Here is a 72089-nt window from a genome sequence, read left to right as displayed (position 1 = left end):
CAGCCTATACAGCTCCTTACAAACATAGTGTTGCTTGATCGTTATATCTCCTGTATTTTCTGTATTTACCGACCCCTGGAAGAGGATGTTGTTGCACAAACAGCGCAATTATTACAGTGTTACTGTTATAGTTTGTTGAGGAATAGTGAAAAAACAGCCAACACATGCTCTCTGAGACTAAATTACCATGTGCTTGTCTGCTCCATCACTGTGTGTTGTGCTGTCAGTGACCCTTGCTGTCACTCTGTCAATGACACAAATGTTACAATTGATAACAATGACCATATCCTAAAAGTTAACTTGATGGTGATAAACATGGTATACTTTCAGATAACATTGAAGGGAACAATAGTATGTGTCAAAGAGGTGACATAATTGATGCTTGCACATGTACATATGTCAAAAGAGACGTATGTTCTTTACCTTTGCAGCTGTAGTTTTACAGTTGTGTTAACATAGCCATTCTTGACCCTGAGGGCTTTGATTCGCTTCCAAGCTCCAAGCATCTTTTTCATCAGACAGAGGTCTACCTGCCTCTCATTGTTCAGTGCATTGTTGGTCTTTCTGTAAAGAGAGCATTGCAGATTTAAGCATGCAGATTTTTCACTTTTTAGCATGCAGATTTATTTCAGCACTACCTTCACAAACATGCATCTAATACTATTGCTTCAACCAAAATTCCCTCTCACCTTATTTCTTGTCTCAGGTCCCGTAACTTTGAGGCAGCAGCTGGCCTTGTTTCATCACTTCTTGTCAAGTTTATTTCCGACCTCTTTAGCCCCCTTAGCTAACAGTGAGAAATGTAAAACATCGGTTTCAGACTTATAATACTATTGTACTATTGTACTATAATACTATTGTACTATAATGCTATTGTACTATTGTATTGGATCCACATCTTCTCCCACCAATCATGCATACAAACCGATGACTAAACACCTGTGACCTTATACCTTCTGACCTGACCTGAACCCATCACCTGGTGTATAGTCTCCCCCCAGTGGTTGGAAGTGTACCCAACAACTAGAACCGACAAACTCACGCCACATTTGGCTCCAACAACTATTGTAGAGTGTATTTTCTTTCCCAAAGGATTGAAACAATAAAGATATTATGACAGTGCAACTTGTACCTTGTCCTGCAGCGAGGCAGTTGCGCCCATCACCTGGCGGGTGTGGTAATGCTCATAGAGCTCTATCAGCCTCTGAGCCAACACATGCTCTGAAGAGAATAGGGGATGATGGGTAAAAACCAAGCCAACTAAGTTCAGGTCAAGCTGCCACTGACCTGCACTGACCTCTGCATTAGAGACAGAGGCTCCTCCGCTTCCCAGTGTTACAGGCTGTAAGGGGACATGGGTATAACATAGTCTCAATAAATAGGTGGGATTATGTAAGTGCCTATGAAAAAGATATCATCGAATCATTGATAATAGGGACTGTGTGGAGGCAAATGGGCTCATGGTTACAGGTATCTAATGTGGAGCAGTTACACTATTTAATTTAGAAACACATAGTTGGCATGGCTCTTACTCTTACACTGCAAACTTGAAATAGCCTGACACAGGCCAACGCTCATGACATATATGAGCGCATATATATATATACAACATAAAACATATAACATATAAATATATACAACATAAAACATATAACATATAAATATATACAACATAAAACATATAACAAGGCACTGTGACACTCAAGAGACTCACCCAATGGTACTCAGTGGTCAGACAAGGAGACTGACTTGAAAACGGAAAATCTACTTTGCAACGCCAATACTTCTGTATTGGGTCTGGAAGAGCAATCATGTGACCATTCTCTCCAAACCAGCACTGTCCCTGTAAGAAAACAAATCACAACATCTCATCACATTTCTGTGGATCTGATAAAAGGTTATGCACCATTTACAGTATATTGTATAACTTGTTCTTCATCAGATCAGATTGCATGTATTGGCTCAGTAGTCAAATGCACGGTTTGTTCTCATTTTAGATCTTGCATAACATTGTTTTATAATCATAATTCTGGAGGGAACCATGAAGAGGCTGCTCATAACATGATTCAATTATTCCAAACGTGTTATGTAACAGTTCAATATGAGTAAACCTTTACTCCCTAAATACACTGTGATACAAACAGAAAATATTGCCACTATTTAACCTAGAGAAATATGGACATAATATTTAGTTCTCAATTGTCATGAAACAAGGTGATGTATTCAAGACCTTTTCTTGTTCAATCAATCGGTTTTCCATTTTGTTAATCATCTTCCATGGTACATGGGGCCTCTCACACACAAACAGTCCTTCATCCTCCATAAAACGGGGCTTCATATTTCCTGGTATAGTCCTCGTTAGGCAAACTGTCATCAGATTATTTATTAAATTATTCTCATATAGAATTTTATTTTCAATCAGTTAAAAAACTAAACGAATGAAGTAGTACACATAATTTTCTATGAAAGTATGATAACATCAGCTTGAACATTTCATACAGTATACTGTTACATTTCAAATAGGTAAATACGTTAAAAGACTACATCACCTGGCAAATCACTGGGCACAAATATGAGATTTGGATCTACATCAAGGTTCACAATTTCACCGGGAACAAGAGGATTGTGACACTCAACCACATCCTCAATGTTGATGGCTGTATCATTCCCTCTCTATCATGAAATAAAAATTTAAACAGTCTAAATAAATATGCTGTGAACATACTAATATTACGACTACTTCATAAAATCTTTATAGAGCTGGCAAATGGCAAAAATCCAATTCTACAGTAATGTTTTACTTTTCCCAATTCCCATCAAAAGCATTATACACATATTTTTCACTACTGCTAGGCTACCTTCTGTGAGAGGCCAGTCTCTGTAGGAGGTTCATTCCTCTCCAACCCATTGAATTTATGGCAGAAGAATCGATAAGCTTCTTCTGGAGAGCATGACTTTAAACAGGAGTGTAAAAGACAGGCCACATTATGAGAGCAGTACACCTTCTTAAGTCTTTATTAGATGGATATGGAGAAATATTACAACCAAACACATAAAATGCAAGAATAACATGATCTTAAAACACGTTATTTACCCCACTCACTTGTTTGGCAATATTCCTCTGAGGTTTTTTTATTCTCACATTTACAGTATTGACTGGACCTTGACGGGTTTTCAATAACTATATGAGGAGACATGTATGACAAGATCAGCATGTGAGGTATTAATTATACCTAATATGTATTATTGTTGATATGGAATCTCAGAGGAAGTGCTATTGTCTCACCTTGTATTCCTGGAGCTGGAGTTTAACCTTTTCTCGCATGATACCGCTGCGGCTACGATAGGGCTGTGGTAACACTGTCAAATGGTTAAAACAGCAGAATCAGTGAATAGAGCACAGACGCAGCTGTCAGAACACCTATCTGATAAAAAAAAAAAAAAAAAAAAGTAGCCTCAGCAATAAACCAATTACCTCTCTCTTCAATTTGTGCTCCATCTCCAAGCAACGATTTTTCTTTAGAATCATCTTCCACAATCATCTTTCCAGACAAATGGATACAGGGGTGTTGTACAAGATGTTCTTTCACTCCAAAGGCAGAGTTATAGCCCCATGCCAATGTGTCCGCTATAATTAGCAAAAAGTACGCAAAAATAAATGCATAATAAAATCAAGTCATTATGTAAACTCTGGAGGAAAATAGACACATGATAAACAGTATCCCCTTTGTGCTGATGCCATCATGATGAAGCCTACTCTGATGTGGCTGTCGTGGCCACACTCTAAGTAAGAATACTACCACCTCTGCCAAGAGGTCCAAACCTTTATAACATAGAAGAGAGTGTGTGTTTTCCTGTAATCAAAGGGTGGTTGCTTCAAGCCCTCAATTGTTACATTGGTGTTAGCATTGGGATAATTCTGCAAATTATAGTTCATCATCTCAGGCCTTTACTAAAAGTATGTTCCTGTTTGCTTTGGGGTTTGTGCCATATCTGACGAGATAGGTACATTTAACCAAACAGTGTGGTGCTATTGCCTCTGCCATGTGGTCTGGACCTGCATGGAACAGGTGTTTGTTTACTTGTGCTTGGTGCCCTTGGCTGTTCCCAAATAGCCACATGTTTGTATCGCTAATGTATACTTTCAGCATATAGTGTATCTCGCAACTTCCTACTATAGGCAATGAGTGTATACATTGAAAACTTTTAGCTGTATTCATGACTTTATAAATAGCAACTTACAAGCTAGCTAGCTATTTTATTTGCTCTGATTACTTTGAAACAGCCCGGCAGCTACTAGCAAATCAAGACCACTATGATTCACTATAACTATACCTAGCTAACGGTACCTAGCTAGTTAGCCAACTACAACTACAACTGTTTTGGTTATAACCCAATAATTGCAACATGGTGTTGCAAGTGGTTGGTAGCTAGCTCCCTGGTTGGTTAATGTAGATGGCCTAGAAGTTCGGTTTTACGTATCAACAGTGTCAATGTACCCACATAAGTTGAGAAATCTTCAATTGACCATGCTCTGTGCCTGGCTACTACTAGTAACGTCTCCTCCACTTCAAATTCGCACGTGTCAGGCTTTTTCAGCACTACATTTGGTCAGCTCCCCCTAGTGCTAGCTAGCCAACCAAATAATTCCAATCTCTTCCACTTCGCACGGTCACGCTGTTTCAGCACTTTGGCCAGCTCCTCTTCGACGTGGACACAACGCTGTGCGTTGAACGGAATCGGTAGTGTTTTGAACTACCAGTTCAGTTGGGAATAAGCCAGATAGCAAGCATACGTCTTGCCAACGTAATACCATTGTTGCCGCAGGCCCGTTGGCGGGACTTTGGCGTAAGGCGGATTTGAGATGGGGTGGGCACAGGCTGGCATTCATTACGATACCTTGCCAACCGATTCCGTTGGCTAGACGCTGGAGTACATGTCACATGTGATTTGGTAGTGTAATGTCAGTGGGTCTTATGTAGAAGTCAGTCCTAAACAAAGATCTGAGCCCACAGTGTGCTTAGGCTGAGTCACAAATCTGAAAAATAAGTTTTGGAGTTCTGTCATTCAAAAGAAACAATCTGTAGATGGGTTGTGTGTGTCTCAGGTCTGCATGATGGGCCATGGTGCTGAATTCTGCTTCCCCATATACTGGTTCCTTAGTTCCTGGCTTCAGCCTAATCTCCCTCTCGGAAAGACATCCGTTGCCTTGGTCTCCAGTTCCATTGCTATGCCGACGACACTCAGCTAGCTGTGCCTCACCACCAAAACAATCACTCTAGCCACTCACTCCACCATTGCTGATATCAAGTCCTGGATGCAATGCAACTTCCTCAAGCTGAATTTCAGTATTTTATACATTAAATCATTGTGGTTCTAGTGGACTTTGTACTAAGCTACATACCTGTCCAAATGTGGCCCTCCTCTTCAATTTATTGTAACGACCGTTAGTTTGAAACTATCTCTCCGGCGTACACACGCTTCCTAAAAACTCAATGGAGAGTTATGAAAAACAGTTTTTTATGACATAGGCTACTATACTTTAGTGTCATTTCGTAATGACTGCATCATCATTGAGAAACCGTTGATGGATGGGAACCGAAAAACCGGACATGCTACCTAGCAGACGTTAGCTCTGGCTAATCTACGCAAAAGATGGTATTTCAGCGTTTGAAATTATATTAAACTTGTGTCATTATCGCACTGTGATCATAAAATTATCATTTTACCTAAGCAATTTTGTTGATATTGAATGTCTGTCCTACTTGTCAATCAAGGAAGAGTTCGGTTCAGTTATCCAAGACCAAGAAGACCAACGGTACAAACATGCACACACAACCTATATTCAGTTTGACCTCTGGTTATAAAAGTTACATGTTTTGTTCATATGTTTATCATACGTTAATACGAGATAATATCTTATATATCCTACAAAGTGTTAGTTTCATTTCACTGGGTTTTCACTTGATTGATTGACTTGCATGCGTGGTTATTACAATTGGTAGAATTAATTCAATTTTACTTAATCCTTGGCTTAAGACATAGGCCTAGCGAAATGTTACCGTCCTTGAGCTATACAGGTATTGTTATCAGTATGGCTACACTACAAAGGACTCTCAACGCCCGGCCGTTTTGTGGCATACCAGGTGATAGGGGGTACAGCATTGGACTCACACTCCATAGTCAGTTACCCACACGCACATTCACCACCACCCGAGAATTGTCGCTGCTGTCCCTGATACTGGGAGGGACTGAGGAGAGGCAGAGGTTAGAGTGGTGTACTGGGGGAAAGACAGGGGTTTAATACATCAGTGTAGTGAGGTAACTGGGGAGAGGCAGTGGAAGGAGTGGGAGACACAAGGGGTCAAAGAGAGTCCAGCAGTATAAATCGCTCTGGATCGAACTGCAAATCCCTCTGGATGAGAGCGTCTGCTCAATGACTAAAATGGAAATGTATAGTGTGTCCTGTTCTACAAGGCATAATGTGGGTATGGCAAAAAAAAAAAAAATATATATATATATATATATAAAAAACAATACTCTCAACCGTTGTACAACTTCAGTTTGGTTGGTTTTTGACTGTTGCACAAGTGACACAATATAAAATGAACATAAGGTGGTGGTGGTGCTGGAATTTTATGAACAAGTGTCCCTTTAAATATCATAAACCAAATGTGTTTTCTATTCAACCTTGACTCACTAAATCAGACTTTCAAAATTAGATTCTGGGTTCCGAGATTATTTCAACATCTCATTGAGGAGATTGGGTGAAGGGAGCACACCTCTTTTGTATCCACTTTTGGTAGAGCCAGACAGGGATATGCGAATTTAATGTATTGAAGTTATTTGTTTAGAGTTCTCTTAGTCTGGTTTGTGTTTCGCTTTTTGGCAGAATGAATGACAGCTGGGCGGGCTTTGGTCGATCTAAAAGGAAAAATAAGTATTTCCTGCCAGGAGTTTTTTCGCTTCCCTTTCAATGTACTATTTGATTGGCCCTTCAGATAGCTTGCAACCAATCAGCTGGCGCCTGCTATGGAGGAAGGAATAAATGCAAGATGGCTCCTCATATAAAATCAGCCTCCTGGGTTCGTTTTTGTGAACAACGAAATAACTCTTTAAATCTTATTAGACTAAAGTACTTATCTGGTAGTAGTTCTGAAGGCTAAGATAATCTTTACGGTAATATACGTTAAATAAATGGCAATATTATATAGAAGAAGTTATTGAAGAGACAAGAGGGACCTGTTTAAGCCATGAATTGATGGAACTATTTTCGACTGCTTTCGGAGAGAGAGAAAGACGCACCAGGGCCTCACTGTCCAGCTACAGCAGTGGATTAGCTAGTGTAGCTAAAGCAGCTAGCTAGTTTAAATAGAAACTTCATAACTTCAAGAAATTAATGGTCGCCTCCTTTGAATGCGGATCGCGAAAGATCACATATACGCTCTCAAAATATCGCCATGGCCGTATCAAGGTGAGATTCACAGTTTCAAGATTCATGTTATTTGTGGCATGATGATTACGCTAACTAGCTAGTAGCACTAGTAGCTAACAAGTAACAAGTGATAGTAGCTAGCTAGCTAACACAATGCGCAATGGCACATTGCATTGGCCCATGCCAGTTAGTTGCAACATCACTTTCATCAGTGTTGTTCACAGTATCTAGTCGACCTTACTGGTTGACACTTGTCATTAGCTAGCTATGTTGTGCATGGCGAGCAAAATAATCTAAAGTAAATGTGCCTGTCTGTCATTTTGCAAATAGATTATCTTGCAAATGAGATAAGCGGCCTCGTGTGTTATTCTTATGCGATTAGGTAGTCAAGTTCCCTGATATGGTGATAGTTAGCTACTGGTTTCCCTCGTGTCGTGTCATTAACTCACCTTTGCGGGTTATCTACAGTTGCTGGGAAATCATATTATTGAGCCTGTGAGTAATTTGTAATCTCATGTGATATAGCAAAGTACTTGGTATAGAACGCTAATATTTTTTGAACTATTTGACCAGCTAATTCCACTGGATTTCGGGCAGCCCCTGCACAGCCCTAATCCACACCAATTTTCTGGTCGCTAGCCTAACTAAAATGGACGGTTAGTAATGATCACAAAGTTAGCTCCACAGTAGCCGTGTTATGCATGTTAATCCTTAAAACTGAGTGGGTGCAGTAGTTCATCATCATCTCAGTGATTGAGCTCCGTTAGGACCCTCTTACCACTAAACATTGTGACTGGTTTTTGGAATGGTCCCCAGGGCGAGTTGCCTCTCACTAGAAGGCTGTAAACAAACTGGTCATGGTTTGCAGTCATCCTAGTATGCAGTGTTGTGTTCCACATAATATTATAACGATGCTAATGCCTTTATAATGGTGCCTGAGCAAGGATGACCTGTGATCTGAAGTTAAACCGAGTTGATCCCAGTATTAATGTAGCCTAGACTTGCTAGCTGAAGATTAACTCTCAATAATTTAGGTTCATCACTCTTAGTTTGGACCCCTGCCATGTCTTTTGCAATTGTTCATGCTTTGCTTTCATGTTAACTTAGCCAGTTTCTTAAATTCAGATGCTTTGTGCAGATTTTCCTCTCTTATCTGCATAAAGAAGTGAAACTTTGCTTGCAGTAGACTGAAGTATGAGAAGTCATAGACTATTTTAGATATTGACAGACTTGCCTAAGTGTAGTTCTATTTGTTTTGCTCTCAGAGGCAAATCAATTTCTCTGCCATTCCCCTATTTTTGATAGATCAACCCATGTCTCTGTAGATTTTCATGTGATGAAGTTTGGATTTGTTTTCGTCCAAGTTGGCATGTTGCCATGCTGCACAGCATCTCCCATTTTAAATGGCCCTTGGTTTTATTTTTAGCCAGAGGTGTTCAACACTACTGTCTCACATCAATAGAATGTAGTGTAGGGTGTAGGTTACTCTGTTTGAAGTTCTGGTTTTCACTTTCACTCACTTCATGCCCCAGTCTTGAAGGACCCCCTAAGTGCCAGGTAGCTGCAGTGCTTTTGAAGTTATGTAAAATGTTCTTATAATTCTATCCTCTAAATCTCATTTGGTAATGTAAAAGTTAAAAGTTCTCATTTGTGGTTTATTCAACAGTTGCTCTTTGGTTACATATGACGATGCCATCTGAGATCAAATAGCCTACAAATAACATCTCAAAACTCAATTATTTTCCAAACAATACAGTAAACAGAGCACTGGAGTTCAATCTGCATGCACATACCAGGTAACATTTGCCCGCCCTAATTTCAACATCTACTTTCCACTTTTTTGCCCCTTCAGGCTTGATCGTCTATTCATCCTGCTTGACACTGGAACAACCCCGGTGACAAGGAAGGCAGCTGCTCAGCAACTTGGAGATGTGGTCAAACTCCACCCACATGAGCTTAACAATCTGTTGTCTAAGGTGAGTCTGCTGGCCTTACCCTCTTCCTCCCGCAAGAGTGGCCACATCTCCATCAGGTGGTCCTCACTGTTGTCTGCGTCTTACTCCTTTACTAGCATTGTCCCAGGCTACTGCCGAAATGGTAGTAGTGGTAGTAGTGATGCTGCTGCTTTGAAGTTGTGGACTGAAATGTCACACCAATTAGCATACATGTGGAGGGAAAAAAAACTATGATGCTGTTCTGTAAACTTATAATATAAACAAATAAGTAACTTTTTACACAGTTAAACCAATATCCCTACACACCTTTTACCCCCACTGCACAACACATTAACACCTGTGTTTCTGCACTGTACTTAATGCAGGAGTTCTCACCATCAGAGTTTCTGTATCTTTTATGTTTTGTCTCTTACTACATCCTGCAGGTCTTGACCTACCTTCGAAGTCCAAACTGGGACACACGTATTGCAGCAGGTCAGGCAGTTGAGGCCATTGTAAAGAATATTCCTGAGTGGGACCCAACTCCCAAGCCTAAAGAAGGTGAGTCACAGGCCCATTGATTACACACTGATGTTCTGTAATATTCTGGACAGCTGGGAACAAATAAAGCTTTAAAGGGGAACTGACATGCTTTTTACACTATCAAATGACACTAATCATTAAAATAGTTTGATAAACACCATTCATTCATGTGATGCATGTTTTAACATTGTCACAAGCGATCACACATGAAAATGTTTCTACTTTTATTGAATGTTGCCAAGTGAATAAGGCACTTGTGAATGTTCTGTAATAGGTTTGAACTGATAATCAGTCCTGTGTTTAGGGAAATTGAATAGAAAATGCTTTAAATGTAAACATGTCAGTCTATCCCAGAATGGGGAACGATAAATTTACCATCTTAAACAATTTCAATGGTGGATTTGACATATCTCACAGGTATGTTGAGTACAGGGTTTCCGGACAAATGACTAGCTACATTTTAATTTATCTGACATTTGAGAAATCCGTATAATCCAGACAACCATATATATTGGATGCGTAACCCATTAGGGCATCCCACGCTTATCAGAATGACAAATCACATTTGGATCAGTGGAGGCTGGTCCATTGAGGAAAAGGAGGATGGTTTGCTGTTGAATTGAGGAAAAAAAGAGAGGCTACATCTGCTGCACAAAATGCACTCATCTCTTAGCTCTCACACACACAAAAAATGGCTGAAATAAGTAGTTTCACTTTCTGTGGTCTCAATAATGATTCCAAATGGTTTAACATGGTATTGCATGTACCAATAGAGGAAACAGGATTTTGAGTTTCTTCTTATTTAAAGAAAACTACTCTGTTAAGCTCCATTCATTCACATGTTTTTATTTTTTTAACATCTGTTTCAGTGTAAATATGAGGAGCTTCCAAGGATGGTCCTTAGACCAAATATAGCAAACTGAAATCCTGACCATCCAATCAAAAATCATAGGCTAGCTAGTTCACTGACTGACTGTGTGTCTGATTGAATTTACATTAATTGCCTCTTAAAGCATTGGAGCCAGTGCTCAAAATTTACTTTTTCACATTGTAGCACACATGGTCCAAAACCAGAACATGTAGGAGCACCAACAAAAAAACAGTTCAAACAACACTACAGATAGGTGCAGTAGATCTTCATAAGGCTACTACTGCACGATATGGGAGGTGAGGAAAGTAATGGTCGTAGATTAGAGAAGCAACGTGAATAGATACAGAAAATGTATAAAGAGAACTCCCACTCCTACAAAACATTATGTTGCACCTGCAGGGGTTGCTAAAGAGAGTAAGGGAAAATACATGGACTCCAGTGGAGATTTTCCCAAAAATGGCTTTTGAAAATGATTTTAGATCTAAAACGGCAATCTGACTTATTGACAAGAACAGTATATGTGTGTGTGTGTGTGTGTGTGTGTGTGTGTGTGTGTGTGTGTGTGTGTGTGTGTGTGTGTGTGTGTGTGCGCGCATTCGGAAACTGTTCAGACCCCCTTATTCCACATTTTGTTATGTTACAGCTTTATTCTCTTATATTATTTCCCTCATCAATCTACACACAATACCCCATAATGACGAAGCCAAAACAGGTTTTTAGAAATGTTTGCTAATTTATTAAAAATAAAAATCACATTTAAGTATGAGATGAGAGGATCTGCAGAGAAGAATGGGAGACACTCCCCAAATACAGGTGTGCCAAGCTTGTAGTGTCATACACAAGAAGACTTGAGGCTGTAATCGCTGCCAAAGGTGCTTCAACAAAGTACTGAGTAAAGGATGTGAATACTTATGTAAATGTGATATTTAATTTATTTATTTTTAATAAATTAGCAAACATTTCTGAACCTGTTTCGGCTTTGTCATTATAGGGTATTGTGTGTAGATTGATGAGGGGAAAAAATTAATTTAATAAATTTTAGAATAAGGCTGAAATATAACAAAATGTGGAAAAAGTGAAGCCACATGTGTGTGTAATATATATATATATATATATATATATATATATATATATATATATATATATATATATATATATATATATATATATACACACACATACACACACGCACCTGTTCAACTGCTCGGTAACGCAAATATCTGATCAGCCAATCACATGGCAGCAACTCAATGCATTTAGGCATGTAGACATGGTCAAGACGACCTGCTGAAGTTCAAACCGAGCATCAGAATGGGGAAGAAAGGTGATTTTAGTGACTTTGAACGTAGCATGGTTGTTGGTACCAGACAGGCTGGTCTGAGTATTTCAGAAACTGCTGATCTACTGGGATTTTCTGGTTCGAGATGATAGAAAGGCAACAGTAACTCAAATAACCACTTGTTACAACCAAGGTATGCAGAAGACCATCTCTGAAAGCATAACAGCCCAACCCAGTACTAGCAAGGTGTACCTAATAAAGTGGCCGGTGAGTGTATATCAGTGCCTTCGGGAAGTATTCAGACCCCTTCACTTTTTCCACATTTTGTTGTGTTTATAGACTCAATTTAAAATGGATTAAATTAAAAGAATCAATCCACACACAATACCCCAGAATGACAAAGCGAAAACAGGTTTTTAAAAAATCCAGTAAATTTATTAAAATTGAAATACAGAAATACCTCGTGCATAAGTATTGTCAACCTTTTGCTATGACACTAAAATGCAAAAATGTCATCAACAAATCACTCAATAAGTTGAATTGAGTCCATCTTAATGCAAGGATAATAGTTCATGTAATTTTGGAATTAATATCTTTTTTATAGGGTCTCTGATTTGCATAGGAATCAATTACACAGTGTGTGGATCAGGTTGTCATTACAAACTGAGCAAATGGAGAGGAACAAAACTGCTCAGGAATGTGACCCTGACACCTGGGGAGACTAAATCTACAAAGTTAAATGGTGGAGACAAAAGCACAGTCGATGGGACAACATCATCTCAGTCACTCTACAAAATTGCTCTATAACCAAGTGGCCAAAAGGAATCCCTTAATGGAAAAATAATCTCTCTCATATCCATAATTGTGTTTGCAACAATGAATTCAAGTGGTACAGCGAAGAAAGTGGCTGGAAATGTGTTTATTTGGTTTTTACTACAAAGCATACAAGTTTGGTACAAACTTTGATGCACCCAGCACATGCAATGCAGTTTCCGCACCATCTCTTGTGTGAAGAATAGTGGTAGCTGCATCCTGTTATGGGTATGTTTGTCACCGGCAGGGACTGGGGAGTTTGTCAGGATCAAAAGAAAATTCAGAAAATTGCTGAGTTGGTAGTGACATCCTAATCCACACAGTATGTAATTGATTCCTATGCTAACCCTAACCCTAACCCTAACCCTATAAAAACAAAGATATTAATTCTAAAATTACATGAACTATTATCCTTACATTAAGATGGACTCAATTCAACTTATTGAGTGATTTGTTGATGACATTTTTGCATTTTAGAGTGTCATAGCAAAGGGTCTGACATGAGGTACATGAGGTATTTCTGTATTTCAATTTTAATAAATTTACTGAAATTAAAAAAAAAAAAAAAAAACCGCTTTTCATTCTGGGGGTGTGTGGAATGATGGCAAATTCTTTTAATTTAATCCATTTTAAATTGAGTAACACAACAAAATGTGGAAAAAGTGAAGGTGTCTGAATACTTTCTGAAGGCACTGTATATATGTGTGTGTGTGTGTATATATATATATATATATATATATATTAGTAGTGCTTCTTGAAAGTATGTGAACACCTTTTTTTAGTTTTTACCATGAAATCTTTATTTAATCAGAACCAGTTTTTTTTTTACCTGACATAACCAATTCCATATGTTGGTTTAGAAGAAATCATGCGTGTAGTAGAAAAACTAAGTTATGAAGAAATTAGTGCAGGTGCAAAAATAAGTGAAATCATTGATTAAATCAGGTCGGTAAGTAGAATCAGGACAGCTCTTTCGGAAATAGTTTGGGCGAGACTCTGGTAAATAGAGAGAAGACATCTGGTCAGTTTTGTGTTACCCATACAGGTGAATGCAAAAACACCTTGCAGAGAGGAAAGGACATCTCAGAGGACATCAGGAAGAGGGTAGTGAGAGCTAGAGCAGTCTGTGGAAGGCTATAAATCTCAACAAGATTTGAGCGCCATCCGTCCACTGTGAGGCAAATCATTTACAAATGGAGAACATTTAACATGACAGCAACTCGGCCTAGAAGTGGACGCCCTTCCAAAATATCCCCAAGAGCCACAAGGAAAATAATAAATCAGGTAAAAGCCAACCCAAACATAACATCTAGAGATTTTCAGACCTCCCTTGCTGCATCTCAACTGTTCATGCTTCAACAATAAGAACAACACTGAATCGAAATGGCATTCATGAGTGGGTTGCTAGGAAGAAGCCTCTGCTGTCAAAAAAGAACCAAACTGTCCGCCTTAACTTTGCCAGAGATCACCTGGACAAGCCTAAAGGTTTCTGGAAGTTCGTTCTCTGGACTGATGAGTCCAAAATTTACCTTTTTGGTCACAATCAAAACCACTATGTTTGGCAAAAACCCAACAATGCCTACCACCAAAAGAAACTTATCCCAACAGTCAAGCATGGTGGTGGGAATGTCAAGATCTGGGGCTGCTTTTCCTCCTCTGGACCTGGATGACTCCACATCATTAAGGGAACCATGAATTCTGTGGTATACCGAGAGATTCTTGAACAGAATGTCAAGCCATCAGTCTAGCTGGGCTGAAAATGGGTCTTCCAAAGACCGTCAAAGTTCTGACCTAAATCCAATCGAGATGCTGTGGCAGGACCTGAAGCGGGCAGTTCATGCCAGACACCCCTTAAACCTCACTCAATCTGTATTTCAGTGTCAGTGAAAAAATCATTTAGGAAAATTGAACGCATCGTTTTTTAAAACGTTTTGGAATTGTATATATTTATCTGTATCACTGTCCTTACTGCTTCTAACTGAGGTGAGCCCTCTGCTGCCATTGCCATAGGAACTGCACATTTTACTCACTTGAATGGGGAAGATGGGGAGTGGAACAGCAGTCCTTAGAAGGGCTGTGATAGAATCCAATTCTAAGAGTCTTACAATCTAATTTTGTGGTCTTAACCAATAACACAGCCCTTATCACTTCTGTGTCGCATGTAAACCTGCACTAACCTGATTGCCTGCCTGGACGCATCATCTCTAAAACATGTCCTTTTTTGTTCTTGAAACTGCACAGATTATGGCAGATTTAGAGAGTCCTTATGAACTTCAGACGACCAATAGTTTCTGAAATGTTGCCGCTGTCAAGGACTGTGTCTTTGAGAAGTTATGCAAAGCATCATATCAAAATGCAATACTCTAAATCGAAATTAAATAGTTTGGTTCCAATGTTGAAAATAGCCTATCTGTGCTAAGCAGTCATTTTGCTGCTATAAAAGCTTTTGGCGGGGCATGAAAATATTTAAGACCGGGATTTGATTGCAGAAATGTGATAATGCTAGAACAAACAACCTGTCGAGTTTCTGCCGTTCTCCACCGTCTCTCCGTCGATCTAAAGGAGCATTTGTAAACATCCAATCTCCTTTCCTGTCTACATTACTTAACCAATCATAAGCTTCAGTTTGAGACATTTGACAAGGAGCCGATTCATGCCAACATATAAGGTATGTAGTGCCACTACTGCATTTCATTTTATAATGATAGTCACAGTACGTTGCCTGGCGACGATGTCTCCATCCACACTGGTTTATGATTTTTTTTTCTGCCAGACTATGAATAGGTGTGTATGAAATGCACTGGGAAAGGTTTTCTCTTATGCAACTGTGGTGTGGGTCTTGTCTTAACAAGTGGCAGATGGTTATAAAGCGAGTATGTGGCTAGAAGTGGATAGCTAGAATTGAATTAATATCAACCTGAAACACTCACAATTGAATTGCAATGAAACTACTCAAGGACCTTTTACAAGCTGTTTTTACACTGCAATTAGTCCTAGCTAGTAACCATGGGTGTGTCTGTTCATGGGGTCCAAATAGAAAGTTTGATTCAATGCATGTTCTCAGAACCGATAATCTACTTGTCATATGAATCTTCTGATTGTGACAATTAATGTTCTAACAGTGGTGTGGGATTCTTTATTCCAGAGTCATGTGCAGACTTCTCTCCAGAGGACTCGTCGCCTGACCGGTTAAGTTTCTACCGGTTTGACATCTCCCGCCTGCTCAAACATGGTGCCTCTCTGCTGGGGTCTGCTGGCGCTGAGTTTGAGGTCCCAGATGACACATCTGGTATGAATTACCTGCTTTCTCTTTCCCCTATTGGATTACCTGTGCTTTTAGTAGTGTGGAGCACTAATAAGGTTGTCTAATTAAGATTGCATCAGATGGAAGTGCTATTAGAAAATAAGGAGTCCAGGGGTGTATAACATGAGTCCTGATTTTTCCAGTGTACTCTATCTTGATTCTGTGCATGTTGTATTCTTACTTTCACCATGGCGTTGCTTTCGGTCCATATATCTAAAGTGGTTTCAGCAGCTATCCAGAGCATATTCTTTTCGTTTGTGTAAGTGGAGAAGCACACAACAAATGGACCATTATCTGTCTCTCAAATTTGCTTTTCAATGACCTGCGATGAGTTTGAATATAATATGATGCTTTGTCCACTCCATTTTAATGTGATATCACCATTGCTGTATGTTCTCCTGAATTTGTTTTATTTTTCCCAGTATTAACTCTCCAGTGATCTGATCATCTCTTTTCAAGGTCCTTTGTGACAGAGCAACTTTAATGTCTCTGATGTATGCACACAGTGCTTTGACAAAACGTTGAGAAATACTGCCCTAGATAGAAGTCCATGTATTCATCATGAATTGAGGTTTCTACAGAGCTGCAGTGTATACTACAGTATCACTCCATTCTGTGGCCTACCACTGACTCCCTGTCCTTGCCTCTCAGGTGAAGTGGACCCCAAGGAGCGTCTGGCTCGTCAGAGGAAGCTGCTGCAGAGGAAGCTGGGTCTGGACATGGGAGCAGCCATCGGCATGGACACAGAGGAACTTTTTAATGATGAGGATCTTGACTACACCTGCACACCGAGTGGCCCCAAAGCCCAGGGAGGGAAAGGCTCTGCCTGCTCCAGCTCCCGCAACCGTGTGGTCAGTCACACTGCCTCTACCCCCTGCTTATTATCCTGTATATTCATATTCTTTCTCAATTGTTAGAAACTCAATTCCTTGTGTCCTCTCCTCTGTCCTCTATTCGTTTCCTACTCAAAATGCATTGGAGAAGAAGATCCTAAGTTTCTCCCCTTAGATATTCTCCTCCAATGCTTTTTGAGAAGGAAGTGGGTGGAGGACAGAGGAGAGGATGTGAGGAATCACATTTCTAACAATTGACAAAGAGCCCTAGTCTAATACAAGGAAGCATGTCAGGAAGTGGAATCAAGAGTCTTGAGTCTTTTCCCATTATTTTAGCTTTCCAAATATAGGTTCAGTGTCTTTGAGGTTGGGATTAGAAGCCCATTGCTGGAGTTTCTTTTGTTTTTCTTTTCTGACAACAGGCCAGCATGGTAGGCTAGGGACTGACTTTTCCTCTGTAAATTGCTCTGAAAACTGGGTGGTGTTGCAAACTGTTAGAACTATATTTGGGTTCGTCAGAACTATTTTTAGGTCTATCCTAATAGTATGCTAGTATGCCAGATGCAAAGTCAAGATGTGTGAAAGGTGTCAACTCTTCACTCTGCATTGGTCTGTGCTTCAGGGTGCATCACTGCATTCTGTAATCTGTACATGGATCTGAATGAACCTCATCCTTTTACTAGTGCCTGATGAAAACAAACAGTTGAACTGTTGATGTCAAGGGTACTCGTGTGGAATAACAATTTTGCTGTATTTCCAGCACATGCAGGCCGCCGAGTTGATAGACTCCGAATTCCGGCCAGGCATGAGCAACCGACAGAAGAACAAGGCAAAAAGGATGGCCAAGCTTGTGGCGAAACAGAGATCGAGTGACATGGATCCCAATGAGAAAAGGTACATCTTATTTCTATCAAAGGTATTTTTTAATTGGATGACTTGGGTAGGAATTCATTAATCAATGTTTTCCTCCCCACAGTTATGACAGTTTTGAGGGAGAGCCTGATGAGAAGCGCAGGAAAACTACCAATGTTGTCATCGACCAACCAGCAACAGAGCATAAAGTCTTAATCGATAACGTTCCAGATAATTCCAGTCTTTTAGAGGAGGTAAGGGGTTGGATCAAAAAGCTTTCTGCAAGAAATCATATGACCAATACCATTTCCACTCGGAACTGAAGCACTGTATGATACACATGCTTTAAGAACACCCTCCAAGTTTTCATGAGTCATATTAAATTTAAATGTCTTCTGCTTTGCCAATAGACCCAGGAGTGGCCCCTGGAGAGCTTCTGTGATGAGCTGTGTAATGACCTCTTCAACCCCTCATGGGAGGTAATGTCCTTGCCCACCTGATAAAATGTACTTTTTATACTGAATACAGTTCTTAGTTTTGTTCTGGATGTATGTATGATTGTATGTATGTATCCAATGTTTAAATGACCTTTCAAGTAGCAGTAGACTGACACTATACACATTTGGAGCTTGTTTTCGGTTAGCCCTGACTATCTCTGTGCATCCAGATTCGTCATGGTGCAGGCACAGGCCTCCGGGAGATCCTGAAGTGTCAGGGTGCAGGAGGCGGGAAGCTGGTGGGATTTACTATAGAACAGGTGCCATCTTTATGTATAGTGGTGTTTTGCTTTCAACCTCAAGTAGATAAGACTTACATCTTCACATCCCGTGATGGGTCACGTCTGACCTTTTTGATCTTTTCAGATGTCCCAGCAGCACCAGGAGTGGCTGGAGGACCTGGTCATCCGGCTGCTCTGTATCTTTGCTCTGGACCGCTTTGGGGATTTTGTATCTGATGAGGTGACAGTTTCAACCTTGACTGTGAAGTGAATGAATGGGGATGCTAAAGCAAACTGGTGGATATTTAACACCCTCTTCTCTCTGGCCAGGTGGTAGCTCCTGTCAGGGAGACCTGTGCCCAGACACTGGGCGTGGCCCTGCGCCACATGACTGACAGTGGCGTCACCATGACGGTGGACATCCTGCTGAAGCTTCTGACAGAGGACCAGTGGGAAGTCCGGCATGGTGGTCTCCTGGGCATCAAATACGCCCTGGCGGTCCGACAGGTACCATCGGCTCATATTTCAACCTGCTTGCCTGTGCTGCTCTCACCGCACATGATCTGTGTTAAGAGGAGTTAAGAGTTAGTCTTTAGACTGGACCTCTGCTATGTTTCTTTTCTCCCAGGACCTGATCAAAGTGCTGCTGCCCCGTGTGCTCCCAGCCATCACAGAGGGCCTGCAGGACCTGGATGATGATGTGCGAGCAGTGGCAGCATCCTCCCTCATCCCTGTGGTGGCTGGCTTGGTGCAGCTGCTCCCGCACAAGGTCCGAAGCCCCTGCATACAGACTGCGTTCATCCAAACAGCCCCTCTGTCTCTTACCACCACCTACTGTTTGTTTTTTTCATACTTAGGATTGAGAATGGAGAACCTGTGCCTTCATGGCACCCCACACATAAACCCCATTCCACAACAACCCAGCGCCGGTTCAGTCAGAAATGTAGATTTCTTTCCTTAAAAATGTGAAAGATTTAATATTCAAATGATTTTGTGGGAACCCTTACCAGAATCATTAATGAACTGTATCATGTGGATGAATCCCTTTTTTACCTCCATCAATAACATCCTAATAGTACCCAACCCTATTCATACCTATCTAATTTTCCATGTCTGATCACTTTAGTGCATTTTGATTTTACTGATTCAGTTGCCCTCATCATTTTGTCAGTTTCTGGTTATGTTGTATAGGTCCTGGACACAGTGGTTGTTTGTGTTCTGATGAAGGTGTTCTCTGCTGTGTGGTTCAGGTGCCCTTCATAGTGAACACCCTATGGGATGCTCTCCTTGACCTGGATGATCTCACAGCCTCCACCAACAGCATCATGACCCTGCTCTCCTCTCTGCTTACTTACCCCCAGGTCCAACAGTGCAGGTGAGTCGCTCATGGGTTTTACAGATGGAATGAAACCAAAGGGTTTTGAAATAAATGTTGTTTTTCAGAAAATAGCAAGAACTGGCTAAAACTTTGTGGTGTTAGTTATTTTGCCTAGGAGGCAGCTGGTAAATTACAGCTGAATTCAACTTTTTGCCACAGGTGGAGCAACGTTGCAAATTGCTCCTTTACATCTGAATGTTCTGCCAGTGCTCTTATGCAAATTTCACAAGATGTTTGAATGAGGACAATTTGTAAAGGGTTTCCCAGACCCACTAAAGTATTTTTCCCCCTAGTATGCAGCAGTCCCTAACGGTTCTTGTCCCTCGTGTTTGGCCATTCCTGAGGCACACCATCTCATCAGTCCGAAGGGCTGCATTAGAGACCCTCTTCACACTCTTATCCAAAGCTGACCAGGTGTGTGTAAGACAGAGCAAGCGAGTTGGCTTAAAGCTAAGTCAGTCTAAGTCAACATTATTGTTTCTTTTGATGGTGGTATAGGTTGAGTTATCTGATCAAGAGAATTATTTGTTCTAGAGCTGTGCACTTTGGCTCAACCCCATCCTGCAAGACATGCTCCGACACATTTTCCAGTCCTGCATCCTGGAGAGCAATCAGGAGATCCTGGACCTTATCCAAAAGGTTTGTTGTTACAACACACACACACACACACCCCTCTTTACGAGTCACACACATTCTCCAGGTTGAGATTCATGGCTGATGATGCAACCTGTTTGTAATGCATGTGCGGTGTTGTCTTCCAGGTGTGGACGGGGCTGCTGCGTCAGGCCCCTCAGCAGTACGTAGTGGCAGCCAGCTGTCCCTGGATGGGTGCTTGGCTGTGTCTGATGATGCAAGCCTCCCACATGCCCATAGACATCAACATGCTGCTGGAAGTCAAGGCTCGCTCTAAAGTGAGAATACGGCCACTTGGATACGCATTATCATTACATCAGCTACATTGTACGAGTTCACCAGTGTACTTGTGTGTTTGATATGTAGTATGATCGTGCAGGGCTCCAGAGTGCAACCATATGGTCACATTTTGCGACTATTTGACTTGGCTGTGCAAGTTCAAAAAAAAAATTGGTCACACAAGATGCGAGCTGCAAAAACTATCAGAGAGTGCTCAATTGGTCTACATCATGTTTTTATAACACAACTTGTTTGATTTTCATTCAGCCTTCTCATTATTTCGTTCTAATGGCAAACTTATAGCCCATCAGGGATGCTATGCATAACATTATACATTCAACTGTTTACTAATCCTCAGCCAAAACATTGTTGCTCATTTCCCTGACAAGTCACGTTTAGAATCACCACTATTCCAAAACTATTCTCTGGTAGTTTTCGCCTGCTGAAGTGAAAGCCATAGGCCTACATGAAAACAAATAATAGTTGAAGCGTAACGCGTCTGTCCAATCTTTGAAAAATGAACTAAAATGATTAGGCCTAAATTAGAATAAAAATAGAAATTGAAAAACTCTGTGAGGATACGAAATTAAGCGCTGCTATTCACAAGCACCCACCAGAGTGGCAGGTGATCACTGCAAGATTTACCCGCCACAAGGAAAATGTAGGCCTACCCCTATTTAGTTCTCGGCAGGTGTTCATTTCAGACCCTGCAAGTTGTGTGGCAAAGATATTGTATATAGGATGCACATGTATACATAGCGGAGGCTTTCACCAAAGCAGCACAGCGATGTCCAGTAAGAACATATATTTGGCTTTTCTTTTTCTTTTTTTGATCTGCGGTGCCTTATAATTTGTAGGCCTACAGACAACCCTTAACTATGTGTGTGGATAGTTGTTTAAAAGCCTAATTTAACATTCTCTCTCCAATCGATATCCATATGACGTTTTGGCCTAAACTGTCAGTGTTATGCATGCTGCCTGGAAGTGCCTTCTCCCTCATGCAATTGCGTTGTCATGATCAATGTTTTTTTTAATGTTTGGATTGTCAAATAGTAGGCGATGTAGCATGCATTTCTGTATGCGTTTGTAAATAGTAGGACCATTGTAATAAAGAGGACTGTTTAGCACACACACACACAGCACAAGTTGTCTCTGAATGCAATGGCAAGTTAATTTCTAAGATGATGAGCCTCCTCATTTTTTCTTTTGCATGACAACATTTTGGTGCAACCAAATCATCACCAAATGAAAAAGTTGATGGCACCAGTGCTCCTCTGGAGAACCTCAGTCTGGAGCCCTGTAATGTGATTGTTTATCATGAGTGTATGAGGTTTGATGCCTATATTCTGTGATTGCATGTGACAGGAGAAGCCTGGTGTGAAGGCTCGTCAGGGAGTCATTCAAGTAAAGGAGACTGTTCAGGAGTACATCGCAGGGGCGGAGACTGTGACTGAGGACCCGATGACGCGGGACTACGTGGTGACACGGGCTCGCCTCATGGCTGCCAAGTTCGTTTTGTTCTTCCTCTCTTAACAAGGCTTTTCATTTTGACCCCAAGGCATAATAAAAATACAATGCACAAAATGGTGAAATTAGCATGAAGTCAGTTTCAGTTTGCAATATAATAACTTTTATTGATGTTAAGATTCATACTGTATTCTACTTCTTTCTTTAATTCATCATGTCTCTCTCTCTCCCTCTCTGTTAGACTGCTGGGGGCTCTGTGTGGCTGTATCTGTGACCCACAGCTCAACTCGTCCTCCCAGGAGATCCGGCCGGCTGAGTCTTTGGGCCAGTTGCTGCTCTTCCACCTCAACTCCAAGTCTGCCCTGCAGCGCATCGCTGTGGCCCTGGTCCTCTGTGAGTGGGCTGCACTGCAGACGGTAAGGCCTGGCCTGAGACTGGGCTCTACAGCCCATGGTGGCAAAGGGTCCTCCCATCACTCGTCATTGCTCTGATCCACTGTACAAGGGTTTTTTCATTTGTAGTATGTGGTTTGGTAGCAGTTTCAATAGGACACCACACAACAATATTTAAATTAATCTCTCTCTCTCTCTCCCTCTCTCCCTCTCCCCAGGAGTGTCAGGTGGTGTCCGCCATGGTCCTGCCACGTCTGTTGGCCATCCTCACAGAGCAGCTGTACTATGACGAGATCGCCATTCCCTTCACACGCATGCAGAATGAGTGTAAGCAGCTCATCGCCCTGCTGGCAGAAGTCCAGATAGACGTGCGAGAGCGACTCAACTGCAACGTGTTCACCATAGACCAGGCCAACGACCTGGTGAGGCCCTATACCCACACTGTTTATGATCTCGAGAAGACAAAGAAGCCGGTTGTATTACCATAGTGCTTTGTACCATCTCTGGTGGTGGCATTATATAATGGAATAATGTTTCATAAATTGAGTAAGTTCTGACGCAGGCCCTGCATGGGGGGGTTAAAGGAGCCCAACATATTCAATTATACCACCCACTCATGGCCTGCCCTCAGCCTCTTCCCTTACTGAAACTTTGCTGAAGGAAGTTTTTGTGCTGTTTTCTTTTGCGGAAGCAAAGGGGAGCCCCCTGTCTCTGTGCGCACCCCGGGTTAATGGAGATTGCACTCCATTACGCAGAATGTTGAAACCCCATCTTCCCTGACTTCTTGCCTCGGTAGGTGACCACCATCTTTACAGAGTCCACGGGGGGTCTGAATTTCAAGTCCAAGCAGTATCAGCCCCTGGACAGCAAGCGGCAGCAGACTCAGTCCACGGTGGTGGAGACCAGCACGGAGTGGCAGCAGCTGCACCTGCGCGTCCACATGTTCACTGCCTGTGCCGTGGTCAACCTGCAGGCCCTGCCTGACAAGCTCAACCCCGTGGTGCGGCCACTGATGGAGGCAGCCAAGCGGGAGGAGAACACCCTGGTGCAGGGCTATGCTGCCTCCTTCATCGCCAAACTGCTGCAGCAGTGTGCCACCCGCTCACCTTGCCCAAACCCCAAGATCATCAAGAACCTCTGCTCTTCTGTGTGTGTGGACCCCCTGCTCACACCCTCCTCTGCTTTTCCTGTACCCCCCTCCCAGGAGACGGCCAAAGGCAAGGCACACATCCTCATCTAACTTTAACCACGCTACTTCACCGTTACTAGGGTGTTTATAGGGGTTATGTTTGAGTTAATGTGGCATGTCTGACCTTGACAGTCTTGTTTACCCCTCTCTCTTACCACTAGCTGGTGTGTCTGAGAAAGACTGCATGTACCACATGGTCAACAAAACAAAAGGGATCATCACCCTGTACCGTCACCAGAGAGCAGCTTTCGCCATCACTAGCAAGAGAGGCCCTGCCCCTAAACCTCCCAAGACCCCCACCACCGAACTGCCCCCAGGCAGCACCATAACCACAGACACTGATGAAGTGAGTTGGCGAGAGACGGCAAACATTTACCTACAAGTTTACCTGTGTTCAAGATGATGCTCATGATTGTTCCTCTTACCTTTGCAGAGTAAAAAGCCTGGTCTTGTCCAGAGAAGGGGGGCGGAGTTCTCCCTGACAACGGTTGCCAAGCATTTTGGTCCAGAGCTGACCGAGTCACTGCCCTATCTGTGGGAGTCTATGGTGGGACCTTTGAGGGCAGTGGTGGAGGACAACCAAGGCATTGGTACACTTAGAACCTTGATGTAATACTGCCCATTGCAACACAATGACTGTCACACAGTGGATATCTTTAAAGTGACTGGTCAAGAGAGAAAGATGCAACATTGTTTTGGCTGAAACAGTGCGATTGTAAATGTGAATGTATATTTTTACGTGCAGCATGACTCATGGTGTTAGAATGAAATGACATGAAACGAGATCGAGGCCAACACGAATCAATGTAAAACAAATGTGTTTTAAAAATTCAATCAATCACTTTGGCCGGTAAAATAACAGATTCGTGGGTGACATTTTTCACCTTGGTTGGTGGACCAAAAAGTACATTTTCTTAATGTCTTCTCTGGGTTTCAGATGGCAAGCTCCAGTTGGAGAGGGGGGATACTGCAGCCCAGGACCTGGTCAACTCTCTACAGGTGCTGGAGGTCACGGCTGGGGCCATGGCCCCTCAGCTCAAACCTCTGGTAAGAAATCCCCTAGAGGGGCCCAGCCACTATAAAAAAAATAAAATAAAAAAAACCTGCCTCATTTGCACTACCAAAGTAAACTTTGTAGGTTATTTGTCAAATAAATAAACATTGTCTTAATATTTGTGTAGCTGTTGGAGCACCTGCCCCACCTGTTCACCTGTCTTCAGCACCCCTACACGGCGGTGCGTCACATGGCTGCACGCTGCGTGGGCGTCCTCAGTAAGATTGCTACCATGGAGACCATGAACTTGTTCCTGGGGCGCGTGCTGCCATGGCTGGGGGCCATCGAGGACACCACCAAGCAGGAAGGAGCCATCGAAGCCATGGCCTGTATCCTTCACTCAAACCCTCACACACAGTTCCCGTCAATATGTATGATTAACATGCATCTGCTGCATCCCACTTCTCCACACTGTTCATAAAGCACTTGGGCACTTTCTCACATGGATCTAGATGGGAATGGAGTGGTATGTCTAGACCAACACAGTTTTTTTTATTAGATTTTTTATGATCTTGGGTAAGGAAATAGGATGCAGCATTACTCGGGTATGAGTATTGGGGTACAGACAATGATGGCATTATTGCACAACGTTGACATTTCATGGTTGCCAAAAAACTTGGCCATGAGAGAGCACCATAGACGTGTATGTGTTGTGGTTGTCCTTGACCCCGACCCCTCCCTTCAGGCGTGATGGAGCAGCTGGAGGTGGGCATAGTGCCCTACATCGTGTTGCTGGTGGTGCCCGTGCTCGGTCGCATGAGCGACCCCAGTGACAGCGTACGCTTCATGGCCACACAGTGCTTCGCCACGCTCATCCGTCTGCTGCCCCTGGAGGTAGATTAACACCATCCACTGGCAATGCTGCAGAACCATCTACAATGCTCCGATCTGTCTACATGTCTGCCCACTGGCCAGTAGAGAGCAGGATGTCTCAATCTTATTGTACTCATTGGTTCTATTCTATTCCTTGCATCGTCTTTCATCGCTTCTTTTTAAAAGTGCATTGGAAGAGAAGATCCAAGGTTTCTCCCTTCTTAGATATTCTCCTCAAATGCATTTTGTTAAGGAAGCAAGTTGAGGTGATGTGAGGATTAGACTATTGGGACTCGCTGTATGTGATGGTCATTTGGAGGATGTGTTCTCTATCTAATGATGGTAGCCATGTTGATTGATTGTGACCTTGATGTCTCAGTTTATTTGTCTGTCCATGTGTTGAACAGAGATTACGTAGGAGTGATGAATCACGTAATCCCAGACACCTCAATGTCAGCAAGATTCCTTCAAGCACCGACGGACAGTCTAATCTTCTCACCCCATGTTTAGAAATGGAAAAAGGCTCTGCACCTGCAGACGTGGCATTAGAAGCCTAATTTTGTGTGTATGTGGTGAAATTCAGGCGGGTATCCCGGACCCTCCCACCATGTCAGACGATCTTATTCGTCAGAAGGCCAGAGAGCGACACTTCCTGGAGCAGCTGCTCGACGGGAGGAAGTTGGAGAACTACAATATCCCTGTACCCATCAAAGCCGAACTCAGGAAGTATCAGCAGGTGTGTGTGTGTGTGTGTGTGTGTCTCATATCTGGACACTCCAGGACTGGATAAGGGACGGCTCTTAAGTTAAATAACTCTGTAAGCCATTCAGCACTTTGTGCCGCTTCATCTTCAGTCATTGTTTTCTGCCAACCCTACAAATGGGTTTTGTTTTTAAATGCTGCAGGCAGGATGGGGGGGTGGGGGGTGACAACAAATAGCTTTTGAACAGAACAAATTTAAGTAGTGAAATGGATGGGCATGTGCTGTTGGCAGCTTGGTTGCCTGCTGAGCCACACATCCATCTCTCTAATGGACTCCTGCAGAGTAATTGGCTAAAGCTCTGCTGGTCAACACAGCACTGACAGGGCAGCAGGCCTGCCATCATTTTCAGTTCTGCTGCTTTGCTTTGCTACTGTCTTTACTCTACTATCCAGTAACTAGGGTGTGCCATTGAATATGAAATGTGTGACAAAGCTCTGAGTACGAAGCAAATACATTTGTAAAGGCTGTGACATTCATCTCTCTCTCTCTCTTTCTTTCCAGGATGGAGTGAATTGGCTCTCCTTCCTGAATAAGTACAAGCTGCATGGTATCTTGTGTGATGATATGGGCCTGGGCAAGACACTGCAGTCTATCTGCATCCTGGCTGGGGACCACTACCTAAGGTATGGCAGCACTTTGACAGTGTACACCTGAAAGTCCAAAGGTTGCCAAACTCGGCACATTGTAGTGAGTTCTCCTGTTTGTTGAAAGAGTTGTCATGTCTAATATGGATGTTGTGCACAGGGCGGAGGAGTATGCCAAGACCAAGGCGGTGGACTGCGGCCCCCTGCCTTCTCTGGTGGTGTGCCCCCCCACCCTCACGGGCCACTGGGTTGACGAGGTGGGCAAATTCTGCACCAAAGAGTACCTGAACCCCCTGCACTACACTGGCCCTCCCACCGAGCGAGCACGGTAAGCCCTGTGGACCCCCCACCCAAACACATGACCACAAGCCCACCACAGAGGGTAACTTATTAAGCGACTTAACGGCTTGAATATTATCCTTTCTTCATTGCAGGTTACAACACCAAGTGAAAAAGCACAACCTTGTAGTAGCCTCTTATGATGTCGTACGGAATGACATTGACTTTTTTAGGTGAATTATTATCCTCACAATTTCTTTCAACATTGATTTTGAAGTAAGTTCTTGTAGAACATTGTGTTTGATGCACATTCTTAATTTTCAGGAATATTAAGTTCAATTACTGTATCCTGGATGAAGGTCATGTTATCAAGAATGGGAAGACCAAGCTCTCAAAGGCCATCAAACAGTTGGCTGCCAATTTCCGAATCATCCTATCAGGAACGCCCATCCAGGTGGGTGCTGTTGTCTAGTGGAACTGCCAACATTACGTGGACTATAAACGATGATCCAGTACAGCTGCAGGGATTGCATAATTTTTTTTTATGCCAAATGCAAGCCCTGCAGAAGCCTGTGCAGTGCTTGTTTTGTTTGTTTTGGCATTTGAAGTCTTTAATTGAAGAGCATAATCCCTTTTGAGCCCCCAGCTCAGATCAATGTGCCTAATCTTTATACTTCGCTGGGGAAATGATTCCTTCTTCCACCAGTATTTTTTGCATTTGTTTTTCATCGTTTCTGAGTGTAGTGTTGGATGAAATTGTGAAATGATGCCTCTGCAATTATGCATCTGCTGATGTTGATTTGTTTAGCCCAAGCATTATGCCTACTTCAAAATCTTGGCATTCAATTTAGTGTGATAATATAACTCATCTTTTTTCTCTTCCACCCAACCACCCACCCTGGTCTTCTTAGAATAATGTTCTGGAGCTGTGGTCGCTCTTCGACTTCCTCATGCCAGGCTTCTTGGGCACAGAGCGCCAGTTTGCAGCCCGTTACGGGAAGCCTATTCTTGCTAGCCGCGATGCGAAGAGCTCATCTCGTGAGCAGGAAGCAGGTAGGTTCAATGGGCTGATTTCTTCTCAGCTATGATTATGTTTGTGTGGTCAGACCTCATTGCCAACCAACAATGAGAGCAGGGAAGGAGAACTAACTCCCAGAGTGTGTTATCTGTGGTAAATTCAGTTTCTCTTGACCTCCAGGTGTTCTGGCTATGGAGGCGCTGCATCGGCAGGTGCTGCCCTTCCTCCTGAGGAGGATGAAGGAGGACGTCCTCCAGGACCTGCCCCCAAAAATCATCCAGGACTACTACTGCAACCTCAGCCCTCTACAGGTGGAGTTCAGACACATTGGGAGGCTCCCTTTGTGAAAAATACATTTTGTAGTTGAGTGATATAAAAGTGGATGGGCAGTGACTTTGGTTTGTGTTTACAACCCCCCTCCTATCTGCCTGCAGGTTCAGCTGTATGAGGACTTTGCTAAATCCCGGGCCAAGGTCAGTGTAGATGACACCATCTCCACAGCCGAGTCTGCCCAAGTGGAGAAGCCCAAGCTGAAGGCCACAGGCCATGTCTTCCAGGTACTATGCCTATGTGGTGTCATAGGCCACAGCATCTGTTGACGCAGCAAATCTCTTTAAAGATGTATTCATAATGACATTTACATATTATGTGTGTATATACCTTACTTTGACATTCCCTCCCCAGGCTCTGCAGTACTTGAGGAAGCTGTGTAACCACCCAGGCCTGGTCCTGTTGCCACAGCACCCAGAGTACAAGCGTATCACAGACCAGCTTGCAACACAGCACTCCAGCCTCCGAGACATCTCGCATGCGCCCAAACTCTCAGCCCTAAAACAGGTATCGTATTATCCTCATCCCTAATATCTGTCAGTTCTGAAATGGGTCACAGTCCTCTCATCCCCAACACTATACATCTTAATCAGTAGTGTTTGAAGTTAGAAGTTAAGTTCAAGTGACATGTGTGGATGTTTGCTCTTTCTCTCCATCCTCCAGTTGTTGTTGGACTGTGGGCTTGGTGGCAGTGGCACAGCAGAGGGAGGCACAGAGGCGGTGGTGGCCCAGCACCGAGTGCTGATCTTCTGCCAGCTGAAGAGCATGCTGGACATCGTGGAGAACGATCTTCTGAAGCCCCAGATGCCCACAGTGACCTATCTGCGCCTGGACGGCAGTGTGCAGGCTGGCCTGCGCCACTCCATCGTCTCCAGGTAAGACACAGACAGTAATGGTGTCTCCACACTGATTCTATGACGCTACACCAGTATAACTCCTTGGTAATTTTCATATAATAATCCATATTATACAAAAAACACATCAGATGACTTAGTGCACACTGGATGCATGGAACTGCAACATGAGAAAATGCACCTGACAAGCTAGACATTTTGCTTACAAGAGCCTTTCAACTTCATGCAAAATTGCTACAGTTTCGATACAGTTTGTGCACAAACTTGTCCAACTATTAGCTTCAGCAGCACAAACTAACAGTGATTAACTACAAGAATGGGGCCCAAAAGACACTGTTCCCTTCTCACTGCCTTAGCTCACCTTCTTTTTCTCTCTCCCCTCATTATCGCTCTCTCTTCCCCCCCTCATTCTTTCTTTGTCGCTCTCTCAGGTTTAATAATGACCCATCTATAGATGTGCTGCTGCTCACCACTCATGTGGGCGGTCTGGGTCTGAACCTAACTGGTGCTGACACGGTGGTGTTTGTGGAGCATGACTGGAACCCCATGAGAGACCTGCAGGCCATGGACCGTGCCCACAGGATAGGACAGGTACGGTGCTGGCTCTGCATAGACACACAGGCCTGGCAGTCTGTGGGGTGAGAAGTGACACGTTTCTTGTGTGTGTGGCCTGCAGAAACGTGTGGTGAACGTCTATCGCCTGATCACACGAGGCACGCTGGAGGAGAAGATCATGGGGCTGCAGAAGTTTAAGATGAGCATCGCCAACACAATCATCAGCCAGGAGAACGCCAGCCTGCAGAGCATGGGCACAGACCAGCTCCTCAACCTCTTCACTCTTGACAAGGTCAGTACCCTACCAGACACACACACACGCATGCTACACATCCCTCACTAGACGTTTGGTGAACTATTTGCTAGTTCAACCTACTCTCTTACTCGCACATACATTATTAGCTAAGTGGTATGCCTGTCTAGGGTGTTTGTTCACCTCTAAATGGAACTGTCTGGTTGTGTTTCAGGATGAGAAGGGGGAGAAAGGCGAGCCCTCGTCATCCTCAGGGAAAGCCTCCATGAAGTCAGTATTGGACGGCCTGGGGGATCTATGGGACCAGCAGCAGTATGACACGGAGTACGACCTGGGCAGCTTCATGCACTCGCTCCAGTAGCCTTTCCCCCTTGATGATACAGTCCCACCACCAGCCTAGAAGGACCTGGACAGCTCTCAGGACGCTCATGGGAACCCCACCCAATCCCGCCCCTCCCAAGCTACCTGTCAGTCTTCCAGTAGAGATTTTTACTCCTCAGAGACTTCTCCAACACAGCGGAAGGGGGAGGGGGGATGAGGTTAATGGTGAGCTGTCCAAGAGAAACCACACATACACACACACACACACCCACACACCCACCCACCCACCATCGTATTAATGCCCTTTGTGGCTGGCTACTGGATTGTGCTGTACTGTGGCTGGCTAGAATGGGTGTCTTGGGTGATAGACCTGTGACTATAGATTACTCCCATCCTCCTGGTGGTGCTAGTCTTCCCCCACATCCCCTGTAAGCACATTCATGTGACCTTTCTCACAACATAGAACTCTATCCGTTTGTTGGCACAGGAGGATAAATAGAAGAATAGAAAAAAGCTGTGGCCAGCGCTGCTCTAACCATGTTGAGATGTTACTCTGAAAGGCACTGCACTGAAGCAGCATTACAGGGACTTGCCGGGGGGTCACTTTGAAGCTGGCCCCAGAACTTGTCAGAGTTTTAAGAAAATGTGGAGTTGTAAATATTTCTGTAATTGCGGCTTCTTGTTTAAAGGGATGGCTCACTATTTTGACACTTACATTAGTTTTTAGATGCGTCTCCCATCGATCGATCCAGATGTTTTTTAGGTGCGTCTTTGTTATTTAACGATGTCCAGCAGCTTGCTAGTTCAACTTGGCTATTTAGTGGAATAGCATATTGGGTAAGTAGCTTCCTACTCTAAAAAGCACAAAAACGTCTTTTTAGAGACTTCAAAGCTCCTTTTAATGTAGTTATTTTATGTCTATAGACATAATAAACCGATGTCTTCTGTAATGTTTTCTCACAATTCTGAGCATTATTGACAATGTTTGACTTCTGACTTCTTCTTACTTGGATCGTTGGGACACCCTGAGACTCTGTTATTTAGCTACATCGCAAGACTAACTGAGTAATGTGAAAACAAAGATTTGCACTTAAAAACTATCTGGATCAATCAACATGGGATGTATCTAAAAACAAATGCAAGTGTCAAAATAGTGAACTATCCCTTAAAGCTGATAGAATTGTAATAAATTCTACACACCTTTCACTAAGTGTCCTGTTTCTTGTCTCTTAATAGGCTGGTGTATCATTCTGTTGATTGAAGACCACATACATAAAACATTTTATGATGACACAGATGATCTATGAGTGAACTTTGTAGCAGTCAATGGGAGTATGACATACTGGTTTAGAGTTTTCGTTCAGTCCGGCACTACAGGAAGCTTATTACTACTTTAATAAACCAGTGACTCTCAAACCCCATCAGCCATATTGCTGCAACTGGGGAACATGAACTACTTGTTGAATCCAGATGCCCTTTTCTTTACAGTGCCAAACTGTGGAACACAGACTGATGCCTATGCTCAATGCATCAAGAGTTTCTGACTCAGTCTTGGGAAGAATATCAGGCTCATGATTTACAAGTTAAAGCAGATATATTTTTGTGTGTGGTGCCTCCACTCAGATACCTACTGTAGTGTGTCGTCTGCTGTACAATATATTGCTGAATTAGTAAAAACACAACATGGAAGGGTGCCTATTCTGAATCTCAAGTATAAGTTGTTAAAGGGATAGTGTGACATTTTAGCAATTCATTAGTGGGCTTGCTTCAATATTTGTATTATTCTCTATATACTCTTTTATTTTTTTCCACTGCTACTCCAACTTTTAAGCAACTCTCACCTATCCAACTTGAAAATGTGCAGAGATTTTTTAAGTAGCATTGCTTGTATTCAACTTTTTCAAACTCATTATACTTCTTAAAATGTGCATTTTCAAGTTTGAATAGTTTAAGACAAATGTCTATGGAAACCAAAAGATGGAATTTTTGAACTACAGCTGCTCTTGCAATTTTCAAGCTGTTCACACCAATCCAACTGTAATCTGGGCCATAAACTCCAAATGATCAACCCTGATAAAAGCTCTTTGATGCCTATTAAACTTTTTTTTAACTCCAAAAACACTGATCCAGTTAACAGAATGTTGATTTAGGCAAACATTCTGTGAGCTCCTGTTACTGCAACTGTCATGGACCTTTCAGGACTCGTCAATAAAAACAGCATTAAGACCTGCATAATTCATTCTTAGAATGATTACACAACAATGCACTCTCTTGGCAACTACTTCTACCCCAATACAACCCCTTCTCTCATCTATCTGCCTATATGCTTCCCTCTGACCGTCCATTTTATCCATTGATCACCCTACCATCTCACTACTATCTCACTTTCTTTCAACTACCCAGCTAATCTATCGTCCACAGTTGACCATCTTTAAACCCACTACCAAAATAAGACCAAGCCCATGAAGTTTCTTCTGGAACTTTTTTTCACAGTTTGTTCTGATTACCCAGAGTCAGATGATGACTCATTTGATAAAAGATGTATATCACTGCGTGCAGTTTGATGCTTGTTTGAGCTAAATGCTAATTGCATTAGCACAATGAATGGAAGTCTCAAGGAACAACTACCTAGCTCCTCTCAAAAGCAGGGAAATAGAACTTACTACTACAAAGCTGAGAGTGGGTGCAAGGGTAGGCAGTAAGCGGCCTCATGTCAACAGAGCATGTTCTGGTGTAGGTCTATTTCCCTGTTTTTGAGAGGAGCTAGCTAGTTGTTTCTGGAGACTTACATTCATTGGGTATTTAGCTCCAAAACGACCTTCATGCAGAGACATACATACAGTATCAGTGAGTTCATCTGACTTTGGGAAGTAGAAACAATGAATTGCCAAAATCTCACACTATCCCTTTAAGGACACTGATGTAAGTTGGTTGGTAAGCTCCTTGTAAGGCTTCACTGCTTAATGGGTCACATTATTGTATGCCACGTTAGTACATTTTCATGCCTTCCATGCAAATCTAAAATTATAAGCCCTTACTATCTTAACTTACTGTCTTTTTACCTGAGATATCACAGCTCAACTGATAGTAACGAAAATGTAACCTACCCATACAATCATTTTTCATAAGTTGTGTTGGTGTGTGATAGACACCTCACTGAGCCAGAGCAGAGAAGGGTGAGAGAAAGGTGGTAAAGAGGACATGCAAAAGAAGACAATGTTTCACAGCGTCATACAACTACGTTTAATAAGATTTGCTTATTAGTACAGAAAAGGGAAAAGTAAGGTGGAAACTACAAACTTGAAGCAGTAGTAAGCATTAGCAGCGTAGAGCTCCATGTATTTAAATCACAGTTATACTGCAAATTCAGACAAGCATAGGTCCAAGTCAACAATCTCAAAGCCTCGTCAAGATAGAACCAGTAATCAAACCAGAAATAAAAGATAACTTAGAAAAAAACACAACTTTCACTTTTAAAAAGTACATTTTAAAAGTCATGGGTTGTATGAGAAAGAAATATTTAACAGGTTTTCCATCTTATATTTTTTTAGATCACAATATGATGAAGAGGCTTAGAATGTCCATGAAGCATACGTGAATATATACTATCCAAATCTAGTGTAACATGAAATATATAGGTATATTTATAGAGAGGATTAGAAGAGGATTATATGAAAAAGATAATACACAAACAAGTACTTAGTGGTATGAGTGTAATACTGACCCCAGAAGGAAAGCAACCATTAGTTTAGTACAAGAGATGGGTTAAATATAACATCACCTGTACAAACTGGTATTAAAGGCAAGCCAGAAATAACATTCTCAGATAAGCATTTGAGGCGGTCTTTTTTTTAATCTTTTTGGAGACCATCGAACAGGAAGGGATGCCAACACTTCATATGGAACATTTGTGTATCTTAAGGAATGAGGGTCAACACCATAATGGCAAAAGGGGTTAGTGGGTATCTTGGCTAAATGTTTTTACCTTGGTTAATATCAGGAGAAACATATATTCAAAGATTTTGACCTCCGTTGTTGTATAGACTATTGGATTCAATAATTCACTGCACTCAACTATACAGTGTATCTTAACATTTACATTCATACTTAAATACATTCACTAGTGCACATAACCTCTTCAGGTTCCTGCAGGGGCCAACCCGATATCTGAAGTTAAAGGGGAGGATATGTGACATGATGAGATTTTTTACGGAATTAATCTTTGATGTTTCATATCCAAGGAAGTGTTGTGACATCTACTGTACTGTATAATGGCCATACAATTACTGTACAGAGTGGGGTTGAAGTACTGTTGTTGTAGCAGAAGCAGTATGAGTGGTTAGTTGTGTTGTCCACCTTCCACAATATTACAACATACTGCATGTACGCTCCATTCTGTTTATTTTATTGCCCGTTCATTTGTTTACATTGCCAATCACTTAACATTACCAACCGTCATGGTGTTATTTTTTTTGTATTTTTTTTCCTTAGATCATTGTCACACTAATGTAAGCAACATCAGCGAGTTTACACATAAAGCTTTGCATTTCAAAAATCTAGACACTTTAGTAACAATATTAAAAAGGTTTTTCAGCTTCAAAAAACAAAATAAAGTAAACCAACGAAAAAATAAACTTTTTTTTAAGAATTAGCATCATAAAATTAATTTATTCCAAGTAAAAATACAAAATGATATTAATGACATTGACCAGATATGAAAGTCTCCCCCAGAAATAACTATCAATGGTTGAGAATTAAGCCTGTAAAGAAAATACGAAATAAAAATGAAAATATGTAATCTTTTCTTCTTTAGCAAAAATCTCTAAAAAAAATGAAAAATTCTCAGTACAAAGGCTACATTACTACTGTAAGGTACTAGCATGTAGAGTAGGTAAATACACAGTAGAAAATGATTTTAGTGAATCACAATGCCTGCAATGAAAATAAATCTGCAATAAAGATTTATGCCTCTTTTTCTTTTTTTCTTCTTTTTTACAAACAGTACAAACAGTATTGCACATTACAACAAAGAATCAAGGTTCTTAAACTTAAAAAATGGGACTACTTCAAGTCTTGCGTGAATAGAAGGCCACCACTCAATTGATGCACCTTAGGGGCTTTCGATCAAGTTAAACACTTGTATATTTTGATTTCAAAAATAACATTCTTCTCCACCTCTATCTGCTTAATATCCTCAAACGTCTCTTCTTTTTTTTTCTTTTTTTTTTTTTACAATGTCAGGCTAACAAATCTGGGTATATGTTGCTTTTACAAAACAAAAGGGAGCACAAACTTTTAGGAAACATAAAAAAGTTTTCTTAAAAAAATAACATGAACAGAAGATCTCTTTCACAATTCTGGTCAGCATAGTAAATGATTGATTATAAATATACAAAACAAGGGAAATATCTTCATTTTTTTTTTGTCTACACACCTGATAGAATAGATATCTATGTAGATCTTTTTTATTTATTTTTTTGAATTCATGTTGTTTTCCTTGGAACACTACTGCTCATTTCATGTTTGTCTTAAGGCCGATTCATGCTTCATCGACAACAACGCAACCAGGGGTCTGCTTAGGTTCGCGAAGGTCGCGCAACTGTTGCAGAGGAGGTTGCACAGGGGTTCGCACTCCTCTTTTAATTTCTCAATGAGTGACCTGCCACGTAGATGTTGCACACCATTGATTGGTTGATTAGTCAATGGAGGCGGAGCTGAAATAGTTCTATCGTTAGCTAAAAGCACCAGGAGACCGAGACAAACTATCCTGATGTAAATACAGGTAGCCTTTGTTTACTAGCTAGCTAGATAGCTTTGTTTATTAACTAGCCACTACTGCTACCGTACTTTGACTGCAGCTGTTCTCAACCATTAATTATGTAATCGGTAATATGAAAGCCAAATATGTGTGTTCTATCTAGAGAACATGACACAGCTGCACGTAGGCCACGCAGAAGTATGAATTACAGAGTGCTTGCGACAATATTGCGCAGCACGAACCGCGTACTAGTCGCACAAGTGACGCAGAAGCATGTAGAGGCCTTAAGTGACACCGTGCTGCCACAGCAATAAGACCAGTGGGTAACTCACTCTAACTTCCTCTGTAATAAGGTAGACTCTGTACTTCAGCTAACTACATCATTATATTAAAGTTATAAAGCTCTAGCTCCTTCGGTTGTTGTTGTTTTTCAAAAAATAAAATTTAAGATAAAAGCAAATAAGCATGACAAAAATAAAATCAACCATCTGTTAAATCATTTCTCTTGCAGAGTTAAATTAATATATACTTTTTTTTATCTGAATAAACTTACTTAGAAAATATCAATTTCTCTCCTAATATATTTCAAAATTGAGGTATTGCAAAAGATCATGTCAGTCAGAAAGCACATTTTTTCGTTTTTCTCTAAACAAAAAAAATAGCTGACTGTTGAAAACTGTCCAGATACAAAGAGTAGTGCATAACAAAATGTCTATTATAGAGAAGGAACAAATATAGAAAACCCTTCTGGGCAGGGAAAGAAATATCACAAAAACACCCAGAATTCACTTTGATAGGGATACTTATTATTACTCATGGTTAGCCTCTTTTTAGTCTTTTGTCTATCAGTAAAAAAGTATCTTCTGTTTAGTTTTGATTAGTTTTCCTTTACAAGAAACAAACAAAACATCCATTCTAAAGCTAACAGTTTGCGACTAAAACCAAGAGAGGAGGACTGCAGGGTGCCAGCACGGGACAATCACAACACAAAACGGGGAACGACACATCTACTCGCAACGTTGGAGGATCCAGTTGGATTGTCCACAAAACTGCCAAAACCAGTGTAACTTAGCCCCCGACTCCACTGATCATACCTAAACCAACCCCAACTTCAGCAGTCAATACTTAGTTTCTTTATGTTGCATTCATAACTACCAAATGCCTCCCTCCCACCCCTCATCTCATACCCTCCCAGCCCCATTCAACTGCACCCCAAACCATTAGGCCTTTTGATAAAAAAATTTTTAAAAATAAAATAAAATACGTCCACCATTTTAGCAGGTCAATATTCTACTTCAAGCTTTGCAGGAAAATCTGGATAAATACGGTAACCCAGCTAGCGCACAATGTTATTACAACCCCGTCGCCATGTTGTCAGAATGTTTTGTGCAGGCTGAGAAGGAGCTCAGTTGCTAAACCACAAGCTTCCAGTAGCTTCAAAGTTCTGTCTTTCCTCTCATCACTGTCTATTTCCTTATCACCACAACAGCACAAATGTATCTACCACAAATGTATCTACCTACAAATGTATCTACCTGCACATTGAGCCCCCAGACATGAGGTTTAGTCATTAGCGCTGTCTCCTCTGTGGTCTCTGTATGTGTCGGTGGTTGAACTTGAACATCTGAGCTCTTTGGTTTTTTGGGGACATGATCTTACGCTTTTGTCAATGGTAAAGACAGCGGTTTAATTATTCTCAGAGTCAAGTTCACTTTATTCTGTAATACGTTCTAAGTGTTTGGGTTTTACTTTGTGTGCGTAGGTCTGTGCGTCTGTGTGTGTGAGAGAGAAACTGTGTGTGTGTGAGTGTAAGTGCGCGTGTGTGAATATGTGTATGACAGATACCATACGTGTGTATGACAGATACCATACGTGTGTATGACAGATACCATACGTGTGCATACACTAGTTATGAAGTTTCACAGGACTTCTATGTTGGACATCAACAACAGTTAAAGCGAATCACAGTTCTAGGCATACTCAGACCTAACTACATACGGTATAAAAAATTGCACAATTATATCGACAATCACTGCAAAAAGTACTTCACCTATCATAGACAGTTTTAAATTATATCCTACATCTAATTGGATTCATGATTAAAAATTGTTTCTGCACAAGGTAGTGAACATAACCAGATGATAGTCTGCTCACACTGCCCTGTGGCATGGCTAGTCAGCCAATCTGATCGGTGCTGTAGTATTTCACTGCAGGTGTATATTATTCTTTTACCAATCTTCCCTGTTGTCCAGTTTCGTTCTAGTTGTACGTACATCTATATTGTGTTGTGCAAACATGGGCAGAGTTGAGTAGTAGACATGATACTGAAATCCTATTTCATGCAGCAACCTGATTGAAATAAACATGCAGTTGGGGGCAACCCCTGCCCCCACACCATACAAGCCATCATTTTCAAGATGTGCCCCCTACCCCCATGATAGCTTGTCATATTAAACACCAGGTGCCATCATAGTTGTTTTAACACCCTAGCCTGAATAAAGTAATATGGTATCTGTTAATACCATGGATTTAGCAGCAAAAGCTATTGCAGCATTACATTTACATATCACTAAAAAATAATGTAATTACAAAAATAAAGACCTACAAATTAAAAGCAAAAAAAATCTGATTGAGCTTATGAGGTATTAATAATAATATTCTCAGAGTCAAAATGGAAAGCAAATATACAGTAGCCTTGTTATTTCAATCTGGGCATCTACGGCCCACACTGCTGGATAGTTGTTAAATTTTGCTACATTTTATGCCACCTATTTTGTATTTCTGTATACATTAATTTAATTTGCCTTTGGTAATTATTTTTACTAGGGCCAATATCCTACCATGTTTTGAAAATAAGTGCATGCTCCTTTCACATAGACTTGAATTATCTATCTATATAAAACAAAAACAAAAAATATATATATACTTTTTAAATATGGTCTCACATCTGCCTCAGCTTAGTGGGATCCTACAGGTGACGCTGAACCACCAAGGAAATGGAACGGGGGAGTTACAAATAATTAGGTCTCTGCTAACATTCCATCCCATGTGTGTTTAGTGAGTTTTTGTGCCAAAGTGCAAATTCTAAGCTGATAGACTTTCGCGATTCATTTCCCCCTCCATATTCAGAGGGTACACTGGACAATGAGTTCAGAGCGGTACAGTTTGAAAAGAAAGACCAATGTATTTGTAGTTCTCCTCTTCGCTGTTGTTGAGGTGGTGGGGGAGCAGAGCAGTTTGACGGGGGGTGCAGCACTGTCCCGGGGGTTGGGGGGAGGGGGCGAGTCGCCGGGGCAGGGCTTATCCTCACCACCTCAGCTCCAGCGGAAGGACACATGTCGAGGGCGATCCCCCCCCTCCTTCACAAGTGGCTTGTGGAACTCTCGCCCGGCCCGGGAGTGGATACTGGCCCAGCAGTACTCACAGTAGTACTGCAGGCAGGTGACATTGGCACAGAAGAAGGGGGCAAACTTCCCCCCACAGCGTGCCCCCTGGCATTCATCACACATCTGGTCATCCAGAACGTATGGCTTCACCTCCACCTAAGGTCAAAGGTGAAAGAAAGGAGACATTTTAGCTAATTATAGCCCATAGTACTGGCATTAGGACCAGGGTGAACTCAAACTTGAGTTGTCTGTTACTACTCAAACTGCCATTGGTCAATTTTCTTAAAGGTGTAGCATGTAGTTTTTCGCTTTGTGGCCACACTGATTTTTTATTTTTAAATGGCAACCATGTGCAACCCTGTAAACAAACAAAACGTCAAAATGGTAGGTAAAGGCCAGTGCTCAACCTTAACCAGCTTTTAAAAAGCAATTTGATAAAGAACGTTTCGTGAAGAGCACTGTCTTGGTCAACAAAAATCTGGTGTCAAGGTTGAACACGAGCCTTTAACGTTTTGGTTGTTTACAACCAAAAAGAGATTTGAGTCTGACCGTCAGCTGAGGGCCAGACAACAAGACCTGTGTTTCCATGGAGACGCCTCAGTATGCAAATAGGTTCAGTCCATGCATACATCTCCACCACAGCTTGACAGTGTAATGAAGGGTCATCAAACCCTCAGGCCATGTAGATCTAACAGTACCTGCCTGAGCTCAACTCAACAATAGCTGATGTCCATAATTATAAACAAGGACTTTAATGCAAATTAAGAAAAAAACTGGCACTCAGGCTATTAAATGCCATCACCTGCTCAGTAGATAGTACAATGAAGCTGATCCAAGATAATTGCTAATCATTTCGTTCTACATTAGGACACTCCCAAGACCCGTTTACAGTTAATGGAATAATTGTGATCCCGGAGGGAAAGAAGAAGAAAGTGCAAAATACGGTGTAGATGGGCCTAGTGTAGAGGGTCAGAACCACAGGCATGAACATTAGCTCGCCAAATGAGAACTTGGGTGTGGCATGGTGGTTGACCAAATGGGGTTTTCATGTATATAGGGGAAGGGAGCGGAACTTTTCTGGGTAAATAGGCTACTCATAATGCAGCGCCCCCAGGATGCAACCCCCTGAGTGCCCCTCAAGGCTGTGGGCTTGTATACGGTTCTAGAAGATATTTCCCTCACACCACCTTTGTGGCTAGGGGGTAATGAGGGACAGCAATGCAAAGCTCTAATCTATAGGCCATTGCATGCGTCATTACTGGCTGTGGGCAGGGCAGTCTGGTCCAACATGAGACAAAGCTCAGAGTGGTCTGTCTATCAGAGCACCCAGGGCTCTGGTCACAAAACAGACACTGGCACAGCCTTTGGCTTCAGATGATGACAGCCCAGAGGGATTGTGGATGGCTCTGCCCGACAGACTAGCCTTCCTGGCAGACGACCAGTCTTGGTTGGTCACAATCGGCCATGCACTATATAGACTAGTTTGTCCCAAAATAGCTAGGCAGCAGCACTCACTTAAGTGGATACATGTATAGGGAACTCCTATAATTAAACATCCCCATGTCTGCAACCTAAAAACATCTGTCAGCCCTCCAACAGCTAAAGGCTATGATGATTACACAGCTAGCTTTGTTTCCACAGACCAGGGCTCCCTGGATTGTAGGTTGCACTGTATGGTCGGATGGAAACCAATGTATAATGACTGCTCTGATGTATGGAGAGATGCACTCAAGAGTTCACATCATAGAAAACACTACAGGCAGGCCACCACGGTTATCTGCTGAATATCTCTCCCAGCTACCCAGACTTTAGGGAAAGCCCTGAAGTAATCATACAGGGGAATACAGAGCATGATTCTCACTCACCCTTTTGTCAATGTCGTTGTGCTGCAGCTGAACGAATCGGGCGCTGATAGCAGCGATGTAGCTCTGCTGATTGGAGAAGGCCACACGGCCCGCTCCCTTGGGGTACTTGAGCTCTGGGTCGGTGTCAATGCCTGCGTAGCACACACCCCCATACAGCCTATCCATGATCATAGCCAGCTCCACTGGAGGGGGGAGAGAAAGAGAAAGAGACAGAGATAACTTGGCTTTTGAGAGGCAATTGCACCTTGACTGACATTCTTTTTTTTTTTATGATCAACTTTTGATCGACTGACCTTCTTAAAGTGTTCATGAAACAGTCTTTGACTGGTGATTAGTATAGGTTGCATTACAGACCGCCAGTGATGTTTGTCCCAAGCACAGAAAGACTGCCCCACCCACCAGCCCCTTGTATGAATATTTAACATGACCACCAGTTGGCTCGAATCCTGGAAATAAAGTGGATTTCTAAACAGGTATAACTTTGATTACAGCCTACAGTCTCTAAAGTCAATGGCAGTCAAAACATTTTTTAATTTGCAGAGACCCCCCCCCCCCCCCCACCCTTATCAGAGGATCCAATAACTTGGTTTGTTGGATTTGTTTTTACAGATTTTACATATACATTTCATCTTCCAGGTACTTTTACACATTATTACACTTTTGCACATGGTGATTTCGGTCCTTTCTGGTGTATTTGGTATTATTTATGTCGTACATTCTATGATATTTTTCATTTTAGCTGATATACAGTACCCTCCATACAAGTTTGGAAAGAGGAAGTACTTTGTCTTCTTTTAGCTCTATACTCAAACAGTTTGAATTTGAAATAAAACAATTACTATTAAAGAGGTTAAAATTAGAGGTGCTCAGCTTTAATTCAATGTTTTATTTTTTCACCATTTATTTCTGCATAGCATCCCCCTATTTCAGGGCATCAAATGTATTGGAAAATTACCTTGACAGGTGTTTCTGGTTAGTCAGGTGTGTTCCGCCACATCATTTGTGCAGGCATAAGAGAGCTCTTAATGTCTAGTATTGATTCTAGGCTATGCATTTGCCTTTGGAGTCTGCTATTTGTGTCTGTCAACAAGACACTCAATGAACTCAATGAAAGTCAAGGAAGCCATTATGAGGCTGAAATATCCGAAAAATCTACCATCAGAAACATAGCCAAAACCTTAGACTTATCAAAACCAACAGTGTGTAACATCATTAAAAAAAGAAAGAAAGCACTGGTGAGCTCAGCAATCGCAAATGGGCTGGTAGGCCAAGGAAGACTTCTACAGTGGATGACTGAAGAATGTTCACCAAAATTAAGAAAAACCCCAAAACAACTGTCCCACAGATCAGTGTGTCAAAGACTACCATCCACAGAATACGTCACCAGCCGAACTACAGAGGCTTCACTGCAAGGTGCAAACCACTAGTTATCCTCAAAAAGGATGGCCAGGTTACAGTTTGCTAAAAAACCTGCAGAGGTCTGGAAAATGATCTTGTGGACAGATGAGACAAATATCAAGTACAAGAGGAAAGTTTGTTGAAAAAAGTATCTGCCCAAGATGAATATAATTATTTGCCTGCCATTCCTGAACCTTAGACCAAAAGTCTGACACCTGAGGGCAATACCAAAACAGATTTTCTATTGCCACGGTTTCCTCACTACAGAATCTGCATAGTGGTGATTGTTTAATGCCTCATATGAACATTCTTTTGGTTGCAATTATTTTATACAGCAATAAAAACAAAAATAAAATAAAAAGATAAACCATTGGATAGGAACATCAAAACTGTTGCCAGCTATCTTGTATCCTGTATGGCGCGGCGATCAGTATTTTGTTTTTCAGCCTTACCTTCTCCTTTTCCAATTTTCCTCTTCCATTTTTGTGGCAAGGCTCCAATCAGTTGATTGTAACTTTGGATTGTCCCATATTATTTTTAAAGTTTTTTATGTGACATAATATTTCCATCCTTCAAAATCAAAATTAATGATTTCTTCAATCAATATACTTGATTTTCATCAGATTATTTGCTGTAGTATTTGATCTGACTGTTCTGGAGTTGAAATTTAAATTGTAACCAGCTTTGTATGGCTTGTTTTAAAAAGGGTGATACTTTGGACAAGATTACATTTTGAATGTACCGTAAAATAGATTAGGCCCTTTTGAATAGAGGATGAGCTCCTTAGTAATCTCCTGGAGAACCAGTTTGGGTGTAAGTATAGTTTTTGAATGAGTGAAGCTTTTAGTGAGAGGTTCAATGCTTTGATATTTAATCATTTCAATCCCCCATATTCATGTTCATTATATAGATAGGCATGTTTAGTTTTGTCTTCCAAATAAACAGATAATTTTTTTCATATAATTTGATGAATCAGTCATCTGGCATTGTTAGTGTGATTTTTCCATAAATGGATAGGTATTTTCCTTTCCAAGGTGGCAAGATCTTGTCTATTTTAGTGAACTTTTTATTTAAATGTGTGGTAGTAAGTTCATTTATATATTTGGGGATATGAATACCAAGTATGTCTACTGCTCCATTAGCCCATTTTATTGGTAAACTGCATGGTAATAAACACATACTATAGTACATTGTTTCTAATTAGGTTTAAGACTAGAGAAGTTGTCCAAATCCTTAATAAGACCTAGCAGTGATCTGGATTGTGAATCATCCTCATACATTTTTGTGTTCAAGCCCTGAATATCTAAATCCTTGATCATAATATTGTACCTTGCGTTGGATTTTAGTTGCTAGCATTTCAATGGCCAGAACAAACAAATGTGGTGACAAAAGACAACCTTGTTTAACACCTTTTGACACTCTGAGAAGTATCCATTATTTTGTGTAGATCAGTGACACAAAATCTATTAAATCTATTTTAAAGTCAGGTTATAACACAACAAAATGTGGAAAAAGTCCATGGGGGTGAATACTTACTGAAGGCTAACTTTATTTTGTTGCATTGCAACACTGTGGAGTAAGGGGTCTCCAGGTTTGTTTTAAATAGACTATTTGTGTTGCCAATCCACCAATTTTGAAAATTCCCTACCTGCACGCAGGGGCCGAGGCACACCCCCCACAAAAATGGTCTTGCGGGGGTCTAGAGGCTGGGAGCCGTCCATCACAAAGTCACTGTCACTCAGGTTCCAGGGGCGGATCTGGACCTGAACCAGAGAGGATCATTATTGAAGGACTCTAGGTGCCTGATGACTCATACTAGATTTTAACTTGAATTTTCACTCACTGGCTTGTCCTTGATAGTGGGGCTAGACACACACAGGTAGAGCTTCCCATCCTCCTCGATGCAGGCGTCGATCAGGGCCTGGACAGAGGTCTCCTCCTGGAATAGCAGGAAGGCATAGCCTGGTAGGGACAAGAGAGAATGGTGAGTACTTAGCAGTGTTTTTCCTAAAAGAAAAAAACAGAAAGGGCACTGAGCTGCTCAGGGTGCAGATAGGATCAGCTGGGTGATTCGGGGGAAACATGGGACCAACAGATTAGCATGATGTCTCTTTATATTCAACTTCGCATATGGTTTTTAGTGTTTATAAGTATTCAGTACTGTATTATGCATATTCGAAGCCATGCCAACACAGGCATAATGTGGGCACAGAAGGCCACGGCACTAGACCACAGGATCATCCAAGGCCACGGCAAATGGTTATAACCATCAATTCTTGGATTGCATACTCTAGGTGGGGAACAGCGCAGCTGCAAGGGGAAACACTGGTACTTAAGAGAAACAAAACTCACCATTTTTCACCACCTAGTGAGAACTTATTGATATTCTGAGCACCTTTCAGACTGAGCTGATATAGCTAAAAACAGCAAGCCTGTTTCACTACTAAAAAAGGACCCCATGCAAAATTGGCTAATACTCTCCTGATCTTTTTGAAAGTTGGGGCTCTGAGAGATTTCCTCCTGTATGATGATGAGGTTGTGTGGCAAGGGGAGTCTATTTTAGTTCTTCTCACATTTTAGGCTTCGATATAAATCTTTGATCAACAATCGGATCCAGTAAAAGCATTGAATATATGCAATCATTCTCCTGATGTGAAAATCATGTCTGGAAAATGTTGGGAGGGTTGTGCTTTTCTGGGGTAGCTGCTGATAAGGTTTCATTTATACAGTGACCAGGATGAACAAAGGATCATGAGAACATATGCAGAGACCATTTGAGGTTTCCTAATGACATTTGCATGAGAAGAACATTTGCAATTCAATCCTTACCATTATCTCACAGCCTCCATGTGGCTAAATCCCAAGCTATGTATCGGGGGTTCCTGTGGAGGCTGTGGTTTGATGAAGGGATTACTGTGTTGGGCAATTTGTATGATGAAGACACACTTAAACTTGTCTTTTGATAATTTAAAGGAGCAATTTGGTCTACCTCTTTAGTTTTGGAGGTGTTTATAGCTTAGACACTTACTAGTCCAGATTTTCAACTCTCCCCCAACACCTCCCCCCAGTGTAAACACTATTACACAGATACTGGGAAAAGGACATGAAGCTTCTTATTGTTATGCAATGCTTCTGAGCCACTCAGATAAGTCTGCCTCTGCCTTGAGATTGGTGTGGGAGGCAGAAGGGTAGCAGCTGTTGAAAGCTTGTCATTTAGATTCATGAATAGTGTGGAATGCTACCTGTTGAAATGGGAAAAATGGTAATCTTACATCAGGGGTCCTGATTTGGTATTGATGAGAATATACTGTGTAGCTGGGCAATGTCACACTCCAAGTCTAACCTTGTAATCCATTCTGTCCTGTTCGTTTTCTGTTGTTTTATGACTTGTGTGATACTTAAATGTGTGTACCATCCCAATGTCTGACCTCCTGGTATTTTTTCTATTTAAAATAAAAAAGAAAAGTTGTATGTGTTCCTCTCGGTTGTCACTGTCATTTTGTTGTTTGGGTTTTTCTTTCCTTTTCTTTTTGTTTCGCATTTGCTCTAGCATAAATGTTATAGCTACAGTTCATTATGCCTAAAATGCAGTTTCTCTTTTTCTTTTTCCGACATTTTGCACTGTACAATTATATATATTATAATAACATGCTACCTTACTGACCCGCAAGCCTCTGTATTTGTACATAACTCTAAAAATGGCAATAAAAATCTGTAACATTTTCAGTGAACAGTGTGGAGACCATCTCACAGATCCTAAACTATTAACAGGAGCCTGGTCATGGGCATATCCATGGAGGCACCAGTGTGCTAGGGGGGAATATGAGCTGGAGAGCAGGGTGGATAGCTGTGGAGGCCCACACACACACAGGACATATGGTGCTGAGGGCTGTCACGGCTACAGGAGCCACAGGACACAGAGGCTCTGGTGTAAAAGCGGCGAGGGCTGCTTTTAGAAATACACAACGTCCGGCCCCGACCGACATAGGAATGGAGTGGAAAGGAGGAATGTGCAACTGTCATGTTTTACTTAAAGCATTCCTGAGAGAACTGCTGCAGATGGGGTGGCGATTCAAGAAAGTGTGTGTGTGTGTGTGTAGTATGCATAATTGCAGGAGTTGTCGCATATGCATGTGTGCTTTCATGACAAGAATAAATAACCATCCCTGGTCCCCGCCAGTGCCTAGTCATCCTTTCATCATCACAAACCTGTGAGCAGACAGAGCACTCTAGTGTGCACCTCCACAGCACTGCCATTCTCTTCAGAGTGTACCAGACCCCTATGACGTCTTACACAAACGTCAGAGTGACAGTGCATGACACTTAGAGCAGTACTGAACCCCTCATCCCCCCAGCCTTCATGCCCGTCTCCTCTCTTACCCCAGCACCTGACAGATGAGTCCATGTGTATCACTCATTATGGGCAGAGCATGAGGCTCCAGGGTTCAATGCTACAGTATATGTCAGAATGCAGTTGTTCTAATACATTTAGAGAGCCATGACGAGAAAGATATAGTCTACATCAATATCACCCTTCTTTAATTAATGCATGTGACCATGACAGCAGTCCGACCATGGAGAGGCTTCAGAACCCTGCCAACATAATGGTGAGAATAAAGCACAAGAAGAGAAAACACTGTCTGGAAAAGGAGAGTTAAACAAGATACATTCTAATTCACTCTAAACATACACATGGATGCACCACCCAGTGGAATGCATCATTGTCTGTGTCAAAATGGCAGTGCCCCAGCCCCCCCAAAAACATCAACTACTAAAAAACACATTTTCACTTAAAAAAGGAGCACATAGCTTCTATGACCATATTAAAGCACTACAGTATATCTTATCCATCTACGTCCCCCTGCTGTTAGTTCACTTAGACCCAGCTCCTTCTCAATCCAACATGGGGAAAACACAATTTGGAGAATAATGGAAACAAGTTAGTGCGCATCATCAATTTGCCTCATACCCTCAGAATAGAAAACACAAATATAGGCTCTGCGCAGTCCTCGTCTGACTGCTATTACATAAAGAGGGTTTGTCATTGGGGGGGAAATCATGTGGTTTAACACTCGCATCCCTCAGAAAAGGCTGCACTCTCAGAAACGGCATGAAAAGGCAAAGCCAGCCAGGGGCGCAGTCAGAGAAAGGAACAGCGTGTTCTGTCCCAGAGCAGGAGGGAGAGAGAGAGGGGGGGAGAGGGAGAAAGTGAGAGAGAAATAGAAGAGAGAAAGAAAGAGAAACACTCTAAAACAGCATGAATGACCTCCATAAAAACAAACAGATGGATTGAGGAAAGAAAAAGAAAGAGCGAGAAGGAGGAGAGAAAGAGGGTGAGATATTGCGGGAAAGTGAAAGGGTAGGTAGGTCGATTAACAGAGTTAGGGGTTACAACGTTTAGGGAAGGGGCTACCAGCTAAATGGAAGAGGCAGTTCTTGGCTTTCGGAGCTGGAACAACATGTTCTCTCCATGAGTCAAAGTACCATATTGGATTAACCTGTGTCACCTTTTACCAACTCCAAGGCTGTTAAAATCACATCTTTCTTTTCTCACACACACACACACACACACACACACACACACACACACACACACACACACACACACACACACACACACACACACACACACACACACACACACACACACACACACACACACACACACACACACACACACACACACACACACACACACAGGATGCCATCCATTATGCAATTTAAAGAATTCCTGGACTACAGAACCGTGCTAGCTACGTATGTAAGGACACACGTAAAACTGCAGAAGCTGTAGAGAAGGCTTGACAGGCCTCGAGATTGTGCCCGACTTTTTCAGGCAGCCTTACGCAGTGCAGGGGCTTACACCAGGGGAGGAGAGGAGAGTGCAGATCTGCAGTGGCTCGTGCCTGAGATTTATAGAGCTTTGCTGCTGAGCTCCCAACTGCGCTGAGGGAGGAGAAGAAAACATACACTAGCAGCATTTTCAGCTGTAAAAAAAAATCTGTTTACAGATAAAAGACCGGAAGATTACCTCATGGTCCAATAGCCAAGCAATGACCGCACACATGACCAACTGACTCTACCCTGCGAATAGCCAACACTTCACCTCACCAACTACCTAAACATAACCTCACAAAACAGCAGAGACTTTTACTCACACACGTGCAAGACCTCACCCTACGATTCACCTCATTTACAGACAAACCGTATAGATTATCCATAGATTATCTCATGATCAAACAGCTGTGTTAGTTTTTTCTGAAATCGAAATCATGAGACCAAACAAACTGTGAAGATTTAGTTTTAATCTTGTGTGTCAGTTGACAATATAGAGTGACCTCCCCATCCAGGCTAATCTTCTTTTACCCAGGAACTAACCTGTCAACAACAGATTTAGAGCCCCACAAGAGGGCTCAGAGCTCAACCCCAGAGAGCAGGACCAGGGGATAAAGAGGAAATAAATCAGAGAATCCTATCTATTAGGGCTTGACAGCAGATAGGAGAGCAGACCTTGGCAAAAATCCCTAACAGCATATCAACAAATCCCTATCCACAAATTATCCTCTTCAACCAACACCAGAGAGCCCAGTATAGTATCATTGTAACGAGAAGAAGGAGGGAGGAAGGGGGAGAGATATGGAGAGGGGGAGTGTGGATGAGGGGAAGAGGGGAGGGAGAGAGCAGACAACCCTGAAGGAGTCTGTAATTCTGTCACTGAAGAAATAGGAGTAGAGGGGGGGGGGCTTGTGAAAAGACAAACATCTGCTTTCCTTAAAAAAAGTTGCCCTGTCTGTCCTCATTTACAAGGCTGCCAGTTTGCCTTGCCTCTCTACCTAGTTGAAGCTTGGGCACATTAGCCTAAAAGCAGCCAGTTAAAATCCTAGAGGGAGGAGGAAGAGGCTCTGCTATCTCTGCGCAGAACAGAAATAGCTTGGTAGCATTTAGAGCTCACCGCCAATCTTGACTCCAGCCAGAAGAGGGCTAAGTGAGCAGGTGTGTACGGTGCCATGACGACCGATCTCATCAGCCAGTGACATCATGGAGCAGACAGACAGGGTGAGAGGCTACAGCCAAACCCCAACTCTGGCACCTAGGAACAGTGCAGTGGCCCATCAACTGACTAAAGATCTGGTCATCAAGGATCAGGCCTGAGAGGTCACAGGTTTAACCTAAGGCTGCTCACTGATCCAAGTTCAGAACTTGATGGATTATGCCCTACACACGAGGCCTATGGGCCACAGCATGAGTCATCACAAAACCAAATACGGACAGTGTTTCATAATTGTACAGAGACACATAACTGCTCATTTAATACAGCACAGGATGGAAAAGTGACCACCATCTTCCATTCAGTCAGCTTGGAAGAACATTTAATATGGAGAGATTGATGACCACTTGATATGAATCCCACATCTGCAAGCACCAGTTAGAGCCCATGTGAGGACACACACAGACACACAGACACACACACACGTGAGGATATGTAATCTCGCAAATCTCAAGTCACTTAAGCTAAGAACTTTGCCACTATCCAATTGCTCTAGCTAGCTAAGATGCCAAGTTCACACTGACGCATTATGAGTGCGGTGTAAACAAGGGATTTCATTTCAGCAGTTTTCAAAGGAAGAGGGGCCCCTATTAAAAGATGTAGGTGGCCCTCCAACACCAACCCGCATGTGGGCGCCGCACTTCACAGTGAGAGGTGGTTTCCTTGTGGCTCACCAGAGTCCCCTTACATGGCAGCCTCCCTAAAAGGATGCTGCATTTTTCCTCCTGAGCTCTGGATATTCGATATATGTCTACCACCAAAAAAAAAACACACGGGAAAATCGAAAACGAGGGGAAGAAACTGGCAGAGGTTTCACAGCTTCCCCAGATGCAGCGTATTACCATCTGCCTGAGGAATGTCAGCTATTTCCAGCTTGGCTTTAATAGCTTCCCTAATATGACATAGTAGGGCTGTTTGGAGGCCTGCGAAGTGACAAGGCCTGGAAGGGGCTGTTCCTCCGTTATGATCATCTGTCCATATGAGACTGAGGACAGCCGAGGGCCAGGAGTAAGCTTTCACACACTCCAGGTATTCACACAAACACTCTCTGACCCAAGTGCCCTTCAGGAGCCTGTGGCAGACAACCTGAGTGAGCCTGTGTGGGAATGTGAATGGGAGTCTGTGTGAGAGCAAGGAACTGATCATGGTACACATATTTCCATGAGATAACTGCAGACACCTCCACATAAGACCTATGTGACCCCTCATGTAACCGTGTGTTAGCGTAGTATAGTTTCTGAGAAATTATTCAATCAGTGCTTTACTCCTGTATCTGCAGTGGACTGAGGTGGTCTGGGCTGCTCATGACAGGGTAAATGCAGATAGAGAATAACTAATAGTGAGTGATAACTATCTACTTAATTCAACATTTGTTCATTGAGAAAAGGTGGTTCCAGAAAGAGTCGGAGTCTGTCATTACCTTTAGGTGGAAAATAGGACTTGCTCTCCGCTTTGTGGGGCCAATCCACCACCAGGTGTCCATAGCGACGGAAACTGTTGGTAATCTCATCTTCAGAAAAGGAAAAAGAAAAATGCAATAGAGGTTAGGTTACCATGGTTGTGGGACAATTAGTCATAGATACACACATATTCACTAATATGATGTGCATGTAAAACAGGTGATAAAGAAAAGAAAGAAAAAGATACCATGTCCATTTTCCTCTTTGATTCAAGATTCTTTATTTGTCACGTGCATACAAGTATACAGTGAAATGCAAAAGTGACAGTGCCACAGAGTAGTGCAACAATACAATAAGTTTTAAAATAGAATAAAGAATAGAATAAAATAAAATAGAAGTACTAAAAAATATACAGTATGAACAGTATAAACAGTATAAACAATATGAACAGTATAAGCAGTATAAGCAATATAAACAGCAGACGGATGATTGTGTGTGTGCATATGAGTTATGATGTCAGTGAGTGTGTGAGTGACTTGAGGGGGGCACTGGTGGGGTCATCGTTGATGATCCTGATGGCGCGGGGGAAGAAACTCAGTCTTAGTCTCTCTGTTCTTGCTGCCTGACAGCGGAGGTGTTTGCCTGACCGCAGCAGCTGGAACAGTCCGTTTTTCGGGTGGTGAGGGTCCTTCATTATCCTGTAGGCTCTGGTCCTACACCTCCTGGTGTACAGGACATGGGTTGGAGCTCTCATGGTCTTTTCTGCCAGGCGTACCACCCTTTGCAGAGCTCGCCTGTCCTGGGCCGTGCTGTTACCGTACCAGACGGTGATGTTGCCAGCCAGGATGCTCTCCACAGCTCCAGAGTAGAAGGACTGATGGATCCTCCGGGAGACTTTGAATTTCCTCAGCTGCCTGAGATGGAACAGGCGTTGCCTTGCCTTTCCCACCAGTGAACTGATGTGGGTAGTCCAGGTCAGGTCTTCTGTGATGTGGACTCCCAGGTATTTAAAACAGCTCACCATGTCCACAGCAGTCCCACCGATGTCAAGCGGCGTGTAGGTCCTTGGATGTTGTACTCTCCTGAAGTCTACAATCAGCTCCTTAGTCTTGGAGACATTCAGGATGAGGCTATTCTCCTGACACCAGAGTGACAGGTCCGCCACCTCGTCCAGATAGGCTTCCTCATTGTTTTCTGAGATCAGCCCCACCACAACTGTGTCGTCCGCAAACTTGATGATGGAGTTTTCGCTGGACTTAGCCACACAGTCGTGGGTGTACAGGGAGTAGAGGAGGGGCTAAGGACGCAGCCCTGGGGAGACCCTGTGCTCAGGATGAGTGTGCTGGAGGTGTGTCTACCCACCCTGACCACCTGTGGCCTGGCTGTCAGGAAGTCCAGGATCCAGGCACACAGGGGAATGTTCAGTCCTAAACCAATCATCTTTTCAGCCAGTCTGGTGGGGACTATGGTATTGAACGCTGAGCTGTAGTCTATAAACAGCATTCTCACATAGCCCCCCTTCTGACTGTCAAGGTGAGAGAGAGTGGTGTGGAGGACCTGGGAGACTGCATCGTCCGTAGATCTGTTTGGTCTGTATGCGAACTGCAGTGGGTCCAAGGTCGGAGGGAGGGAGGAGCAGATGTATTCCTTAATCAGCCTCTCAAAGCACTTCATGACCACTGAGGTTAGAGCCACGGGTCTATAGTCATTTAAGCAGGCTGGGGAGGTGATCTTGGGCACAGGGACGATGGAGGATCTTTTAAAACCATCACAACCAATGCCCAAAAAGTTTCTATTTTTGGCTGTGTAGTTCAACAGCTATCCACTGCATTAAAACACGACTCCAGACCAGACGGATTGTGTTGTTTTCACTGGGTCATTGTGCTGCGGAAACGTATAAATATTTCATTGTTCACAAACCCTGTGTGTGTGTGTGTGTGTGTGTGTGTGTGTGCGTGCGCGTGTGTGTGTGCGTGCGTAGCTCACCCACGCGAGCACATGCATGTGAGTGTCTGTGCGTGTGTTTAATCCTCATGGATGCCACATTATCAAAGTCTCATTCCAGATTCTCATAGTTCTACCCCCTAAAGCACTCTTCACACTCTGTGTGAATTAAGAAACTATCACATCTGCTGACAGACTAACTGCCAGCTTACTTGCATCAACCCAGTGAGCATTTAGCCTATCCAGTCTAGAGAACAGCACCCACACTGACAGAGACAACCTGCAGGCAAACAGAACCAGTCCCTAAGCATTAAGAACCAGCAGAGTAACAGAGCAGACTGTACAATCAAACGATTTCTGTACGATTGATCTGCAATGGAAAACTAAATTATTTCAAAACATTTAAAGCTTTGGTGCTTGTATTGTGTGTAATGTGTCCTCCATACCTTCATCAATGTCAGGGGGAAGCCCTCCAACAAACACCTTCCTGGAGTAGCGCTCCATCCTCTCGCCATTCTGACAGCGTGTGGGCGAGTTTAATCCCGGGGTCAGAGACGGGTCGCCATGGCCGTCATCCAGGAAACCATCCTCAAAGGGAAATAGAGAAGAACGGCCTAGATAGGGAGAGGGAGGCAGGACAGGAAAGAGAGAAATGGGGGAGAAAGAGGGAGGAGAGGATAAGGAAAAAGGAGAGAAGTCGACAGGGAGAATATGAGAGAAAGGCTGGATACGTGGAGTTACTATAGTAACAATAACAGACAAAGTACAGGGAAAGCACTTGACAGGGAGTTCACCATCATGCTGCATCAGCGCTCATTCTTCAAACTATTTCTACATCCCGTTTTTCCACCCTGAAGTATGCACTTGCCCACATGGGTTTAAATGGGGAAGGTGCACTTGGTACAGAGGGCTGTAGGGTGGGAGGGTGGGGGGCTGGAAGGTGTACTTGGTACAGAGGGCTGTAGGGTGGGGGGCTGGAAGGTGCACTTGGTAGGGAGGGCTGTAGGGTGGGAGGGTGGGGGGCTGGAAGGTGCACTTGGTACAGAGGGCTGTAGGGTGGGAGGGTGGGGGGCTGGAAGGTGTACTTGGTACAGAGGGCTGTAGGGTGGGAGAGTGGGGGGCTGGAAGGTGTACTTGGTAGGGAGGGCTGTAGGGTGGGAGGGTGGGGGGCTGGAAGGTGCACTTGGTACAGAGGGTTGGAGGGTGGTTCATGGGCCACAGTCGCAGCAGTAGAATACAGTAATCATACACTATGGCCATGTCATGTCATGTCATGTCATGTCCTGCAGGTGACAGTATGTCTTGAGTGGTGCTTTGAAATATATGATCTGTAGGTAAATACCCTTATTAGGCCTACATGTTAACATTGCAACTGAATAGTGACTTGATATCCTTCAGATAAGCAGACTTACTGAGATGTGATGCTGTGATACAGTATGTGTGGTAACAAACACGCAGCCAGCCTAAATGTCTGCCAGTCCCGTCATGAAAAGCACAATATTGCAAGAACGTTGCAAATGTTACCATGGCTTTCCTAAGGCTAAGAAAAGTTCAACACTCCTAATGAGAGAAGAACTTGTCCGCAGCACCTTGCCATTCAAGACATGAGAAAATTCTGAGTCAGCGTACTTCCTCAATGTTTTGAATGCTCATACAAACATGCATATTTTTTGGATAGCTCCAAATGTACTTGGTTCATAACACATGGAGATGGCTGATTAATCAGTGTGCCAGATCACACTATTATGGATTCATAGAGGACACACAAGCAGAAGCCATCTTGATGTCTATATAGCCATTACATACATTATCACTAGTAGCACGGTGACTTTTGCAAACGATTATTTTTCTCTCATTAAGCAAAACAAAAGGTTTAAGAAATTATGTGAAAACAAAATGGTGTGTAAATGAATATGATTTCATCCAATCATGGCACAGATGGAAGCAGATTGTGATTGATCACACTAGAACCCTTGGCCCCCTGGAGAAATGCCCGTGTGGAGAGCTAGCAATTGTGCTCATGCCCCCGTCATTTTGGAAAGCAGAAACACAGTGAAAACTCCACACGTTACCTCTTCTGCGACCATAGCTCCTGGCTGCTTGTGAACACAGTGGGCAAGAGAAGAGGGAGAGAGAGACAGAGTGGGGAAGAGGGAGGGAGAGAGACAGAGACATGGGTTTTGTGGGAAGCCAACTAGAAACATCACTATGGCAACAGAGACACTACAGACGACCACACCTAACCATCTGCAATAGGAGAACCATTATAGGCTGGCCGTGGCCCACAGTAAACCTGCTGCACCTGCATTGGCCGAGGTCAGGCACACAGCTCTGATATGCACCGGCATAACCAAGATCATAATCTCAGTCGATAAACACGGAATGGCTCACGTTTTTTTTTTAAATGTTAGTCTGGTATGAATACTCATGAACTATGGGACACCACAGGCATAGGACACAGCGAAGTCTACAAGTGCTCTGGTTAGTCATAAGCTTGAAGGGGTGAAACATTAGAGCCATTTCCCCGGGGCAGGCCAGGCATGAGTGGAAACTTCCTCCTGGATAAGAAGGCATGGAGGTGACTGGCAGCCGGCAGCCTGCGGGCTGTGGGAGGAAAACACTCTGGGTGAAAGGCTTGGTACGTAGATCCCAATCTGGACAGGAGGCCAAAGGTACAGCAGACAGAGATAAGCCTAACAACAACACTCACTCTAATAACTAGGCTAGATCTGTGCCCTTTCTCTCAGTACTAATTAGCTGTCGTCCTGGGTTTTCAGAATGAACCTTGGATTCATATACTTATGGAAATACTAACAAAAGGAAATGCTATTATTTGGCCAATGTGGGAGTATACTGTGTGTATATGTCCTTAACTTTAAACTACCTACAGTACATACCTGAATTTTGACCTGGTCATTATCATGCCAAACAGTCTGGCTTTGTGGCAATCAGACAGATAGATTATGCAGACAGATTTTACATGGGGTGGCTGATTGGATGTTGAATATAAAGATTACAAATTTGTAAATTGCCATGAGCGCAGATGTTTGGCATGACAATGACAGTTGGCTAAATAACACAGTCTGGGTTGACCAGGCAGGAATTCCTTAATGAGCCTCTGAAAATTCAAACAAGATGTAAGAGGCAAAAAGTGGCATATGAGGCCACAAATACAGAATAACAAGGATTGTATATTCACTTCTGTAGCCACAATACCAGACAGACACAGAGCAGGCGACCTTCTCCTAAAAGCAATATGGGCCTCATTGTGCCAGACCCATTATGTGTGCGCCCCCCATCTCCCTGTTCTTGAAGGAGATATTATCTCCAGGCCTCTTCTCTCACTGAGTTTTCATTAAAACGATCAGGCTTCTCAGCCCAGACTAGAGGACCAATATTCTATGCTTTATACTCTTCACTGTCTAACCCCACATGAGACAAAGGCACCTAGCAACAAGGGGAGATGGTAGAACACACTGATCGAGCAAGTAGTGTTGAGAAACCGTTTCAGTCACCCTGGTGAGGGAGAATATAGGGGAGGAGAAGGGGAGATGAGAAGAGGGGAGGAGGGGGTGAGTAGACTCCAAAACCAGTGAATCCCATGGGCTTGATGAGTGCATGTCTACACAGCTTCAAAGCACTGTCATATAGAGATGGGCTACTGCTACCCCCTAACACAGCCTAGAGAACATTATTAACCATAAATCCATGTTATGGTCCTTCTTTGCCTACGGTTCCACTCCCCACCTGAGCCACAAAAAGTGGGTAGACCAAAAAAGAGAGGATGTACTGTATTTCTCACAGATTTTTATAAGGCTTCACTCCAGACAATGGAGAGAGATGAAGTCAATACAGTAGATTAACAGGGAGTTTAACCACTTCCCTTCAACTCAAAGCCTTGCGGTCTAAACACATTGTCAAATGCAGCCGAGAGGGCCAAACAGAGATCAGTGCAGATCTGTGCTGAAGTGTAATCCTCTGACACAGCTGTTTGACGTCAATCTGAAATGTGTTGACAATGACAATGAAGAAAAGAACAAATTGAAGACAAAACACTGCAGAGTTAAGCAGTGACAGTAGTAAAAGGTGATGCCAGGAAGCTTTTCTATTGGACATCTTCTCACTTTTCCTTTCTTCTCCTCCTCCTCTCTCCCCCACTTCCCCTGCTGTAAAATGAAACCAGGTGACTGAGAAGAACCAGAGCTCAACTACAACTCCCAGATGTCTGCGCTCCATCAGACACCACAGACACCCAGACGCTTTCACAGACATCTTAGACTGAAAGGCTGAGGTTATTCTCCACTCACAACTGTGAGAGAAATACATGGTAGGAAGGAGAAAGTGACACACTTCTGAAATATGAGGTTGAGGGGCTAGCTACACACGTACATGACCAAATGAGAATTGTCATAGGCTGCTTTTCTGGTTTGATTGTAAGGCTATCCCTAACTTTAACTCTTACCCTAACCTATCCTCACCTCTAAGCTTAACCAAGAGTGGGAAAAGAATTGTGTCAAAAGATTTCACGGTAGTATTCAATCCGATGCTGAATTGCTGTACTTCAGGGCAAGTCACTTCACTGGAGGCCACTCCAATCTCTCGATTGGTTGGTAATGAACCAATTAGTGGGTAATGAATGTAAGTAGAATAAGAAAGTAGAAACATAGTAACTACCGGAAGAATACATTTCCGTAGGAGTAGCTGCTGTGTTTGTTGTCCCCCACAATAAAATCGGGGAGTGGACTATGGATTGGTCTCTGTCTTCCCGTATGTCACATGCTTTATCTCCGGCACCACTGGGACAATTTTTACGAAACTTGGGTGAATGATGAGTCTTGAGATACATTGTTAGGAGTTTTGAGGTGATGCCGATTCATCTCATGTTTGGCTAAAGTGATAGGTTGTTATCATTAAAAACGTCATAATAGGGTGCAAAGAGAAGAGTACAAACCTTTTCAGACTGCACCTTTTGGCCAACTGACCACTTTTCAAATAATACTGTCAAGTCCTTCAAATAAGCACTAAAGGTTCTGGTAACTTTTCTGTCATACGTGAATAATTGTCACCAATTCACACAACACAAGGAGGGGCACTACATCATTCATGGGACAACATGTTTACTGTACACTTGTTTTTTTTTTTTTTTTTTTTTAAATGACCTTGGCCTTGAGCCTACACTGGACTGAACCATGTGACCTCTCCCACATGGGAGTGCATGTCATCTCTGTGCCTGTCTCCTAAGGCTGTTTACCATCTGCTAGCTAGCTAAGGGGAACAGTGGGGGTATCTAGTCTTACAGGTCGGGTATTTTTAGAAGCAGTATTCAGAGGTTGACTGTGTCTGTGTCTGTCTCTGTCTCTGTCTCTCTCTCCCCCCCCCCCCCCCCCCCCCCGAGAGGTCCATGCTGGGTTAATGGTATCAAGGGGGTAACACCGGCTTAGGAATGGTGGGCATTTGTGCCCTGTGTAGTGGTATGGAGCCTCTCGTTGTCATCATGGGGCATACATTCATAGGTGGGTTAAGTCATCTACTTTTAAATTCTTTTAAACACATACATCGATAGATATGAGCAGTATGACTTAGGCTATTCATAGAGGGCAATTCATATGATCTGGAATGGTACTCACTGTTCAATGGCATGATGTGGTCTGCTCCGGGGTGGTGGAAGTTAAGACCCATGCGTCCTGTAGAGAAACCAACAACACACATTACAACCTACATACATAAAAAAAAACACAGCCTCCAAACACAGTGCCTCATCAGACCTGGGTTCAAATATTATTGTATGATTTCAAATACTTATCTGTGCTGATTGTGTTTGCCTGGTCAAAAGTGCTAACCTTGCCCATCTGGCACTAGAAGCAGGATCAAGCAAACGCTCAGGATTTAAAAATCTATTTGACCCAAGTCTGTGCCTACACAACTCTTTTTACCCCATTGCTGTTTCATACTAGCAAAAACATTGAGACAGGCATTACATTTTCTCTCTCTCACACACACACACACACACACACACACACACACACACACACACACACACACACACACACACACACACACACACACACACACACACACACACACACACACACACACACACACAATGCATTCTTCTGTGGTGACAATGTGAGAGCATCACAACAACAACGCCTTGTCAGTGTGCTGCGGACATGCCCTACACTCAAGCAACAGGTCTGTGCTGAAAGAGACAAAAGTGCCTGTCTACATCACTGAACGACAGCCACAGTGACACACCCTTGATTCCCTAGCCAATCCAAATGGGAGGCTCTTCCTTTCAACAAGCCTAAACTGGCTGGTTGTTGAGCACATGGGCAGCATAAACGAACAAGAAAAAGCGAATGGTTCAGCAACCTTGTTTGGCAAAGGCAGACATCGAAATGACACATCAATTGCTCAAGAGAAACCCATCAACTAACGTGTCAGGTCCAACAGACGTAGGTTGCCACACAGTGCAGCTCTCCACAATACCACAGAGGAAGAAAGGCTGGAGAAGCTATCTTGGTTTGGAGCTTGCGTATACGTAGGTCTGTGTGTAGCCTCAACTGTGAGAGACCGATCAGTTGTGTTGCAATGTATCAAAAGTTAGGTTTCAAAAGTTTCAAAACTCCCTCCAACGGCTCAAGAGATGAGAGCAGATGTGGATTTCCTCACTCTTCTCAGCCAGTCTCTCAGCAGAAAAACAGGGTGAACACACAGGAACACACACACACACATAAAAGTATGTGTCAGCCTCACCTACAGCTATTATTAATGAATGAGTGCATGGTTTAAAAGAGAGAAGACATGTTACTTAATGTGGCAGAATTGTGACATAACGGTATCACACTTGAAAAAAAAAAAAGTCAAATTAATACTCACAATAAATGTAGCCTAACTACTGTAGGTAAATGAATCAGTCAGCAGGCCATAGCCCTCTCTCCAAAATCATAATTAACCAATGTCAAAAGGGTGAGCCTCCTGTGATAAGTATATCAAATGCACTCATACTCTGAGTGAAAATGTGTGTTTTCATTTTATGGTTTTGTGGCAAGCAATAGACATGTGCCACACTCAAAAAGAACCGACCACAGTGTGCTGTGTCTTCATGCACCAAACAGTGGATTTGGCAACCTTTCTAGAAAGTTTGTCAATCAACCACAGATCAATTGTTCCAATACATTAGCCTGAATATTGACAGCATTATTAGAGCATTAGCTCACAGACAACACAATATTCAGGCTACCCTGGAGGAAAGCAGTGCCTCCTAGATAGTGATTGGGTCAGTTCTGGTGACCGAGGGTACAGTTGCCCCACACTTAGTCCTTGAAATAGCCCTGGGCATGTGCCATCTGTTTCCCCAGTTCACAGACGTGGCTTCAGGGTGCTGCTCTGGTGACATTTCCTCATCGAGGGCTGTGGCTATTCTCAGACTGCGTGTGATCAGTGGGCCTGGGCTATGGAAATACATGTTATCCGTTTCCTTCGGAACAGAGCCAACAAGTCCCTAGACTGAACAATGACCTCAGAGTGCCCTCCTAGATCGGGATGAGGTGAGGAGGAGTAGGGGTTAGAAAACTGGACTGAATGAATATAGGACTAAATACATGTCTGGTGCAAGCCGACTAGAAACCTGGGAAGTGAGAGATAGGACAGGGACAGAGTAAGGCCTCATCTTACCACTGAGGATGTAGAAAGTCCCCAACACTAGCCCATTGACAGTTAGCTAACAAGTGGATTACATGGACTGGTTCTCAGTGGTTGCGTTCATCTTGAGAAGCGTATTACAAAAAGAGTATGATCATAAAGGGTTAAACTTCTTCTAGATTCCATGTGGTGATCATCACGCCATGATTCACACCAGGACCTCTCCCTTACGCTACCTCAGCCACATTTTAGCCCTCTGTTCCACATTAAAGAGGGTATTAAAGCCCCCAATAACCTGCCTTTGGAAAAGCCAGAGCGGCAGTTATGGGGAGGCAGATGCACAGCAGAACGGAGAGGTGTGGAAATGTTAACCCTCCTGACAAAAACGCTTCTAGGAGGGAGGCTCTGAATTCACACTCAGGCTACCTACCGTTAAATAATCCGTCAGTAATGCTCTCTAAATGCTAATAGGCAAACCCTAAATATGACCCAAGCGTGTGTGTGGGAGCGGTAGAGGGCATAGCAGAGTGTGTATATGTCTGCATTTCTCTTCAATCTAGGGATCAAGTCCAGCTCATCAGCCAGCCTGGTCCAGACTGGCTAAAGGTCTGGAGTATGACCTTTCACCTTGGGGTCCGGCTGCTATGACCTCTCTCTGATCCCAGAGGAAAAGTTTGCATTGCCCCTCCCTCCACTCTTCTGCAGATGGGATCTTCTGTCTTTGAGGACTGAGAAAGTAACCTAAACTTTGGGGCTATGCCTCTATCTTATCGTTCCAAGCAAAGTTGACTAAATACTCATTCTTCACTATTCTTAACCTAGAGAGTTTAAGATTTGACTAATATGACTGTAACTATTTTGATAGTGTTATGCTTGCTTCTTGTTTCCCTCCTGATAAAAGCTTGCTTGTCTTTACTCATCCATTGACTGATGATCTTGTCAATAAACAAACTAAGACAAACAACCCTTTTCTGTGGTTAACAGATGTGATTCTGCATTCTGCGTGTTTTCAAATAAAGGACACCTAGTTCACAAATCCCAGTTCTGTGCAGAGTTTGTTCTGGTAATACACAAGACAAGGGCACATGGAATGTAAAATCCATATTTGTGCACTACCCCGACCTGCAAGTGCACCAATGCCAACAATATCACACCTTATTGAAGTAACCAACCTTATTGAAGCAACCAACTAATATGAAGAGAGTGACATTTGCGTACATTTCTGAAGTGGCAAGTGGAAGCATAACCAGGATAAACACTATAACATTGGAGACGAGACAGTGTTAAAAATCCAAAGCAGTCCCCAAATGAATGAATGAATTTTTTTAATTTTATTTTTTTTAACAAAAGTAAGTTGTTTTAACATCACGTTTCTCTGCACTGCTGAAATTCATGGTAATTTCAACATGACTAAATCAATGCAGCCCATTTAAACAAAGAGACTATGATCCATTTGTAAATGATCCATTGTGGTCCACAGTGTGGCCTGGGGTGGTTCAGTGGTCTAGCACCATGGCCTACAGTGCGCACACATATGCCCATGTCGGCATGGGTTCTAATCCGGCCCATGCCCTGCTGATAGACCCTCTCCTCCTTACTTTCCTGTCTTTCTCCACTGTCTCTATCCAATCAAAATGAAAAATATAAGAGTGGGTCTGCCCCACTCAAAAAAGAACCATGAAAGGAGTCAGTTCAACTGTGAGGGACTTTGTAGGTCAACGACAGTGTTAAGTGTTCAAGTGGTTGTGAGCAAAAGAGACAGCATCCTTTCTGTTGTGTGTGTCAATGAGCAAAACATTGGAGAGGGAATATGTTTTGAGTGTTAATGAGTCACAGTCTGTGAGAAAGAGTGTTTATGTGGAAGTGTTTGGCATGGAATTTGAATGTGTGGGTATAGGGGGTACAGTAGATGTTTGTATGTGCATGGGTGGGAATAGGGGATACAGTGTAGACAGATTTGGTGGCACTAGTCATGAGATTTAAATGTGTTTAAGTGTGGCTGAGACAAAGACAGTGGATCGTCTGATCTTCCATGAAGAGTTTCCATGGTGATCAATCTCTCTCAGCCCGGAATACCTATTTACAGTTGAATGAATTATGATGACTGATGTATAGATGATTCACTTACTTAGACAAATGTATTTGCTGTAATGTGTGGGTATAGGGGGTACAGTAGGTGTTTGTATGTGCAGCAGGTTGTAGTTAGTCAGTGTGTGTGTGTGTGTTTGTTTGTGGAGGGGTGTGTTCATGCTGTGGCCACAGCTTGGACTTTTGTGGCTGCTGTGGTGGTGGCTGTTGTCAGGCTGCTGCTGGTGTTTTTCCAGGCTGAGGGGAGGAACAGTGGTGTGGGGGAGGCCTAACTCTCCACATGTGAGCTCAGCTGACCCAAATTGGGACCATGCACTCCAATATGTGGCACTAAAAAAGGCCTGTTTGTTAAGGACATCCCAGCCGGCTCCCCTCCCCTTCAAAACAAGAGCGTAAATTCCCCATGCATGCCATTCCGATCGGATTAATGAGCATTCAGGAGTTTGAGAGGATCACAAGAATGAAGTGCCACCCCTCCCCCTGAAACCAACTCCTCTTCAAACAAGTGCTCAGATAAAAAGTAAATTCAAAAAGAGCCTAGTCCATCTCAGTGGTACAGCCAGATAGAGCAGGGTTCTTTGTGTCATCCCAATTCTCAACACACCTAAGGTTATCCCCTCTCATTATCTCACTCTCACACACACACACACACACACACACACACACACACACACACACACACACACACACACACACACACACACACACACACACACACACACACACACACACACACACACACACACACACACACACACACACACACACACAATCAGAAAAACAATCAGAAAAACAATCAGAAAAACACTGAAGGAAAACAACTCCTTTGGTCACAATGATAGCTAGGTAGCCTATGTAAGAGATGTCTCCCTGACCACTGTGGAGATAGTGGGTAGGCCGATTTTACCAGGGCGTGTGCATGTTTGTTTAATACTATACTCAGGAATGGTTCAGTCTCACTTAACAAAAATAACATGGGAAGAGATTTGGTGAGTTATCTGTGAGTGTCTCAATCCTAGCCACTGGGAACTGGGGGGGAAAAGAGGGAAGACCTGATATTTGACAGGCTGCACGCCTCTCTGAAGCCCCAAGCTGTGTACATGGGGATGGGAGGTAAACAGTGCGGGGCAGGAATGTGGAACCATCTGGTCATGGACCAGCCTTCCTCTCTCTCACAACCTAGCTGTTTTTTAACAACCACAGGGTAACATTTGCAAGAGATCCCTGCCCCCCTCTCTAGTGAAGTTAGGCCCAGCTGGGACGACCTTTTGGCGAAACAATGCTCTCTCAACACAAGATTGGAAAAACAGAATCTTAGCATGAGAAAGCAACAGGCTACTATTCATAATATCCCCCGCCTCCCGAATGGTTCCATTGTCTGGCAGGCGAAAGAACAACATTGACCCTGACAAAGGCCATCGGGCCAGCTGAACCCAAAGCAGTGACTTTTTTCAAAAAAGGGCATGTGACCTACTCTGACAAAATATTATCTTAAGGAATCAGTGACTCTGACACACATTTGATGGCCTTAAAATAAGTTTCCATTACAAAACAACAACAATGTTGCTCTTAATGACCTCTCTATCCTGCAACGACAAAGCTTGGCAATGGACTACATTTGTATTAGTCTCCATTAGTTCGGCTTATCAGTGCTTTGATGTGCTGTTTCTTTATGACAGACCTTGACTGTGCTAACTCTTAGAGCTGAATTGTTTTCCCATTTGTCCAGCAAATCTATCTGAGCCTTGAAGTGTCTGATCTAGCCTATTTGAGTTCAGCTGTCCTGACAGTTTCACTCTCTCTGGTGTTCTTCCTCATCTAGGCTACTTACAAAAAAACAGGGGCAAACCTGACCATACGTTGAAGCATGCCATCACAGTGCCAAAGAAAAGTCTGTGATGGATTAATGCTAAAATAAGTTACACACACACACACGACACATATGAATGTTTCTTGTCAACATTCATATTTACAATGTGACAATGTATTCCCACTCGGAGAAACAAAAGCAGAAATCTCATCATGAAAACTTCATTAAATTCAGCAGAAATGCAGATAAGCAGAGGAAAGAAGGAACATTAAAAAAAGAGCACGCGTGCACAAACGCGCACACGCACAATTTTGCAGCTAATAAGGTCGTTTCTAATCTATCATGATTTGCGATTGCAAAAAGATTAACCATTCTGTATGGTAGAAAAAGCAAATAAAGCAAAAAAATATATATCAAAGACGATTCCAATGAAGCCAAAACAACAAAATAAGCGAGGATGTAAGAATAGGTATTCCTAACCTGCAAAATGATTCCTCCATATAATATCAGCGATAGTCATTGGTGGGCCACCAGCTGGGTGTGGTTTACCTTTGTCATGATCAGTCCTTATCATATCCATTAAGGAATTCTCCAAAGAGTGCAAGCTAAATGCATCAAAGGGCCGATTCCGGTCCTGCAAGAGAAGAGAGAGAGGTCAGGGGTTAGAGAGATCTCACTTCAATCAGAATCGTTATCAATCAGAGCAAGGACAACATCATCACTCACTGCTGGACACTGTGGATGCATGACACTATCACCACTTGACATCTGATAGTCTGGTGATGACTGGAGAGAGGAGGAACCATTGTTGGCAACACAGGTGCACATATGCACACACACAGACACACACACCTCCACCATTTGCTCCCTCGAGGAGCTGAGAGTTCAGCAATGGCATGTCCACAAAATCAGGGCTTGAACCAACAGAGAGTGCTTCACTCAACACTTGTGCCCAAATGATAAGAGACCACCACAATGTCCATCTTCACACAGCACAGACAGACACCATGGGAAACATGCTTGGATTTGCATTTTGCCTTGCTGTTGTCATTCTGGTTGGTTAGCCAACCTCGCTCCAGGCCAAAAGACAGCGGCTTTCGTGTACGAACAACACACCCTTACATTGTTGAAGCATAAAGACAGGCAAAGACATACTGCTTCTGTCATCTCAACGAATCTCAGTTAATCAGAAATTCATGACCAGACATTAGTCAACAGAAACTAAGAGAAAGAGAGAATGTGTCAGTTACATGAGCCTAGGGGGCTCCTCAGTACCCAGGTTTCTGTTGGTGTGTGCAGAAAAAGCACGCACGCACACACGCCTTTAAATTTGATGTCACTTGGCTCTAAAGTACAGGGTTTCAAGAGTAGAGTCACACCATTTCAGGATTCATCAAACTAACATCAAGAATGAAGTGATCTCTGTGAGTGTGCTGTTTGCCAACTGTGTACAACCATCCCTGGAGTAGTGCCACATAAGCCTCGCTTTAAAAAAACAAAACAATCATCAAGCTGGGATTTTCCTAATAGATCACTTTTAACATCTCTACTGAGGACAAACATGATCATGACAGGGAGGCATGGTCTGTGATGCAACTCGACTCGAAACCTGCTTGATCTTCAGCAACACTAATAAACAACTCCCTAGGGCCGCCATCTGGAGGACCCTGTCTAGTCCCCCACCCTGTGTTACTCGCTGTCCTCCTGTACTTTGTGACATCCTGATTCTGATTCTGAATATATTGTCCTTCAGTGCCAGCTGGACTGCAATCTGACCACATAGCCCTGCCTTTGAACATGTCCACTTGCTGAGTTGCCTGGATTTTATTTCTAACCATTCACACTGCCTTTAGGCAGGTTCTCAGAAGGGAAAAAGCACTGTTTGATTGGGAGATCAATCCATCATATCATACTCAATGGGTGCCATACACTCATCTGACTTGCCAAAGTTCACAGCATGAGGGTGGAGGGTACGGCCCTCTAGGGTCTCTGTATGGTTTTTTGCCATTTGGCTTATATTTTGGCTGATGATTTACAGAGCCTACTTTCCTGGTTCTATACGACTGGCCCATTTTGAGGCAGTGTTAAATTGTAATCAGGGGATCAGAGAGACCCCATCTAGATTACACTAGGTGAGTTGGTAGGAGAGAGTGAGAGACCTCATCTAGATTACACTAGGTGAGTTGGTAGGAGAGAGTGAGAGACCTCATCTAGATTACACTAGGTGAGTTGGTAGGAGAGAGTGAGAGCAACCGAGGGAATGACAGAGTGTGACTCAGTACGAGTGCAAGAGTTAGGGCTAGCCTTGGCAGCTAGCTGTCCTATGTCCACTGCCCTAGCCGGGGCCACATTGTTTGCACATCAGTGCTATTGTTGCACATTCGGCTGAGCATTCAAAAGTGTTATTCCCCACTCTGGATCCGGCAGTGCCGTACAGATAAAAATCTGCCCACTTGGTACAAACGGTAAACACTTAAAACGCTGAGCTTTTCATTTCCCTCCCCTCCAACACACGCTCTCTCCTGAACACAGCAAGGGGGATTATTCAGTGGCAACACAAATCCTGAGGAGATGGACTCACCATATACTACATCTCCTCAATCAGACAACTGTTAGGCCTACTGTTTTCACTGTTGCATTAACACACTACATATACAAGAGACACAGCATGTGCAATACAGACCGTGCAATCATGCCTGCTCGTTCTCTTCAACTCATCCCTGCAATTGACCCATGACCAGAACACTAGAAAGCGTTTAGATTGTAAACTGTCCAAACATTAAAGATGGTTTACCTCTGCTATGGGAGACCTTTCCAGCTAAAGGTGACCATATACAGTTGTGAAGCAGACATTGATTTTGTCAAAGATCTTTGACAAACACTGTTTTTTTGATTACCGGTTTGTACAGTGCACAGGTGTGGTATCACTGGATTATCATGTAAGCATAGCTATTGCCATGCTTATTCCTGGGTTCAATAAATAAAAACATCTATGACACTGGTATTGCTAAATCTATGATTTAATCTGTGTGTTGCCTAGCAAAATGACAGTATATTGAAATTGCAACTTCACACAACTACCATGCAGAGCAACCATGGTTAAAAATAATTACCATAATGGGAACCAGGCAAGGTAGCACAAACAAGTTTTCCTAACACAAGAAACGAAAAGCCAATTATACTGGGTTTAGCCCACCCCAAACCCATATCAATATGGCCAATGTTGAAACTCTAGCTAATTTGCATCAGCATCAGAATCAATTTGACAAGAAAACTTGCTAGTCAACTTGTTAAAAGGCAAACATCCAATCTGATTATGAGAAGGATCACAAAAAGTCACACAATTGACTTGACTGACTCTCATTCGGAATGAGGGTGTCCTCTGAGATGCTCATGTGACTTTTGCTTTTTCAGACTTAACATGGACATGTTAAGTTGAATTCTTCACATTTCTGACCTTTTATAAGCAGCCAACAACAGTCTGGTATGAGCACATGCCAGCAGCACACACTCAAACCTACCCTACAGTCATGTGTGGCTGGGAGAGGACTCCTCAGCAGACATAAAGCTGAGAAATAACAGGTACTGTAGTCTAACCTACATCAGGCATAAGTTGTTCATCAAACAGCTGTTGTGATACTCTGAAGTGACCCTGACCACTCCTCTTTGCTCAATTCAGCAAACAGGGCACTCTGTGCAGGGTGACATCTGGCCCCAAGACCTTGTGTCCTAGTGATAACCACCACCACGGCCTCACTAAATAGAGAGTAAAAAAAGGCCAACAAAATGAAACTCAACTGAGATATTGCTAAATAAATAGCAGCAAAGGGAGGAAGGGTAAGGAGAGAGACTGACACAGACAATCGTTATCTATGCTGTATGCTTCAAGCAGGTTGGAATTTCACCCTCCTACTCAGGCTGGGTTTCATTGGCACATGTTGTCCCCTCTGTAACAGTTAAGCATTTTGGCTAACACTCTATTCTCTTGTTCTCTCTCTTGATTGGTGGACCAAATACTGCCCTTCAGTGAGTGGGAGAGTGAATTCACCCATGTCTGAGGTTGGAGACTCCTAAACAGTACACTGGTCTGATAATTTTGTTTATCAACAAGGGGTACAGGAATAAGCAATCATGAGCAATTGTATATCTATGATGTTACTTTGCAATATCTCTTTTTGGTTTTAAAAAAAAAAAAAAATGTGTGGAATATGTTTCAATATTTCAGATTTCTGCTGTTTGCTGTTCAGGATGATGGAGACAAAAACAGAAGTACTATAATATCTGGGAAAACGTGCTACATTTAAGTGAAATGAAGTCAACATTGTTAGCTATCACAGCAATGCTACATTGCTCTTAGTTTTTCATTATCACCTGTGTGCTAACGTAAGCCCCACTCACAGCCCATCAGTCACAAACAGTAAAAAATGATAGGGGCTAGGGGAACAACACTGGTCTAGAAAAAGATCAAGCTGTATTTGCAGCGATAGCACTACACAGTACCATAATCTCATAGTAGCCTACACACTTAATTAATCAACATATTTTAGTAATCAAATTGGCTCATTCATGTTCAATTTTTGCACACACAAAAATGTGGTGCGCCCATTTGGATAACCGCAAGTTTGTATTGTCAATTGTGACAACTGCCCCAAACTGTTTAGCTTTGACTGTCCTCTTCTTGACAATATGTGGTTGATATTTTCATGATAATTTGGTTACCAAGTGTCATGATCATGTGACCACACAAAACGGTGAATTGAAGATCAATTTAAGACCCACCCACTACACCAAAACAAACCAATCACATAGCAGTGTGCCCTTTAACACCCCTAGAGTGAGCTGGCAAAATGGGAAGAACATTTAACCATTTCATGCAATTACTGTGCAGAACAGCAATATATGCGAAAAGAAAAGAGAACAAACTGGTTTCGAGCATTCTACCAATGGAATTATTCGGCTTTGATGAACAGGCTATTGATCATGATTCACTTCAAATTATATTCTCTGCCTACTGGCTATCCTACGCAACAGACGCTGTTCACTGCATAAAAAAAACTATCCTTAAAATGACAGTCCCCTTCCTATTGATGTTACTGTGTCACAAGGCTCTGAAGGTCAAGTCATATAGGAGTGAAATTCGGAAATTAAATACGGTATTAGTCTATAGCATATACAATAATGCGCGTCGTCAGTTGTTTTGGCAAACATTTTCTAAAAGCTCTATTAGCATTAAAAAAAATACGAAATAGCAGCTGATGAAATATTGCGCATACAATAGCTCAGGACGATTATGAGATGATTTAAGACATTATAATGCAGTCCATGCTACCTTAAAAGGTACGTGCCACTATTATCACTCAATCATACCAATTGTTTTCCCAGTTTCTCTATCATTGACGGTCATGAAACAAATCAATAAGGCTACTTCAGCAGTCTCTCTTGCTAGGCTATTTACAGGCCAATGTCCTAATTAACAATAAAACATATATTGTTGGCATGGATAAAATTGGAATGGAAAAAAATACCTGAAAAGGCAGCATATTGTTGCCGTTGTCCGTCCTAAAGGCGTTGTCCTCCATCCAAGATTTCGGGGTGAGGGGACCAGCTCTCGGGAATTTTGGGGGTGCTATGACGTTGCTAGAATAGGGCTTCTTCATCGGGGAGATGGGGTTTATGGGAGACGGCACCCCGACACCGACACCAACCCCGACGCCCACAGCTCTCCGCGGGTCCCTGCCTGCCTGATGACCGCTCCATGGATTGGAGGCTGTGCTCCAAGCTGCATTTTGGTGATTATTCCATGCTGACGATGATGCAGATGAAGATGAAGCCTTGCTATTCATGACGGTCTGGTGACTGTAAGCGTTTCTCTGGGGAAAAGGACCTTGGTTAGGACTTACGGGGGATCTCCGTTGCTGCGCCTGCTGCTGTGGCTGGGCTTGCTGCTGTTGATGCTGAGACTGTGCCAAACCAATCTGAGGTGAGAAATTGCCTCCGAATACCGGGTTGACGTGGTGGGGGAAATTCTGAAAAAGCATCGTTCCGTTCACCGAGGGTATTCCTTGATAAAAACTATCGTCCACGATGTTCGGGGTTCCAGTGGACCAAGTGCTTCCGAATGAGGGGGACAGGGTGCCACCGGTTTCCTGCGGCTGATGAAAACTCAAACCGGGAAGGATCGGCGACTCCATCGGCACTTTCTCTTTATTGTTCAGCGCTAAAGCTGCTTGGCTTGTCACACACGACGGGCTCTCCTCCGATGTAGGGGGTTCCGATGAGGGGGTTGGGGTGGAGGGAGGGTCTACGTTTGTTATATCTGGCTGCTGGTGAGGCTGGGCTTTGTTTTTGTCCATCAGTAAATCATCCTGCATGGTTTGCTCAGCTGAAACGGGGAAAAACAGAGACGAGTTATTATTGAGTAACCTATATCATACACTAACCGGGGTGTTATCTAAGCGAGGACAACTCTGAGAAGGATATGTTCCCACTATTGCTGAGGCCAGCCAATTGGAAGGCGAATTCGTGATCACCTGCATTTAACAACAAAAAATCTATGTCCACCGATATGATACCATAAACTACGTTCATCTAAACACATTAAATAGTTTCACTCTTTCAAACACCAGCGCTCCCCTCACATGAATATGAGGACACCGATATCATCAATATTCGCCACGTCTCGTTTCCCTTCACACAGGAACTCCGAACTGCAATGTGAAACTGATTCTTGTTCCTGTTTTTTTCCCTAGGACCGCCCTTAAATTAATTTGCATACGTCAATAAATACAGCTGTGTCATTCGACAATGTTAAAGAGACACGCCACCTTGACCCACTGCACCCCCGACACACACATACTCAGCAAATGTATAGGCCTATAGCTACATTATGGAAAGGTCCTACCAAATAAGCCTTTCACTTGATACTCGGAAATTAATGCTGAAGTAGACCTTCACTTTTCTTACTATGGCAGCCTGTATGACATTACTGTAGACATTAATGGCTA

At 42.8% G+C, this 72089-nt stretch overlaps 2 protein-coding genes across 4 annotated transcripts; one reads left to right on the top strand and one right to left on the bottom strand.

Annotated features, from left to right (window-relative positions):
- The first annotated feature begins 7068 nt into the window (after nt 1–7068).
- Nucleotides 7069–31950, top strand: btaf1 (BTAF1 RNA polymerase II, B-TFIID transcription factor-associated). The gene is made up of 38 exons (XM_083696009.1): nt 7069–7474; nt 9288–9411; nt 9816–9930; nt 16021–16164; nt 16831–17030; nt 17773–17906; nt 17989–18118; nt 18275–18343; nt 18532–18621; nt 18728–18823; nt 18913–19089; nt 19211–19351; nt 19833–19957; nt 20254–20374; nt 20495–20599; nt 20722–20871; nt 22238–22380; nt 22581–22755; nt 22950–23153; nt 23528–23948; nt 24082–24266; nt 24354–24510; nt 24858–24967; nt 25102–25303; nt 25660–25808; nt 26371–26523; nt 27052–27173; nt 27295–27462; nt 27569–27646; nt 27738–27867; nt 28325–28466; nt 28612–28742; nt 28866–28988; nt 29116–29268; nt 29425–29636; nt 30047–30206; nt 30292–30462; nt 30638–31950. The coding sequence occupies exons 1-38, from the start codon at nt 7461–7463 to the stop codon at nt 30782–30784; spliced, it is 5571 nt and encodes a 1856-aa protein (XP_083552135.1). The 5' UTR covers nt 7069–7460; the 3' UTR covers nt 30785–31950.
- Nucleotides 31951–39711: 7761 nt separating this feature from the next.
- On the bottom strand, nt 39712–71781 carry cpeb3 (cytoplasmic polyadenylation element binding protein 3). Of its 3 annotated transcripts, none has more exons than XM_083695447.1 (11): nt 71724–71781; nt 70611–71467; nt 65566–65719; nt 59171–59227; nt 55616–55639; nt 53990–54157; nt 51620–51709; nt 44995–45113; nt 44800–44914; nt 41754–41935; nt 39712–40044 (listed from the first exon to the last, which is right to left on the bottom strand). In XM_083695447.1, exons 1-11 carry the CDS (start codon nt 71746–71748, stop codon nt 39817–39819), a joined length of 2019 nt encoding a protein of 672 aa, XP_083551573.1. In that variant the 5' UTR covers nt 71749–71781; the 3' UTR covers nt 39712–39816. The 3 variants fall into 3 exon arrangements, with proteins under 3 accessions (XP_083551573.1, XP_083551574.1, XP_083551575.1); XM_083695448.1 differs by having other exon boundaries at nt 65635–65719; XM_083695449.1 differs by lacking the exon at nt 55616–55639 and having other exon boundaries at nt 65635–65719.
- Nucleotides 71782–72089: the final 308 nt, after the last annotated feature.

Source organism: Argentina silus (assembly GCF_951799395.1).
Source record: "Argentina silus genome assembly, chromosome: X".
NCBI classification, from domain to species: domain Eukaryota; kingdom Metazoa; phylum Chordata; class Actinopteri; order Argentiniformes; family Argentinidae; genus Argentina; species Argentina silus.
This window is presented reverse-complemented; position numbering and strand designations above follow the sequence as displayed.

What these genes read in the sequence shown, in the direction of transcription:
- btaf1 (XM_083696009.1), top strand. An exon ending in TGGGATTTACTATAGAACAG is followed by an intron (nt 18,622 to 18,727) that starts GTGCCATCTTTA and finishes TGATCTTTTCAG; the next exon opens with ATGTCCCAGCAGCACCAGGA. An exon ending in CTCCCAGGAGACGGCCAAAG is followed by an intron (nt 23,949 to 24,081) that starts GCAAGGCACACA and finishes TCTTACCACTAG; the next exon opens with CTGGTGTGTCTGAGAAAGAC.
- cpeb3 (XM_083695447.1), bottom strand. Translation starts at nt 71,748, where the DNA reads ATGATATCGGTGTCCTCATATTCAT. An exon ending in ACAATATGCTGCCTTTTCAG is followed by an intron (nt 65,720 to 70,610) that starts GTATTTTTTTCC and finishes CTTCTCTTGCAG; the next exon opens with GACCGGAATCGGCCCTTTGA. An exon ending in GAGCTATGGTCGCAGAAGAG is followed by an intron (nt 54,158 to 55,615) that starts GTAACGTGTGGA and finishes CTCCCTATCTAG; the next exon opens with GCCGTTCTTCTCTATTTCCC.